Here is a 63,651-nt window from a genome sequence, read left to right as displayed (position 1 = left end):
GACTGAGCTACATCAACTAAGTGATGGTCTACAAGACCAGCTTCAAGTGTCTATGAGGTCACAAACCACATTTAAGCTTTGATTTGCTCAACAGCGATTGGTTGAATAAGCTTCAGTTGACTTAGTTGACATATCGTGCTCAACAAAAACCCATAAGTCTACATTGTGGCTCAGTACAACGAGTGAGGAGATCACATGGTCCCTAGAGACCCCAACTCTCTTCATGAGCAATGGTCATCATGAGATCCAGCTTCTAAGTTTTCTTAATTCATTCTTAAGAAAAATATTAAAGAAATATTTAAGTGCTTATGGGTCAAAGCAGAAGCGTCTAACCTTGGCAACTTAAGACCAATGGATTTCAGTCAAGCTGGCTGTGGAATTGTGGGTGCTGAAGTCCACAAGTTTTAAAGTTGCCAAGTTTGGATACTCCCATGTTAAGCAAAAGTAAGACTTGAGTGCAGTCCCATACAGAAGATGTTGGGGGTCCCTTCTTGTTGTTGTTAGTTGTGAAGTCGTGTCCGACCCATCCCAACCCCATGGACAATGTTCCTCCAGGCCTTCCTGTCCTCTACCATCCTCTGGAGTCCATTAAGCTCATGCCGACTGCTTCGGTGACTCCATCCAGCCACCTCCTCCTCTGTCATCCCCTTCTTCTTTTGCCCTCCATCGTTCCCAGAATGAGGCTCTTCTCCAGGGAGTCCTTCTTCCTTCTCATTAGGTGGCCAAAGTCTTTGAGTTTCCTCTTCAGGATCCGGCCTTCTAAAGAGCAGTCAGGGTTGATCTCCTCTAGGACTGACCAGTTGGATGGCCTTGCAGTCCAAGGGACTCAATGCAGGAGTCTTCTTCTCCAGCGCCAGAGTTCAAAGGCCTCCATTCTTTGGTGCTCAGCCTTCATATTGGTCCAACTTTCACATTGCAACTGGGAAAACCATAGCCTTGACTCTACGCACCCTTTTTGTCAAGGTCCCCTTCTTCTAAAACCAAACAAAACAGCGTGGAGAAGCTGTTTTCTCTTGCAATGGCATCTCCTTTGACAGAAAACCCTGATCTGGATCTTTCAGAAGACAAGACTGTAAGAGGACAACTCAATTATAACTCTAATACATTTACAAACAAGAGTTAAGTGTCTTTTTTGGGGCTCTGCACCCTTCACATGACCACCTACGCCCCTCCCAATCCAATCCTGGCTTCCTAGTCCTATCACCCCAATGTAGTGGGAGATAAACCAAGGTCCAGCCCGTTTTTGGTGTCCCTCGGAAGCACCTGTAAACACAGTTGTCAGACCTGGGTGACACAGCTTCCTGCCACTCTGTGATGCTAGACTGAGAAAAAGAAGACAAGCTTTTATTTTGAGAAGAGAGAAGAAAATATAGAAGAGAAGAGAAGATGGAAGGGAAGATAGAAGATAATAGAATATAGAAGAGAGGAGAAGAGAGAAGAGAACATAGAAGAGAGAAAAAGAAGAGAGAAAAAGAGAAGATAGAATAGGAGAATAGAGGAGAGGACGAAAGTGTTGGAAGGGACCTTGGAGGTCTTGTAGTCCAGCCCTCTGCTCAAGCAGGAGATCCTATATCATTTCAGATAAATGACATAGCTGGCTGGAGAATTCTGGAAGTTGAGGTCCACAAGTCTTAACGTTGCCAAGTTTGGGGGGCCCTGTGATCTAAACTGAACAAGGGTTTGGAGAACTAAGATAGCAATAGCAATAGCAGTTCGACTTATCTACCGCTTCATAGGGCTTTCAGCCCTCTCTAAGCGGTTTACAGAGTCAGCATATCGCCCCCAACAACAATCCGGGTCCACATTTCACCCACCTCGGAAGGATGGAAGGCTGAGTCGACCCTGAGCCGGTGAGATTTGAACCGCTGAACTGCAGATAGTAGTCAGCCGAAGTGGCCTGCAGTACTGCACCTTAACCACTGCGCTACCTCGGCTCTATAGACTTTCTAGAAGTTGGAGAAGCTTCATGGATCCCGACAACGGCTAAGCAATCAAACTTATACGCAGTCCTTCTGCAACCAGTAAACGAATAGCGTCTTCCAATGTTTAAGGGGCTGCCCCAAAGAAGAGGGGGTCAACCTATCCCTGAAGGCAGGACAAGAAGCAATGGGTGGAAACTAATCAAGGAGAGAAGCAACCTAGAACTAAGGAGAAATTTCATAACAGTGAGAACGATTAACCATTGGAACAACTTCCCTCTAGAAGTCGTGAATGCTCCAACAAGTTTTCAAGAAGATGTTGGATTGTCTGAAATGGTGTGGGATTTCCTGCCTAAGCAGGGGGTTGGACTAGAAGACCTCCAAGGTCCCTTCCAACTCTGTTATGCTCTTATTCTGTTTTCATATGCAAAGAGCAGTTGCAGGAACTGATTATGCCTAATCTAATGAAACGAAGGACCAGGGGTGACATGATAGTAGGGGCTGCCACAAAGAAGACCTCTTCTCCATAAAAACCCTGAGGGCAGAACAAGGAGCAACAGATGGAAACTAATCAAGAAAAGAAGCCATCTAGAAGTAAGGAGGAATTTCCTGACAGCGAGGACAATTAACCAGTGGGACAGAAGTTGCCTCCAGAGGTTGTGGGCGCTCCATCACTGGAGGTTTTCAAGAAGAGATTTATTTATTTTCATTTATTTACTTCATTTTGTCAACATGTACAACATAATAGGTATTAGTATAGATACAGACATTATCGCATGAGATTGGTACAAATGGATGGATATATTAGAGCCGAGGTGGCGCAGTGGTTAAATGCAGCACTGCAGGCTACTTCAGCTGACTGCAGTTCTGCAGTTCAGCGGTTCAAATCTCACCGGCTCAAGGTTGACTCAACCTTCCATCCTTCCGAGGTGGGTGAAATGAGGACCCAGACTGTGGGGGCGATATGCTGACTCTGTAAACCGCTTAGAGAGGGCTGAAAGCCCTATGAAGCAGTACATAAGTCTAACTGCTATTGCTATTGCTATAAGTAAATATAAACATAGCCATGAACATATAAAATGAGTATGTATCAACCCAGAAGGACGTTTCTCCCAACACCACCATACCGATGGCACCACCGCTGCTCCCTATCGTGTTTCCCGTGCTCCAAATCACCACCGATGCTGCTGTCCTGATTATTCATGCGCAGCCCGAGATAAGGCAAAGATTTCTCAGGCTATCCTGTCCTCTGCGTATCTCCAGTGAGCAGGGAAAACATCCCTATCAGCACCAGAGCAGGAAAGAAATGGGATCTGGCCGCGGAAGTCTCTGCGTTGTATCTAAGCTCCTTTCTGGCTCCTCTCCTCCATCCAAATCTATCATCGCCCAGGTCGAATTCCCTTTTGCAAAGGAAAACAGATTGGAGCTGGGGAACCAGCTTTAGATTTCTCTTTACGTCTTTTTTTCTAACTTTTATCTGCTCAACAAAAATGCTGACTTCCAGAATAACAGAAGACAGAATCACAGAAGAGTTTGAAAGGACCTTGTAGGTCATCTAGTCCACCCCATCCAAGCAGGAGACCCTGCATCATTTCTGACCGATGGCAGATGTCCAGTCTCTTCTTGAAAGCCTCCAGGGATGAGGCTCCCACAACTTTCGAAGGGAAATTCTGTTCCATGGGTTGATTGTTCTCCCTGTCAGAAAATTCCTCCTTATTTCTAGGTTGAATCTCTCCTTGGTCATCTTCCATTCATTATTAGCAATATCCCTTAGACTTTATATACCGCTTCATAGTGCTTTGCAGCCCTCTCTAAGCGGTTTACAGAATCAGCCTCTTGCCCTCAACAATCTGGGTCCTCGGTCAGCCGGCAGTCAACAGAAATAGTCTGCAGTACTGTACTCTAACCACTACACAACCACGGCCCTTCCTTCCTTCCTTCCTTCCTTCCTTCCTCCCTCCCTCCCTCCCTCCCTCCCTCCCTTCCTTCCTTCCTCCCTCTCTCCCATCTTAGCAGTAGAACTTAGGCTTATATACCGCTTCATAGGGCTTACAGCCCTCTCTAAGCGGTTTACAGAGTCAGCCTCTTGCCCCCCAACAATCTGGGTCCTCATTTTACCCACCTTGGAAGGATGGAAGGCTGAGTTGACCTTGAGCCTGGTGGGATTTGAACTGCTGAACTGCAGCTAACAGTCAGCTGAAGTAGCCTACAGAGCTCCACTCTAACCACTGTGACACCTCGGCTCTTATTCCTTGTCTATTCTATTTCATTCTATTCTATTCTGTATTTTCTATTCTATTCTATTCTGCATTCTACCCTATTCCATTCTATTCTTCTCTTTATCATTCTACTCTTCTCTCCTCTCCTTATTCTTCCTCCTCCTCTTTACTCTTCTTTCTTCTCCCCTCTACTCATTTCTCCTCCTCCTCCCCCTTCTTTCTTCTCTTACTCTTCCTGCTTCTTTTCTCTTCTTCTTTCTCCCCTCTCTTCTTCCCTTCCCTTCCATCTTCCCTTCCCTCCTATCCTATCCTATCCTTTTCTATTCTATTCTATTTTTTCTATTGTATTCTTTCTATTTTATCATATTCTATTATCTATTCTTTTCTATTCTTTCTGTTCTATATTGTTCTATTTGTTATGTATTCTGAATTCTATTCTAATTCTTCTATTTTGAATTCTAATTATTTTTATTCTATTCTATTCCATTCCATTCCATTCTATCTTCTCTTTTATTCCCTTCCATCCCATCCCATGACCCCATCCTATCCTATCCTATTTTCTATCCTATTCTATTTTTTATTCTGTTCTATTCTACTTACTATTCTATTCTTTCTATTTTATTCTTTCTATTATCTTTTCTTTTCTATTCCTTCTTTTCTTTTCTAGTCTATTTTCTATTCTATTCTAAATTCTATTCTAATTCTTCTATTCTATTCTGAATTCTATTCAATTGTAATTATTTTTATTCTATTCCATTCCATTCTATCTTCCCTTCCTTTCCCTCCCATCCCATCCCATCCCATGACCCCATCCTATCCTATCCTATTTTCTATCCTATTCTATTTTCTATCCTATTCTATTTTTATTCTGTTCTATTCTACTCTACTTACTATTCTATTCTTTCTATTTTATTCTTTCTATTATCTATACGTTTCTATTCTTTATGTTCTATTCCAGTCTATTTCCTATTCTATTCTGAATTCTATTCTATTCTATTTCTTCTATTCTATTCTGAATTCTATTCAATTCTAATTATTTTTATTCTATTCCATTCTATCTTCTCTTCCCTTCCCTTCCCTCCCATCCCATCCCATCCCATCCCATGACCCCATCCTATCCTATCCTATTTTCTATCCTATTCTATTTTTTATTCTGTTCTATTCTACTTACTATTCTATTCTATTCTTTCTATTTTATTCTTTCTATTATCTTTTCTTTTCTATTCCTTCTTTTCTTTTCTACTCTATTTTCTATTCTATTCTTATTCCATTCCATGTTCTCTTCCCTTCCCTTCCCTTCTCTCCTCTCCTCTTCCCTTCCTTCCTATCCTATTCTATCCTCCCCTATCCTTAGCCTCGAGAGGGGCTTTCCCTCCCTAAGTTCAAAGCGAGCAAGGGAGCGCGCGACCCGCCGGCTCTTTCCCTCGGTGACGTCACCGCGTTCTAATCCCCGGGGTTGCCCCGGGAGATCGAACCCCTCCGGCTCCGCCTTCCACTCCCCTGGGAAAGGCGCTGGGAGGCAGGGCCGGACCTCCCTTCGCCTCTCTGGATTGGTCAGGGGAGCCGCCCTTCCAGACCACGGGGCTCCGCCATTGGACAAGGCCCGGCCCCCTTGCCTGGGATTGCGAGGCTGGAGAGAGAAAAAGGCTGGAGTAGAGTCGAAACTCCGGAGCTCCGGCTGGGGAAAGAAGGGGCGGCGTTGGATCCGGGGTGGGGGGGACGGGATTCCGGGTTGCATGAGCCCCCCCTTGTCTTTTGCAACCCCTTCCCCAGCTTTGCAAAGTTGGCAGACCTCCAGATTTTTTGCAAAAAAAAAATCCAGCAAAATTGGCATTTATTTGTGGGGGGCAATCCCACCGCTGGAGCGATTTTAAGGGGGGGCTTTTAGGACTCTCTTGCAAAAGGGGGGTCCCCCTTCTTCCCCCCCAAATAAGTTGGGAAAAGCTGCCCTCCCTTTCCAGGAAAGACTTGGAAAAGCATTTTTGGGTGGGGGGCAGCAGGCAGGGGGGGTCTACTGGTCCTGAGATCCTCGCCCCCCGGACAGATGCTGACTTGGTGGCAGCCGAGATGACCCCCGCAGAAGAGAGCCCCCCAGGAGGGGAGGCGGATGGGGACCCCCTCTTCCCCAGGCATCTTTCCAAGAGCTGCAGCTTGCAGAAGGTGAGGCTGAAAGGGGTGGGGGGCAAGGGGAGTGGGTGGGGGTAGGTGGGCAGAGACCCCTCCCTGTAGATTTCTCCCTGCCAACGGGCTCAACTTCCCCTCGTCTGTGCCAGATTTGGTGTAGGGTTTCCTGCCTGAGCAGGGGGTTGGACTAGAAGACCTCTAGGGTCCCTTCCAACTCTCTTATTCTATTTAGATTCCTTTCTACGGGAAAGAGTAGGCATCTTGGAGCTCACCAGGGGCTGGGCACCAGGTTGGGGAAGGCTGAGTAGAAGTGCCAGGCCTAAAGTAACAGATTAACAGAGTTGGGAGGGACCTTGCAAATAGAATAGGATAGGATTTGGAATTGGAATAGAACAGAATAGAATAGAATAGAATTTACAGAATAAAATAGATTACAGAAATAGAATAGAATAGAATAGAATGGAATAAGGATAGAATTTAGATTTGGATTTGAAATAGAACAGAACAAAATAGAATAGTATAAAATTTACAGAATAAAATAGATTACAGGAATAGAATAGAATGGAATGGAATAAGGATAGAATTTAGATTTGGATTTGGAATAGAACAGAATAGAATAGAATAAAATTTACAGAATAAAATAGATTACAGGAATAGAATGGAATGGAATAAGGATAGAATTTAGATTTGGATTTGGAATAGAACAGAATAGAATAAAATTTACAGAATAAAATAGATTACAGGAATAGAATAGAATGGAATGGAATAAGGATAGAATTTAGATTTGGATTTGGAATAGAACAGAATAGAATAGAATAAAATTTACAGAATAAAATAGATTACAGGAATAGAATAGAATGGAATGGAATGGAATGGAATAAGGATAGAATTTAGATTTGGATTTGGAATAGAACAAAATAGAATAGAATAAAATTTACAGAATAAAATAGATTACAGGAATAGAATGGAATGGAATAAGGATAGAATTTAGATTTGGATTTGGAATAGAACAGAACAGAATAGCATAGAATAAAATTTACAGAATAAAATAGATTACAGGAATAGAATAGAATTAATAGGAATAGAATAGGATAAGGATAGGATTTGGAATTGGAATTGAATTTTGAATAGACTAGAATAGAGCAGGAATAGAATAGAATAGAATTCTTTATTGGCCAAATGTGATTGGAGATGCAAGGAATTTGTCTTTGGTGCATCTGCTCTCATTGTACCTAAAAAGACAAGATACATTTGTCAAGAATCCTAAGGTACAACACTTAATGATAGTCACAGGGTACAAATAAGCAATCAGGAAACAATCAATATCAAAATAAATCGTAAGGATACAAGCCACAAAGTTACACTCCTGCAGTTGTAAGTGGGAGGAGATGGGTGATGGGAATGATGAGAAGACTAATAGTAACGCAGACTTAGTGAATAGTTTGGGAAGGGAATTGTTTAGCAGAGGGATGGCGTTTGGGGAAAAAACTCTCCTTGTGTCTAGTTGTCTTGGTGTGCAGTGCATTATAGCGTCGTTTTGAGGGTAGGAGTTGAAACAATTTATGTCCAGGATGCGAGGGGTCTGTAGATATTTTCACAGCCCTCTTTTTGACCCGTGCAATGGAAGGCATGTTGGCAGTCATTGTTTTTTCTGCAGTTCTGATTATCCTCGGAAGTCTCTGTCTGTCTTGTTGGGTTGCAGAGCCAAACCAGACACTTATGGGGGGTACAGATGACAGACTCAAATGATTCCTCTGTAGAACCCTCAGTCCAACCCCCTGCCCAAGCAGGAGACCTTACATCTGCCTCTACCGGGGATCGAACTCACAACCTCCTGGTTGTGAGGCAAGAGCTCCACCTTTAGCTCTGCTTCCTCGCTCCTTCCAAAATTCCCACCATCTTAATAGCAATAGCAGTTAGACTTATATACCGCTTCCTAGGGCTTTCAGCCCTCTCTAAGCGGTTTACAGAGTCAGCCTATCGCCCCCAACAATCTGGGTCCTCATTTTACCCACCTCGGAAGGATGGAAGGCTGAGTCAACCTTGAGCCGGTGAGATTTGAACCGCCGAACTGCAGTCTTCAGTCCTTGGGGGGCACGGGGGGGGGGGGAGGGAGGATAGTGAACTTCCCAGGTTCTTCCCATTGTGACCCAATGTGTCTTCAACAACCTTCTCGAGATGGGGAAGACCAGGAGGTGAGGTTGGGGCAGGGATGGGCTCCCAAGGAAAGACGGGACCCTCGCGCTTCTTCCCTTTATCCCAAAATTAGTCATCCTTAGGAGTGAAATCCACCCAGATCTTCCTGGGCTCTCAACAGCCTCTGACTGGCTTCCAACTGGATCAGAGTTTAGGAGAAGGGTCCCATCAAAGAGAGAATTTGTAGCTCAGGGTCGAACTGTGGGGGTCCTTGACGCTCTCTGAGCTTGGTGGTTTCCTTGCGGGCATTTCATGACCCAACTAGGGAACATCATCAGTGGTAGAAGGGAGAGGCGTTTGTGGAGAGGAGGAGGAGGACTGTAGGGTCCTTGGTGTTCTCTGAGCTTGGTGGTTTTCTTGCAGACGTTTCATGACCCAACTAGGGAACAGCATCAGTGCCAGAAGGGAGTGGGATTTGTAGAGAGGAGGAGAAGGAGTATGAGAAGGAGAAGAGGAGGAAGAGGACTGTGGGGTCCTTGGTGTTCTCTGAGCTTGGTGGTTTTCTTGCAGACGTTTCATGACCCAACTAGGGAACAGCATCAGTGCCAGAAGGGAGTGGGATTTGTAGAGAGGAGGAGAAGGAGTATGAGAAGGAGAAGAGGAGGAAGAGGACTGTAGGGTCCTTGGTGTTCTCTGAGCTTGGTGGTTTTCTTGCAGACGTTACATGACCCAACTAGGTAGCATCATCAGTGTTAGAAGAGAGTGGGGTTTGTAGAGAGGAGGAGAAGGAGTATGAGAAGGAGAAGTGGAGGAGGAGGACTGTGGGGTCCTTGGTGTTCTCTGAGCTTGGTGGTTTTCTTGCAGACGTTTCATGACCCAACTAGGGAACAGCATCAGTGCCAGAAGGGAGTGGGATTTGTAGAGAGGAGGAGAAGGAGTATGAGAAGGAGAAGAGGAGGAAGAGGACTGGGGGGTCCTTGGTGTTCTCTGACCTTGGTGATTTTCTTGCAGATGTTACATGACCCAACTAGGGAACAGCATCAGTGCTAGAAGGGAGTGGGGTTGTGGAATGGATCTGTTGGAGATGGAGGAGGAGGAGGAGGAGGAAGAGGAGAAGAGGAGGAAGAGGACTGTAGGGTCCTTGGTGCTTTCTGAGCTTGGTGGTTTTCTTGCAGACGTTTCGTGACCCAACTAGGGAACATCATCAGTGTTAGAAGGGAGTGGAGCTTGCAAGGAAGAGGAGGAGGAGGACTGTGGGGTCCTTGGTGCAATCTGAGCTTGGTGGTTTTTCTTGCAGACATTTCGTGACCCAACTAGGTAATATCATCAGTGCTCTAAGGGAGTGGGGTGGTGGAGGACCACAACGACAAGAATTGTGGGATCCTTGGTGCTTTCTGAGCTAGACTCTTTCCTGTTTTCAGACGTTTCACGACTTAACTAAGGAACTTCATCCCCCGTGCTAGAAGGGAGGGGAGGTTTGCAAGGAAGAGGAGGAGGTGATAGTAGAGGAGGAGGAGGACGATGACCGTGGGCTCCTTGGTGCTCTCTGAGCTTGGTGGTTTTCCTGCAGATGTTTCACGATCCAAAGTAGGGCATCAGCCTCTGCTTATCCATCTGGTTTGGATGTTGAAATGCCTGCGAGAAAATAATTAATTCAGAAGTGGACTTTTACAGTTGTACATCGATGGTGGGCTTGGACGTGACCTCCAGAAGGGGCTTCTGGATGACCAGCGAGACCTTCTCAGGTTGACCCATTTTCTGGAGCCTGCTTTTAGGGCCAAGGGAGACCTGAAATGGCCACCCAGCGTCGGCGTCTCTCGAAACATCCTCTTTCCCAACGCTACCTGCAAGCACACACCTTGCTCAATCACACCTGTTCTCCAGATTGTCTTGTAAACAGCTTTTGCAATCGACGCTCCTCGCCCGCCTGTGGAGTATCGTAAACCCGGCAGCCAGCCGGCTCCTGATTTCTGATCTGCAGGCTTGCAAAAATGCTTTTCGCGCCCTTTTATAAATAAATAAATAAATGTAAGTCAGCGTTGGTTGAATTCGTACCAGGGGCGCGTGGGGGGGGGGTGGTACATCGACAACCCCTGAAGTAGATAAAGGGACTTTTTTGTGGCGGCTTGTAAGGGCGAACCAGTCGCTGCAAAATTGTGCGCAATTTTTTTACACAATCGCTGTAAATAAAAATATGAGAGGGAGGTATTTTGCTTTTGCTAGAATTGCTTTTTGCAACGTTTAAACGTGTCGGGTGTTAAATTAAAATAGTCCTCAATTTGCAACGACCCCCTTTGGGGGTCTGTTCAAATGACAACAGCACTGAAAAAGTTACTCTATGACCCTTTTCACACTTAACGACCGTTGCAGCACCCCCAGGGTTATGTGATCAAAATTCAGACCTTTGGCAACTGACTGGTACTTACGACAGTTTCAGTGTCCCAGGGCTGCGTCATCCCGTTTTGGGACCTTCCGGCAAGCCAAGTCAGTGGGGAAGCCAGATTCACTTAACAACCATGTTCCTAACTTAACAGCTGCCGTGATTCACTTAACAACGGTGGCAGGAAAGATCGTAGAATGGAGCTGAACTCACTGAACGTCTGTCTCGCTTATAAACAGAAATGTTGGGCTCAATTGTCGTAAGTCGAGGACTACCTATATGCTATTCGAATCTGGAGTTTTCTTGCATTGATTGTGAAAAATTTTGTTGGTCATTTAAGACATTTCTATAATTATGAATGCAAGAAAATTCCATGTCAAAATACAGGTGATCCTCAACTTACGGCCAAAATTGAGCTCAACATTTAGGTGGCTAAGTGAAACATGAGTTCAATGAGTTTTGCCTCATTTTGCAACCTTCCTTAAACCCCGTCGTTAAGGGAATCACTGCGGTGCTTAAATTTAGTCAAACGGTTGTTGAGTGAAACCTGGCTTCCCCATCGACTTTGCTTCTCAAGAAGGTTGCAAAAGGAGTTCGTGGGGCTCCGGGACATTGCGACCGTCGTAAATATGAGTCAGTTGTCCAGCATTCGAATGTAAATCACATGACTGCAACAGTCGTAAGAGTGAAAAAACAATCCTAAGTCAATTTTTTTCACTGCTGTTGAGACTCTGTAATATAGGAAACATCACGTTCTTAAAATGTTTAAAAATGCCTGGGATGAGGAGATATATTATTTTTCAGAATTGTTCCAAATTAAGAGATTAGCAGAGTTGGAAGGGACCTTGTAGGTCATCTAGTCCAACCCCTCACTCAAGCGGGAGACCCTATACCATTTCTGACAGATGGCAATCCAGCCTCTTCTTGAAAGCCTGCAGTGATGAAGCTCCCACAACTTCTGTTCCATGGGTTGATTGTTCCCACTGTCAGAAACTTCCTCCTTATTTCCAGGTTGAATCTCTCCTTGGCCAGTTTCCATCCATTCTTCCTTCTCTGGTCTTCAGATGCTTTGGAGAACAGCTTGACCCCTTTCTCCTCTCTGTGGCAGCCCATCAAATATTGGAAGATGCTCTCCTGTCTCCCCTGGTCCTTCTCTTCACTAGACTAGCCAGGCCCAGTCCCTGCAACCGTTCTTCATATGTTTTAGTCTCCAGTCCCCTAATCATCTTTGTTGCTCTTCTCTGCACTGGTTAATTCCACTGGTTAATTGTTCTGAATGTCAGGAAATTTCTCCATATTTCCAGGTTGAATCTCTCCTTGTTCAGTTTCCATCCATTGTTCCTTGTCTGGCCTTTGGATGCCTTGGAAAATATCTTGGCTCCTTCCTCTCTGTGGCAGCCCCTCAAATATTGGAAGGATGCTATCCTGTCTCCCCTGGTCCTTCTCTTCCCTAGACTAGCCATGCCCAGTTCCTGCAACTGTTGTTCATATAATTTAGCCTCCCCTAATAATCACCGGTCAGTCCAAGAGGAGATCAACCCTGGTTGCTCTTTAGGAGGCCAGATCCTGAAGGTGAAACTCAAAGGCTTTGGCCACCTGATGAGAAGGAAGAAGGACTCCCTGGAGAAGAGCCTCATGCTGGGAACGATGGAGGGCAAAAGAAGAAGAAGGGGACGGCAGAGAAGGAGGTGGCTGGATGGAGTCACCAAAGCAGTCGGCGTGAGCTTCAATGGACTCCAGAGGATGGTAGAGGACAGGAAGGCCTGGAGGAACGTGGTCCATGGGGTTGCAATGGGTCGGACACAACTTCGCAACTCACAGCATCTCTCCCTCTCCATCTCCCTCTCCTTCTCCCTCTCCCTCTTCCTCTCCCTACCTACCTACCTCAAGTACTTTTGCCACCTGATGAGAAGGAAGAAGGACTCCCTGGAGAAGAGCCTCATGCTGGGAAAGATGGAGGGCAGAAGAAGAAAGGGACGGCAGAGAAGGAGGTGGCTGGATGGAGTCACCAAAGCAGTTGGCGTGAGCTTCAATGGACTCCAGAGGATGGTAGAGGGCAGGAAGGCCTGGAGGAACGTGGTCCATGGGAGTCACGATGGATCGCAACTAACAACCCCTAATCATCCTGGTTGCTCTTCTCTGCACTCTTTCTAGAGTCTCAACATCTTCTTTATGGTCTGGTGACCAAAACTGGATGCAGGACTCCAGATGTGGTCTTCCCAAGGCTTTATAGAGTGGCATTAGTACTTCCCTTGATCTTGATTGTATCCCTCTGGTTCGTTAGGATTCCATTGGCTTTTCTGGCTGCCGCTGCACACGGCTGGCTCCTATTTAATTGATTGTCCACTAAGTCTCCGAGATCCCTCTCGCAGTTCCTGCTATTAAGAAACTGGTTTCACCCAGTGTAAATCATTTAACCTGTTGGACAACAGCTGCTGCCACTTCCCCCAACCGGTTTATGCTAGAATGTTGTGGGTTTTTTTAAATTCCTTTCCTTGTTGACTTGAGCGAAAAGAAAAATGAAAGTTTAATCTTCTCTGACCTGTGATGAAAAAAAGGCAACAGGAAATTTGTGGTTTGCAAAATGCATGAGGATGAAATGCAAATTCATTGGAATGATGAATTATTGGCCATGAAATCCAGAAAAAAATAATACTCTACTTGACTTTACTATAGCTGCAGTATATGGTCCTTGACTTACGACCGGCTGCTTAGTCATTTATGATCCCCCCCCGCCATAGGTATAGGTAGTCCTCGACCTACGACCACAATTGGGCTCCAGATTTCTGTTGCTAAGTGAGACAGTTGTTAAGTGAGCTCTGCTCCAGTTTACAACCTTCCTTGCCCCGGTCGTTAAGTGAATCACTGCCGTTGTTAAGTTAGTAACTCGGTTCTTAAGCGAATCTGGCTTTCCCCATTAACTTAGCTTGTCAGAATGGTCGCAGAAGCGGATCACCTGTTCCTGGGACACTGCGGCCGTCATAAAAATGAGTCAGTTACCAAGCATCTGAATTTTGATCTCCTGACCACAGGGATGCTACAATGGTCGTAAGTGTGAAAAAACGGTCATCAGTCACTTTTTTTCTGCTGTAACTTTTTTCTGTTGTAACTCTTTTTTTGTTGTAACTTTGAAAGGTTGCTAAACGAATTGTTGTATGTCGAGGACTACCCGTATATAAAATCAATTCTGATGGCTACTCCTATCCCCAATATTTATAGCAGTTTGCAGAGTCCCACAGTCACACGAGGGTAATTCCCCCCCCTTTTTTTTGTCAAAAACACATTTATTTCTGGTTTTCAACCCAAAAAAAAATATAGCGAACAATGAGTTCGCTTAACAACTTGGATGTTTGCTTAATGACCACGCAGTTATTTAACAAGCGAGGCAGAAAACGGTGGTAAGAATGGGCTCTATCGCATGGCGAGCTGTTTTACGACCGTCACGATTTACAACTAATGGGCAGACTCCATTATGGTCATAAAATGAGGACTACCTAGAGCAGTGTTTCTCAACCTTGGCAACTTGAAGATGTCCGGACTTCAACTCCCAGAATTCCCCAGCCAGCGCTGGCTGGGGAATTCTGGGAGTTGAAGTCCGGACATCTTCAAGTTGCCAAGGTTGAGAAACACTGACCTAGAGTCTAACACATTTTGGACGGTATCCGAGGAAGGAAATCACAGTTACGCTGACTCAAGTTTCGGAAAATAATTTAAACCCTTCTGGGGGAGGGAGATGAGCTGGAAGTGTTTCCCCTACATTTGGGAAACCTGGGTTTCTGAAAAGCAGTTTTGAGTAACGAAGGAAAAAGTTTGGGAAACTTATGGCTTAAGATCTTTGGCAGAAAACAGAGATTGTTTTGTGATTCATTGTGGATGGGTTTCCTTGTTTGTTTGTTTGTTTGTTTTCAATGTGCTTGCCAGGGGGGGGGGCAGGAGTTTAAATGAAGTACAATAAAATAAGTTAAAATAATACATGAATAATCCTGCAAGATTGATGTTGGGAGGGAGGGGAAAAATGGAGGGGAAGGAAGGAGAGAAAGAAAGACCGGAGGAGAAAATAGGGTGGAAGTAAGAGAGGGAGGGAGGGGAAATAGGAAGGAAGAAGGGAGGGAGGAAACAGAGACAGAAGAGAGCGAAATAGGAAGGAGGAGAAAGAAGGGAAGGAGGAAATGGAGAAGAAAGAGGAAGGAGAGAAAGGAGGAGGAAATAGGATGGGAGTAAGAGAGGGAGGGAATGGAAGGGAGGGAGGGAATATAGGAAGCAATAGCAATAGCAGTAGACTTATATACCGCTTCAGGAAGGACGGAAGGAAGAAACAGACAGGAGGAAAGAAATAGGAAGGAAGGAGGAAAGAAGGAAGAAATGGAGAAGAAAGGGGAAAGAAAAAGGAATGAAAAAAGGAAGGAGAGAAAGAAGGAGGAAATAGGATAGGAGTAAGAGAGGGAGGGAAGGGGAGGGGAAATTGGAAGGAGGGGAAGAGGAAACAGACAGGGAGAGAAAAAGGAAGGAAGAAGGGAAGAAGGAGGAAATACGATAGGAGTAAGAGAGAGAGGGAAGGAAAGGGGGGGAGGGGAAATAGGAAGGAGGGAAAGAGGAAACAGACAGAAGGGAGAGAAATAGGAAGGAAGGAAGGAAGGAAGGAAGGAAGGAAGGAAGGAGGAGGAAAGGAGAAAACGGAAAAGAAAGGAGAAAGAAAAAAGGAATGAGAAAAAGGAAGGGGAAAGAAAGGAGAGAAAGAAAAGAGAGGGAGGAAGGGAGGGAAATAGGGAAGGGAGGAAGAAGGGAGGAAAGGAAATGGAGAAGAAAGAAAGAAAAAGGGGTGAGAAAGAGGAAGGGGAAAGTAAGGAGAGAAAGAAAAGAGAGAGGGAACGAAGGGAACTAGGGAAGAGAAGAAGAAGGAAAGAAAGAAGGAAATGGAGAAGAAAGGAGAGAAAGAAAAAGGAAGGAATTGAAGGAGAGAAACGAGGGAAGGAAGGAAGGAGGGAAGGAAACAAAAGGGAAGGGAAAAGAAAAGAAAGGAAGGATAGGAAAGGAAAGGAAAGAAAGAGGAAAGGAAAGGAAGGCACAGTGGAATCAAAAACTCGGGTCTGGCATGGCCTCTTCTTCCTTCACACTGTTTACTCCCTCCCTTCCTCGGGGGGGGGGTTTCCTCCCCCCCCCAAAAAAAACTGATGTGGGGGAACCTCCAAATCTCAACCTCAGAAGTTTTTCAGAGGGAGGGGGGAGCAAAGCAGCCCCCCCACACACACACACAATCCTCACACACACATTGTAAGGGGGGGGGTGAAAGAGGTTGCCATGGCAATGTGTGGCCGGGCCGTTATCTCTGGCCAGGAGGCCTCCGTCCATCTGCTTCCGGCCTGCTTGCCCCGTGGGCCGCCTGGCTGGATTTCGACCAAGGGAACCCATTGGATCTCTTGCAAACATTGTTTTGCAAAGGGGACTGTTTTTTCCCCTTTTATATTTTTCTTTCTCTCTCCAAAATACGGGCGGTCCTCCACTTAAGACCACAATGGAGCCCAAAGCTTCCTTTGCTAAGCGAGACGGTGGCTAAGCGAGTCTTTGCCCCGTTCTACCACCTTCCTCGCCACAGTCGTTAAGTGAATCGCTGCCGTTGCCAAGTTAGTAACACACTTGTTAAGGGAATCTGGCACACACACACACACCGCCATTGACTTCGCTGGTCAGAAGGTCGCAAAATGGGACGCTGCAACCGTCGTAAATATGAGTCAGTTGCCAAGCGCCTGAATTTTGATCGCGTGAGAGGTTGCAACGGTCTTTAAGAGTGAAAAATGATCATTGGTTACTTTTTTTTAGTGCCGCTTTCAGTGACTTCGAATGGTCACTAAGCGAACTGTTGTAAATCAAGGACTGCCTGTAATTCATGGGGTCTCTGAATGGGTTGAGTGGCTCTTCAACTCCCAGAATTCCCAAACCGGAAGATAAAAGAATAAACCAAAGTTTTTGAAGCTTGGCCCCTTTAAGATGGGTGGACTTCAACTCCCAGAATCCCCCAGCCCGCATGCTAAAAGAATAGACCAGTGTTTGTCAAGTATGGCCCCTTTTAGATGGGTGGACTTCAACTTCAATAGCTGCCTGGGGAATTCTGGGAGTTGAAGTCCATCCATCTTAAAGTGGCTCGCGGAGATGGGACACATTCCATCTCCATTTCCACGATCAGCGTGTACACTGATGGTGCATCTCTTATGCACATGAGCAAGTGTGCGCTTACCAGACGTTTCCACGGCCCAGTTGCAAACCCCACGCAGCCCACTAGTGGGCGGCGTCTGACACAGGTTGAGGACCTCTGGACTAGAAGACATCCAAGCTCCTTCCAACTCTTGTTATTTTGTGGTTCTGATGTTGTTACGTAGTTGGGTAGTGAAATGTCTGCAAGAAAACCACCAAGTTCAGTAGCACCGACCTCCTCCTCCTTCTAGCACTGATGATGTTACCTAGTTGGGTAATGAAACCTGCTAGAAAACTACCTAGTTCTGGGAGCACTAAGGACGTTGTAACCATCCTCATCCTCCTGTTCTTCTTCCTCCTCTTCCTCCTCCTCACAAATGCCCCTTCCTTCTAGAACTGAAGACGTCACCTAGTTGGGTAATGAGATGTCTGCAAAAAAAAAAATCAAGCTCAGAGAACACCAGGGACCTCGAGCTACAAATATTCTTTTATATTAACATTGATTCTTGTCTTCTTCTGCTTTTCCTCCTGCTTTTAATTGCTTTTGCTTAACTATTCCATCCTGTTTTCCTTCGTTTTGCAAAACGTGGCTTCCCCAGATCGGGAACTGCGTGATGGGAATCTGTGTTTGTGTTTTCTTTCTGGAAGTTGATAATCCACCTCATTACGTGCAGAATCAGTAAGGGCAGCCAAACAAAATAACGCCTTAAATTTGTGCAACCAACGGGTGATAACAACGTCAGCTGGTTCAGCTGTCGCCGCAGAACGTCTCTCTTTTGCAAAACCAAACACGGCCACACCCAACCAGCTGTTTAGAAAGAATAGAATCACAGACTAGAATCACACAGTTGGAAGGGACCTTGGAGGTCTTCTAGCCCAACCCCCTGCCTAGGCAGGAAACCCTACACCTTGTCAGACAAACGGTTATCCAACATCTTCTTAAAAACTTCCAGTGTTGGGGCATTCACAACTTCTGGAGGAAAGTTGTTGCACTGATTAATTATTCTCACTGTCAGGAAACTTCTCAGTTCTAAGTTGCTTCTCCCCTTGATTAGTTTCCACCCATTGCTTCTTGTCCTGCCCTCAGGTGCCTTGGAGAATAGCTTGACTCCCTCTTCTTTGTGGCAACCCCTGAGATATTGGAAGACTGCCATCATGTCTCTCCTAGTCCTTCTTTTCATCAAACTAGACATGCCCAGTTCCTGCAACCGTTCTTCGTATGTTTTAGCCTCCAGTCCCCTAATCCTCTTTGTTGCTCTTCTCTGCACTCTTTCTGGAGTCTCCACAATTTTTCTACATCGTGGTGATCAAAACTGAATGCAGGATTCCAAATGTGGCCTTACCAAGGCCTTATAAAGTGGTATTAACCCTTCAGGTGATCTTGATTCTATCCCTCTGTTGATGCAGCCTAGAACTGTGTTGGCTTTTTTAGCAGCTGCTGCACACAGCTGGCTCCTACTTAAATGGTTGTCCACTAGGATTCCAAGATCACAAGAAGTTGTGATCTTATGCAATTGGATTGCCTTGTCTCAGTCTGGTGTCCTAGGCACATGGTGGACACCGACCTCCTGAATCTCTAGCCTGGTCCTGGCAGTTGAAGTAATCCCATCTGAAGGATGGCATTACTTCAACTTGGAAGAATGACGGGTTGGCGTGTTTCAGAGGAAGACTAAGGTGTCTTGATAGATGTTTACTGTCTTTGACGTGGAGAATGATGGGGTGGTGGAGACCTTGTTCCCAGCCGTTTGAAGCTGAACTAAAAATTTGCCACGAGATGTGGTGATGACTACCACCTTGGCTGGATTCAAAAAAGCCAGTCCTTGGTCCTCAGTTGGACCAATTCGTGGGATTCCCATGGATCAGCATTTCTCAACTTTTGAGGGCAGCAGGACCAACTCCGAAGATCTTCTGGTGGTCCTCCTTGTGGATTAAAAACGTTGGGTGCCCAATCCAGCAGAACACGGCTTACACTCTTAAGTTAAGGGCCCAGGCAACCTCGAAGTCACGCTAAATAAATAAAAAAGTTGCTATCCCAAGAATTTCTGCTTCTAGCACTGATGATGTTATCTAGTTTGGTAAAGAAACGCCTGCAAGAAATCAGTCAAGTTCAGAAAGCACCAAGGATCTCACTGTCGTCATCCTCCTCCTCCCTGCAAACCCAATTTCCTTCTAGCACTGATGATGTTACCTAGTTGGGTAATGAAACATCTGCAAGAAAACCACCAAGCTCAGAGAGCACCAAGGACCTCACAGTCATCCTCCTCCTCTCCACAAACGCCTCCCTTCTAGCACTGATGATGTTACCTAGTTGGGTAATGAAACGTCTCCAAGAAAACCACCAAGCTCAGAGAGCACCAAGGACCTCACAGTCATCCTCCTCCTCTCCACAAACCCTTCCCTTCTAGCACTGATGATGTTACCTAGTTGGGTAATGAAACATCTGCAAGAAAACCACCAAGCTCAGAGAGCACCAAGGACCTCACAGTCTTCCTCCTCCTCCTCTCCACAAACCCTTCCCTTCTAGCATTGATGATGTTATCTAGTTGGGTAATGAAACATCTGCAAGAAAACCACCAAGCTCAGAGACCACCAAGGACCCCACAGTCCTTCCCTTCCTTCCTTCCTTCCTTCCTTCCTTCCTTCCTTCCTTCCTTCCTTCCTTCCTTCTTCCCTTCCTTCCTCCCTTCTTTCCTTCCTCCCTTCTTTCCTCCTCCTTTCTTTCTTTCTTTCTTTCCTCCTCCTCCTCCTCTCCACAAACCCTTCCCTTCTAGCACTGATGATGTTACCTAGTTGGGTAATGAAACATCTGCAAGAAAACCACCAAGCTCAGAGAGCACCAAGGACCTCACAGTCTTCCTCCTCCTCCTCTCCACAAACCCCTCCCTTCTAGCATTGATGATGTTACCTAGTTGGGTCATGAAACATCTCCACAAAAACCTACCAAGCTCAGAGAGCAGCAAAGGACCCCTCATTTCCACCCCTGAGCTACAAATATTCTCCTTTTCACTGTACTCCGCTGTTCAAGCGAATGGAATGCCCTGTTTTTGTACCCAGCTTGCGAAAGTAAATGGGGAGGGGGGGGGGCAGGCCCTGGCCTGAAGGAATTCCGACATAACTTGTACTCTTGGTTGCTAAGGCTGGGGGGTTCGTTCTTTGTCCCAGGGGGAAAGAGGGCTTTATCTGAAGGTCAGCCTGGGGTATTCTTCACTGCTGACTCAACCCTCGGTCTCAAAGGGGCCTTTTTTTCTTCCCACGCCTGGAAAAACTTTTAAAAGTTTCATTTCATCATTTACAGGAATTGTTCCTCCTTGCAATAACACAACACCCACCACCGCCCCCGAGATGAGTTCGCTCTGTGAATTTTTTGTTGAAAAAGAACTAAACTTCAGTGTGGATTATTTAACAACTAGCTGGATACCCGTGCTCCACTAGGAAACTATGTGATTAGGCTTAAGCTTGAAAATTAATGAGTAGTTACGATCTTCTCCTATCTCATCCCCTTCTCTCCCCCCCCAGTCTCACTCCTTAGCATCAGAGCGTGTTAATAATAATATAAGAAATACTAATGATCTGATGGTCATTTCGAAATATCCTTTCTTAGCGAGCATCTAGAAGCCAAGAGGAAGATACGTGCCGAATATCTTCTATAAACATATTTTTATTTCCATTTTCATAACATACAATCACATGTATACTATACATAGCCAGTATCATATAGTATTAAATAATGATTACATCAGTTCCTCTTGTTGAGTTGAATGCCATATTCCAAGTGTGGCCATACCAAGGCTTTATAAAGTGGTATGAACACTTCATATGATCTTGATTCTCTCCCTCTGTTTATATAGCCTAGAACTGTGTTGGCTTTTTTGGCAGCTGCTGCCCACGGCTGGCTCATATTTAAATGGTTCTCCACTAGGACTCCAAGATCCCTCTCACAGTTACTACTATTGAGCAAGGTACCACCTATACTGTACCTGTGCATTTGGTTTTGCTTGCCTAAATGCAGAACCTTCCTTTTTTCACCACTGAATTTCATTTTATTAGATAGTGCCCAATGTTCAAGTTTGTCAAGATCCTTCTGTATCTTGAGCCTGTCTTCTGGAGTGTTGGCTATTCCTGCCAGCTTGGTGTCATCTGCAAATTTGATGAGTTCCCCATTTATTCCCTCATCCAAATCATTGATGAAGATGTTGAAGAGTCCTGGGCCTAAAACAGAGCCTTGGGGTCCCCCACTGCATACTTCCCTCCATGAAGATGCAGTTCCATTGAGGACTACATGTTGAGTGTGGTTGATCAGCCAGTTACGAATCCATCTGATGATGTCTAATCCACATTCCTCTACTTTATCTAGTAGTAGGTTATGGTCTACCTTATCAAATGCCTTACTGAGGTCCAAGTAAACTATATCGACGGCATTCCTCTGGGCCACTAATTTTGTCACTTTGTCAAAGAATGCAATAAAATTAGTCCGGCATGATCTGTTTTTGACAAACCCATGTTGGCTTTTGGCTATTACTTTGTTTACTTCTAGGTGTTGGCTAATTCGTTGCTTGATTATCTTTTCCAGAATCTTTCCTAGTATTGAGGTGAGGCTTATAGGTCTGTTGTTTCCTGGATCTATTTTTTTTTTCCTTTTTTGAAGATGGGAACCACATCAGCTCTTTTCCAGTCCTCTGGCAGTTCCCCGGTGCTCCAGGATCTCTGAAAGATGTAATTCAGTGGTTCTGAGATCTCGTCTGCCAGTTCCTTCAGAACCCTAGGGTGTAATCCGTCCGGTCCTGGTGATTTGAACTCATCTAGGGTAGACAGGTGCTCACTTACCGTTTTCTTCCCTATTTCAACTTGTGTTCCTAATCTGATTTTTGTGGTGCTGTTTTTGATAGGTTGGACTGTTTTATCCCTTTGTGTAAAGACAGGTGCAAAACATGAGTTAAATAGTTCTGCTTTCTCCCTGTTGCTTGTCACCTTCTTGCCACTTTCTCCCAGCAATGGACCAATTGTTTCCTTAACCTTTTTCTTGTTTTTAACATGTTGGAAGAAGCTTTTTTTTGTTATTATTTAATTTTGTGGCAAGCCTTTCTTCATTGTGAGCCTTAGCTTTCCTCACTTCATCTTTACATGCTCGGGCTATTTGCTGATATTCTGTCTTAGTTATGTCCCCCCCCCCTTTCTACTTTTTATACTTATCTTTCTTGTCTTTCAATTTGTCAGAGAGTACTTTATGCAGCCATGCTGGTTTCTTTTGGGAGCTGTTATTTTTCTTCTTTATTGGTATTGTGCTAGACTGGGCTTTTTTAATCTCATTTTTCAAATTTTCCCAAGCTTCTTGAGTTGTTTTCCCCTTGAGGATTCTCATTCGTAGAATTCTTCCCAAGCTCTAAGTTTATTGAAATTAGCTCTCTTAAAAGTTCAAGACTCTAGTTTCACTTCGTTCTAGTACTTGTGTTTGCGTAATGTTGAATTCCAATATTGCATAGTCAGTTGCTCCCAGGGTTCCTGTGGGCCAGAGGTCGGTCTGTTTCGATCTGAAAGTCCCGCAGGATCTTGACATTTGCAAGAACTTTGTCGATTTGGTGTTCCCAGTAATTTTTGCTTGCCCAAACTTCTGGCAAAGCTTCCAATGTATGATTTTGGCAACTCGGTCGTGACGTTGTGGGTCATCCATTTGTGAGATTTTTGCTGCCGCCTCTGATAAGGTTTCATTTTTTTTCATTGTATAAGTAACCTTTGCTGACGTGTCGAATTTTTGCTTTCATGGAATTGGTCTTCTTGGGCATCCAAAACGAAGCCTTCAGTTTCTTTCTTCCGCTCCTCTGATCTCAGCCATCTCCATGTTAAAGGTCTATGGAGATTCTCAGTCCTCCAAACAGATTAACAGAGCTGGAAGGGATCTTGTAGGTCATCTAGTCCAACCCCATGCCCAAGCAGGAGACCCTACACTATTTCTGACAGATGGCTGTCCAGTCTCTTCTTGAAAGCTTCCAGGAATGACGCTCCCACAACGTCTGAAGGCAACTTCTGTTCCATTACTCAGGATTGTCCCAAAGATGCTTTTTTTTTCAAGAGGCAACTGGATTTTCTTGGTTTTTTTCCACTTCTCATCCAAGAAGCTTCTTCAGCTCTGGCTGGATGGTGGGGAAGGGAAGGATTGATGCTCCTTGCAGACAAAGCTGGTCATTTGCATCCTTTCAGAGGGTCGTTGAGGCCACTTAGAGGTTTATCTGTGTCCTCAGGGTCACCTGAGTGGTGCAAATGGATGCGGAGCCTTCTTGGCACTGCTGAATAGCAATAGCAGTTAGACTTATATACCGCTTCATAGGGCTTTCAGCCCTCTCTCTAAGCGGTTTACAGAGTCAGCATATCGCCCCCAACAACAATCCGGGTCCTCATTTCACCCACCTCGGAAGGATGGAAGGCTGAGTCAACCTTGAGCCGGTGAGATTAGAACCGCTGAACTGCAGATAACAGTCAGCTGAAGTGGCCTGCAGTACTGCACCCTAACCACTGTGCCACCTCGGCTTCTTGGCACTGCTGAAAGGACCAGTGTTGTAGAGTTGTGTTTTGTGCAGGATGTTTTTCTCTGCCCTGTGTCCCTTCACTGTTGAACACAGGCACAGGCCATTGTGTATTGCCTGCATCTCAAATTGATAGGAATATAAACCCTTCCATTCCCCACCTTCCAATCAGAGCTGAGGAAACTTATTGGATGAGAAGAGCCGAGGTGGTGCAGTGGTTAAATGCAGTACTGCAGGCCACTTCAGCTGACTGCTAGTTCAGCAGTTCAGCGGTTCAAATCTCACCGGCTCAGGGTTGACTCATCCTTCCATCCTTCCGAGGTGGGTAAAATGAGGACCCGGATTGTTGGGGGCAATATGCTGACTCTGTAAACCGCTTTGAGAGGGCTGAAAGCCCTATGAAGCGGTATATAAGTCTAACTGCTATTGCTATTGCTATATTCAAAGGAAAACCAGGGAGTCCAGTTGCCCCTTGAGAAAACATAAAAGCACCTTTGGGACCATCTCCATGTTTGCATCTACCTTTCCTTCAATGTTGTTGTTGTCGTTGTGATTAATTTCCAATTTATTTATTTTTTGGCAGGGTTGCAACTCCTTGGCCCAGACTCAACGCACCAAGTTGCAACACCGCCGCGCGAGAATCAACCAGCAGATCAACAAGGAGATGAGGATGAGGACCGGGGCAGAGAATCTGTTCAGGTTTGCTGTGGGCTAAATTATCCTGAGTGCGAATAGTGTAGGCCAGTGTGTCACGCCCCACTCCATTCCATAATTAGGAAAGAAGACCAAGAGACTCCATGGGTTGGAAATCCAAAGTACTTTTACTAATTACAAATGGTAAGCGAGCAGCAGTGAAGCAAAATCTGAATAATATGGCGCGAAAGCAATTGATATATAGCAAAGCCCGTTCCCCCCCCTTAGGATCAAAGCTCCAGTCCAATCATAAGTCCTTCAAATGTCAGGTGTGAGATAACTTCAAAAAGACAGGCCAAGATGGAATGTGAAGGCCGTTGATGCAGGCGGGAAAACACGTACGCATGCGCAATCCCAACGACTGGTACATCCTAGAACATTCCTCCAGCAGTCCTCCAGCACATCAATTAAAACCCTCCCACATACACGCCCCCCCCCTTCCCGTTTCATGGCAGCTGAAGCAGCAGCAAAGCAGAAGCTGACATCCGGCCGTCCCCCGGAAAAAAGGCTGTCAGGCCTGGAAGAGAAAAAAAAAAAAAAACAAACAAACAAGACAGACAAACAACAAACAAGCAAGAGAGGGAAAGGAGAAAAGTCAAGGCTTGTCGGGATAAGAAGCATAAAATTTCCGCAGTAAGCGGGGGGCACGAACGTGGGACTTATCAACCCATTCCGTGTGGGAGGGGGGAAAATGTTTCCAAGCCACAAGGTATTGGATGCGATTACGGTGGCGACGGGAATCCAGAATGTCCCGGACTTCAAAATGACGGTCGCCATCAATAAGTAACGGAGCAGGTGGAGGGTCATCTGCGGGCCGTAGGTCGGAGACCCGAACTGGTTTGATGAGGTTGATATGGAACACCGGATGGACCCGGTTGAGATGTTTGGGCAATTGCAAACGAACAGAAACAGGATTGATAACTTTCACAATTGGGAAAGGGCCAACATACTTGGGACCCAATTTCTTTGACTTTTGCGTAGTATGCAAGAATTTTGTGGACAAATACACTAAATCTCCAACGTGGTACTCATAAGGCTGAGAGCGTTTCTTATCAGCCTGCTTCTTATGAGCCTTATGGGCAGCGTCCAAGGTGGAAAGAGTGAGGGGCCAAAGGCGACTGAGACGTTCACTCCAGTCCGCAACGGAAGGAACCTGAGGCTGGGCCGTAGGCAGTTCGGGGATAGGAACAAAATCCTGGCCGTAAACGACCCGGAAAGGGGTGAAACCCATGCTGGAGTGAACCGAATTGTTATAAGCCACTTCAGCATGCGGCAACAAGTCCACCCAATCGTCCTGTTGATAATTGATGAAACAACGTAAATATTGTTCAAGAACGGAATTAGTACGTTCACAGCCGCCATTAGTCTGAGGATGGTAGGCGGAGCTAAGGCCCTGGGCGGAGCCAATGCGCGTGAGGAACTCTTTCCAAAATTTAGATGTGAATTGGACTCCACGATCGGAGATAATACGGTCGGGGACCCCATGCAAGCGGTATATGTGAGAAAGGAATAATTTAGCCAACGCCTTGGCGGAAGGAATCTTGTGGCAAGGCACGAAGTGAACTTGCTTGGAGAACAAATCAGTAACCACCCAGATGACGGTGTGCCCTTGGCTCTCGGGAAGCTCCACAATAAAGTCCATAGAAATCTCCTTCCACGGGGCAACCGGGCGAGCGACAGACTGCAGAAGTCCGTGTGGTTTCCCCGGTGGCTTTTTGGCGGTAGCGCAAACCGGGCAACTGGAAACATAAAGTTCAATGTCCTTTTTTAAAGAGGGCCACCAGAATTGTCTCTTCACGAGGTGCAAAGTTTTGACGAACCCAAAATGACCCGCCATCCTGGAGTCATGCGCGCGACGAAGGACCACAAGACGTAGGGAAGCGGGGATGTATAATTTAGCCCCAATCCACGGTAGATCGTCCCTCATGGTGCACTCGTCCCGATGGTTCAGGAACCAGTCGTCTTGAGGAAGAGCTGCTTTGAGGTCAGAAAGCAGATCGTGAGGCACGTCCTTTTGAGCCTTGGTCTGTTGACGTGTGAGCACCGGAGCTGCCAAGAGCGGTTGGACGATACTCAGTTTGGAACAATTATACTGAGGTAACCGGGACAAAGCATCGGCCATGAAGTTCTTTCCGCCCGGGATATACTTCAGAGTGAAATTGAAACGGTTAAAATATTGGGCCCAACGCATCTGCTTTGGGGAGAGACGGCGCGGTGTGCGCAACGCTTCTAAATTCTTGTGGTCAGTCCACACTTCAAATGGGTGCTTAGAGCCTTCAAGGAAGTGGCGCCAAGTAGCGAGGGCCCAACGGACTGCAAAAGCCTCTTTCTCCCAGACCGCCCAGCGTCGTTCCGTGTCAGTGAGTTTACGTGAGGTGTACGCGCAAGGTTGCAAGTTACCTTGGTCATTGGCTTGTAGCAGAACAGCCCCAACGGCGACATCACTGGCATCCGCCTGGACAATGAACGGCTGGTCGAGATCAGGATGTTTAAGAACTGGTTCAGCTGCAAAAAGGCGTTTAAGCTTTTCGAATGCCGCCTGGCATTCCATGGTCCAGTCCAAAGGCTTACTGGGTTTTGGTTTCGGGTCGCCTTTAGTTTTGAGCAAATTAGTAATGGGTAGAGCAATGTCGGCAAAAGAGGGAATAAATTGACGGTAGAAATTAGCGAAACCCAAAAACTTTTGCAACTGTTTCCGAGTTTTGGGAGCGTCCCATTCAGTGACCGCCTTCACTTTTTCAGGGTCCATTTCAACGCCATCAGGGGAGATACGATAGCCCAGATAGTCAATAGTAGCTTGGTGAAACTCACACTTAGACAACTTGGCATACAGGTTGGCAGCACGGAGTTTTTTCAAAACAGTGCGCACCAGATTGACGTGGTGGTCGTAAGTGCGGGTATAAATGAGGATATCGTCCAGATATACGATAACGCCCTTATAGAGGTGGTCGTGTAGGATCTCATTAATAAATTGCATGAATACAGCAGGAGCCCCCTGTAGGCCAAAAGGCATAACCCGGAACTGGAAACAACCAAGAGGGCAGTTGAACGCGGTCTTCCATTCGTCCCCTTCCTTGATGCGTACTCTATAGTAAGCTTCTCGCAGGTCCAATTTTGTGAAGATGCGTCCCTTCCCCAATTGTGCCAATAAGTCCTTCATCAAGGGTAGTGGGTAGAGGTTTTGAGAACAGATGGCGTTAAGGTTCCTAAAGTCACAACATAAACGAAGAGACCCATCTTTCTTCTCACGAAATAGCACAGGGGCCGCCACCTTGGGTCGGGCCGGTTCAATGAAACCACGTTTCAAATTTTTGTCAATGAAAGAACGCATCTCCTCCATTTCCCTGGGTGACATGGAGTAAATGCGGGGTTTTGGGAGTTTGACCCCGGGCAAAATGTCAATGGAGCAATCAGTAGGCCTGTGGGGGGGTAGAATGTCCGAAGATTGCTCGCTGAAGACTTCCTTAAGATCCAAATATTCTTTCGGAATTTTCTCCTCTCCTGCAATCCTCTCCTGCCCCCTAGCGGCCACCTCAGGAACGTTAGTGACGTCAGGCTGGGTTGGAGAGCCCTCCCCCACTGGAGGCACTTTGGAGCGAATACGCAAGCGGCCTGTCCGCCAATTTATGTGAGGGTTCCATTTCCGGAGCCATGGGATGCCTAAAATAAGTGGTCTGTCCATGCCAGGTGCGACCACAAAAGAGATTAATTCAGTGTGGGTACCCAGTGTCATTTCCAAAGGCTCAGTAAAAAAATGGGCGCCCCCCCCCCCCTGCAATCGATCCGTCTATCTGGCAAAAAACAATAGGGGTTTTCAAAGTGCGCAATTTGAGGCCTAATTTCTCAACCATGGCTGGATTGATCATGGACCGGGAACAGCCGGAATCCAGTAATGCTAGGAGGGTGGCAGGTGTTCCCTCAGGAGGAACTTTTAATTCAATAGGGAGTAGAAGGGGCCCCTTGTTTGAACTCACCCAGCGAGGTGAAGCGTCGTCATCTGAGTCATCAGAAGAAGAGTAGTTAGCATCCGCGTCATCCTTCAATGGTTGGGCCAGAGGAGGAGGGTTGGTTTCTCCAGCGAAAGCTGTTTCCCTCTTTTTCTTCTCAGAGCCTCTTGCAGGCTTCTCCTCTCGTCTTGCAGGTGGTTGGGCGGAGAGGGGCGATTTCGCCCTACAGAGGGGGGCGGTGTGCCCAAGCTTGCCACAGCGAAAACATGTTAAAGGTCTGGAGGAGCCAGAAGGGGGCTCTCTCGCGTCGCCTCGGCGTTTGGAAAGCACTTGAGTAGCAGGAGGGGGGAGGGCCTTGGCAGCCCTTTCTTTCCGCTTCCTTTTTTCTTCAGTGGCATACCGCAGACGAATTAAGTCAAGCTCAGCGTCAGCAGCATGCTCAAACCAAGTGATTAAGCGTCTCGGCAGGTTACGATTAACACATTGTTGATAAATTTCAGGGTTTAAGCCTTCAGCAAATCTGTCCAGCATCGCATCCTCCCCCCAGCCTCTCATGTACTGAGACAGACATTGAAATTCCTGGATGTATTCGGCGACAGGCCTGTCGTCTTGGTCAAAAGTTAAAAACTTCAATTTGTTTCGCTTCTCAGTCAACGGGTCATCAAAACGTCGACGGAAAGCTGCCATAAAACGGTTGAAATTCCCCAAGAGGGGAGAACCAGACATATGCAAAGCAGTCGACCAGGCAGCCGCCTCACCATCCAAAGATAAAAGGACCATTCTGACCCTTAAAATGTCAGATTCAAAGTCCCGGCCATAAATCTCCATGTAGTTAAAAACCTGCATAAGAAAGGAGGCGAGGCTAGCAGAAGCCCCATTAAACCGCACAGGCAAAGGAGGGATTTTAGCCATACGATGTCTTCGGGGGGGAGCCTGGGGTGGAGGTCCCCTTTGGTCAGCAAAACCTCTAGCCGCAGGGGGTGACACGGGCCGAGGGGGGGGTGGGGGAGAATCCTGGCGTGGGTAACGTTGCCAATTTCTCCAGTCTCTTTCCTCCTCCCCCCTTCTCTCTTCCAAAAATGTTTGACCCCAATAATCAGGTAATTCACTCCGCTGGGGTGGTCTCCCCGGGCCCTGGTGCTGATAACTTCTCCATTCTCCTTCATCGCCCTTTTGGCTCCAATATTCATGAAACTCACCCGCCTGAGGTTTTCTCACGGCCCCTGGCTCCAGCGAAGTTTGTTGAGGTGGTCTTTGGGTGAGTCCAGCATTCCAGCTTGTCTCTATTTCTCTTTGCCCCACTGAAGTTGACCAACGGGGTAGGGGGGAAGGTTCAGGCTGACTGGAAATTTGCAGTTGAAATAAATCTTCGTGCAAAGGTCGGTCAGACGGGCTGGGCTGGTGTAAAGAAAGGTCGGGAGGTCCCAGTTCACTGGAATCCGTCCCTCCAACGGCGCCTTCCTCCTCTCTGGTCGGAGAAGACATTATTTCCCTTCTCGGTAGACGTAAAATCTCCTGGAAAGGGATATTTTCAGATTTTGCTTCTTGTCACGCCCCACTCCATTCCATAATTAGGAAAGAAGACCAAGAGACTCCATGGGTTGGAAATCCAAAGTACTTTTACTAATTATAAATGGTAAGCGAGCAGCAGTGAAGCAAAATCTGAATAATATGGCGCGAAAGCAATTGATATATAGCAAAGCCCGTTCCCCCCCCTTAGGATCAAAGCTCCAGTCCAATCATAAGTCCTTCAAATGTCAGGTGTGAGATAACTTCAAAAAGACAGGCCAAGATGGAATGTGAAGGCCGTTGATGCAGGCGGGAAAACACGTACGCATGCGCAATCCCAACGACTGGTACATCCTAGAACATTCCTCCAGCAGTCCTCCAGCACATCAATTAAAACCCTCCCACATACACGCCCCCCCCCTTCCCGTTTCATGGCAGCTGAAGCAGCAGCAAAGCAGAAGCTGACACAGTGTTTCTCAACCTTGGCAACTTTAAGACTTGTGGACTTCAACTCCCAGAATTCCACAAGTCTTAAAGTTGAATTCTGGGAGTTGAAGTCCACAAGTCTTAAAGCTGAATTCTGGGACTTGAAGTCCACAAGTCTTAAAAGTTGAATTCTGGGAGTTGAAATCAACAAGTCTTAAAGCTGAATTCTGGGAGTTGAAGTCCACAAGTCTTAAAGTTCAATTTTGGGAGTTGAAATCCACAAGTCTTAAAGTTGAATTCTGGGAGTTGAAGTCCACAAGTCTTAAAGCTGAATTCTGGGAGTTGAAATCCACAAGTCTTAAAGTTGAATTCTGGGAGTTTAAGTCCACAAGTCTTAAAGTTGCCAAGTTTGGGAACCACTGGCGTAGGCTCATCACAATGGCTCTTTCTTTCAAGCAAGTCACCAGAAAGACGTCAAGAGGCCTTGCTTTGCTTGCTCGAAGAGTGAAAAACCGAAAAAAACCTGCAACTTTGGGGCAGTTTGGCGTGCAAAGTTTTAATTAAAGGGTCAGCTACTCACAGCCTCCTTTTTACCTCGTGCTCAGCATTTTTTGTGGCTCTTGATGTTCAGGAACTTAGAAAGGGAGGAAAGGAAAACATTTGCAGAAGCACACAATGCACACAACCGCCTACACACCCACCTAGCCCAAAGAAGGGAGATGTTGGCCTGAAACATTCAAAACATCCTTTCTTGATAGACCAATGCACACACACACACACAAATTCCCATTTATGTAAGAATCTTCACGGAAGGCTTTTTCGAGATTGGTGGGTGCTGTGCTAAATTCCCAACCAACACAATTTCTGTCTATTTTGCGTCGTCGTATTATAGGTAGTTCTTAACGGCAGCAGATTCGGACAGTGGGGAGGTTGGGGAGGAACCTGGGCCAGTCCTGGAGTCTGGGGAAGGCTCTGAGGAGGGCTCTCTGTCGGAGGCAGAGAGGGGGCCAGGGCCATATGCCAGTTATCAGCTGCCTTCAGAGTCAGACATCAGTGAGGCAGAAGAACAGGTGGAGCCTGTTCCCAGTGTGCGCATGCGCAGAGCTGCCAGATGAAGGGAACAGCTAAAGAACAGGGGTCAACTTGGGAGTAAGGCCACAGGTGGACGGTGAATGACCCCTCCCAGAGGGAATAAAAAAGGAGCGAAAGGGGAGTGGAGTTTGCAGGAGACAATTAGTTCACTTAATTGGTTTGTGACTCTCCGAGACTCCTTGCCAAGTTTTGCAGAATGTCGGCCTGGCAGCTCTCCAAGCCAGATAAGGTCTGTGACTGTAAATCCTCCCTCGAAAGACTTTGCTGGATGTGAAGGAGCAGAATCCACAGTAAATTAATAAAAGGGTTTTTTGTCGGGACAAGGAGTTTGCTTCAGGCTCTTGGGAAGCCTCGCTCAGAACACTGTTTGAAGTTATAACAGCACTGGGAAAAAGTGGCTTATGACTATTTTTTACACTTAACGACCATTGTGTCATCCCAAAGGTCACGTGATCAAAATCCAAACACTTGGCAACTGGCATGTACTTACGACGGTTCTAGTGTCCTAGAGTTATGTGATCCCCTTTTGCAACCTCCTGACGAGCCAAGTCAATGCGGAAGCCAGATTCACTTATCAGTTGTGCTACTGATGTAATAACTGCAGTGATTCACTTACTAACAGTGGCAAGAAAGGACGTAAAATAGGGCAAAACTCAATTAACTGTCTTGATTAGCAGTGGAAATTTTGGGGTCAATTGTGGTTGTAAGTTGAGGACTGCCTGTACAGGCATCCCTGGACTTATGACCATTTATGGAATAACTGTTTAAGTTACCCCGTCAAAGTGATTTATGACCTGTCCTCACCCTTACGTCCACTGCAGCATTCCCATGATCATGTGATCAAAAGTTGGTCACTTGGCCACCAGATCTCCATCTGCATCCTTCGCAGCCCACTCCTGACAAGCACATTTAGTGGGGGAAAGCTGGATTCGCTTAATGACTGCGTGCTTCGCTTAACATCTGCAGGGATTCGCTTAACAACCGTGGCCAAAAGGTCATAAAATTTGGCACGATTCCACAACCGCCTTTGCTTAGCAATGCAAATCCTAATCTCATAGTGGCCCAGATTGCTTAGAGAGGCCTGTAAATCACTGTAAAGCGGTATATAAGTCTTAAGTGCTATTGCTAACTGTGATTGTATTACAGCTTGTCAGACAAGAACCAAGTTTAGGAAGGAGAACGCAAGATCTCTTCCCCGGAGTCCTGCATGCCACAAATTTTGTAACACGTCAACAGTGTTTTATCTCGGTCAGCAGCCTGGCATGGATTCCTTTGGCTCATCCTGAGTGGGAATGGGCCGGGCGTTGGGAATTTCAGTTTCCAAGGCGCCTCCCCATCGGGGGACATTGGGCTGGGACGCACCCCTGGGGCGTGTCAGTTTTCCAGCCCAGCGTCTGTCAAAACAAGATTGCTATTTTATTTTTATTGTTATTATTCATTAAAGACGAAACTCATCCAACTGAACATTTAAAGATGTATCGCAAATACCATCGACTGGTGCTAATGGTTGATATGTTTTGCTGCCAGCATCCTAGGTATCGACCAAGTATTTTCTTAAGATGTATGACATAATATATATTTTTTTAATTTCCATTTCATTCTATACAATCACATGTTTACTGTGGATAACCGGGGCATATAACATTGAGTAATAAACACAGCCCTCACTTATATAGAAAATGCCCCCTAAAATACAAACCCAATATACCACCTTGGCCCACCATACACCCTCTTTCAACCCCCTCCAACTTTCATTCTTCCTTCTCACATACCCCTCTACACCTACTTCCCCTCCCCCTCTATCTAACCCTATCACTCCCTCTCTTAATCCATTCCCTCCTTTCCTTCTCCTCCTCCTCTCTCTCCTCCTCTCCACCCTCCTTCTTCTTTCACTCAGCTCCTCCCTTCGGTATACTTCTATTACCTTCCAATATATTCGGTTTGTTCTGTTTTAACACTAACATTAAAAAGCCACAGTATACAAGTGTAATCATGTACTTTAGAATTTAACACATATTATATTTCCCCCCCTCCCCCCCTCCCCCTAGATCCCCACCTCCCTTCCCTCCCCCCGACTTCCCAGAGCCCATACATGGTATAACTTTTGCACAATCACAGTCTAAAATATCTCTACATTGAACTCAGCTTCTTACTGTTACCCAAATTTTAAACAGTTTAAGTTATTACTGCTACTAAGCATAAGCTATCTGAAGTTTCTTAATCCCATATTTACTTTGTGTATAATCAATCCATTTTTTCCAGTCTCGTTTATATCTCTCGTTTGAATGTTCTTTGAGATATGCTGAAATTTTTGCCATTTCGGCTAAGTTTATAACTTTCAAAGTCCATTCTTGAATTGTAGGCAAGTCTTTCTTCTTCCAATATTGCGCCACCAAGATGTATGATGCTCCAAGTAGTGCATTTTTTTGCAAATCCGCTGGTGTTATTACAGAAAGCTGCAATTATTATCATTATTATTATTTATACTTTATTCATTAAACATGAAATCCAATAATAACAACAACAACAACAGGAAGGTAGGCCTCTTTCCTTCCCTCCCATTGCTGATCCTTATGCTAAATTAATCCACTGGTCATTATGTAAAAAATATGATTTACCTGTATCCAGAAAGTCATGGGAACATAAAGTGAAAAAAGTTATTGAAAATGAGAAGGCGAAGATCTTGTGGGACTTTCGAATACAAACGGATCGTCATTTGGAACACAACATGCCAGATATCATAGTTTAGAGGGCCAAAGTGTACAGTTTATTGATATCGCTGTTCCTGGAGATGCCAGAGCCGTAGAAAAAGAACTAGAATTAACCATGAAATATCGCGACCATGGCCATCGAAACTACACGGCTATGGATGAAGCGTGTAACAGTGATACCCATTGTCATCGGGGCACTTGGCACCATGTCCAAGAATTTCACAAGATACACCCACAAATTGCAGCTTCCTGCAATCACACCAGCGGAACTGCAAAAAAACTGTGCTACTCGGAATATCTTATATTTTAAGAAGGTCCTTGGTTGATACCTAGGACGCTGGCAGCAAACCGTATCAACCATTAGCACCAGTCACTGGTATTTGTAATGCATTTTTGAATGTTCAGTTGGTTGAGTTTCATGTTTAATGAATAAAGTATATAATAATAACCATCATAATCATAATTACTATTATTATCTTTTATTCATTAAACATGAAACTCAGTCAAGTGAACATTTAAAAATATATCACAAATATTATTATACTATTATTTTTATTATACTTTTTATACATTCTTATACTATTATTATTATTACTATTATTTTCTTTTATTCATTAAATATGATACTCAGTTAAGTGAACATTTAAAATATATCACAAATATTATTATACTATTATTTTTATTATTATACTTTTTATACATTACTATTATTATTACTATTATTTTCTTTTATTCATTAAATATGATACTCAGTTAAGTGAACATTTAAAATATATCACAAATATTATTATTATTATACTTTTTATACATTATATTATTATTACTATTACTATTATTATCTTGTATTCATTAAATATGAAACTCAGTCAACATTTTAAAATGTATCACAAATATTATTATACTATTATTTTTATTATACTTTATTTACTTTTTATTATTTTTATTATTACTACTATTACTATTATTATTTTTTATTCATTAAATATGAAACTCAGTCAAGTGAACATTTAAAATATATCACAAAAGTTATTATAGTATTATTTTAATTATACTTTTTATACATTAAATTATTATTATTATTACTTATCATCTGTTATTTTTATAAATTATATTATTATTACTATTACTATTATCTTTTATTTCTATACATTATATTATTATTATTACTATTACTATTATTGTCTTTTATTCATTAAATATGAAACTCAGTCAAATCAACATTTAAAAATGTATCACAAATATTATTATTATTATACTGTTTTTTTTTATATTACTAGTACTATGACATTTGCCCTGTTTTATGATCTTTCTTGCCTCAGTTGTTAAGCGAATCACTGCGGTTGATAAGTTAGTCACCCGGTTGTTAAGTGAATCTGGCTTCGTGACAGCAACGGTCATAAATACAAGTCAGTTGCCCAGCCTCTGAATTTTGATCACATGATCACGGGGATGCTGGAAAGGTCGTTACTGTGAAAAAAACGGCCATAAGTCACTTTTTTTCAGCGCCATTGTAACTTTTAACGGTCACTAAATGAACTGTCGCAAGTCGAGGACTAGCTGTAGAGACTGAGTAATATTTTTTTCCTCTTTTCCTCCCTTTGGTCTCAGGGCCACAAGTAACCACAAGGTCAAAGAGACTGTTGCTTTGGAACTCAGCTACGTCAATTCCAACTTGCAGCTACTAAAAGAGGAACTGGAAGAGTTGAACAGTTGCATGGAGGTCTACCAGAATGACAGGTGAGGTGATTGGCAGCTGTCACTTTGGAGAAGGGAAAGCTTCTGGAGGTGGACTTCAGGGGTTGGGAAATTACCATATTTTTCGGAGTATAAGATGCTCCGAAGTATAAGAGGCACATAGCTTTTGGGCAGGAAAACAAGGAAAAAAAATCTGCCAGCAATTTGCCTCCTTGCAGCAAACAGCAAACAGCCTGTTTCAGTTCAATCTGATTAGCACAAGGAAAAATATCTGCTTCTGCCTCCCAGCAATTTGCCTCCTTGCAGCAAACAGCAAACAGCCTGTTTCAGTTCAATCTGATTAGCACAAGGAAAAATATCTGCTTCTGCCTCCCAGCAATTTGCCTCCTTGCAGCAAACAGCAAACAGCCTGTTTCAGTTTCAGTTCAGTCTGATTAGCACAAGGAAAAATATCTGCTTCTGCCTCCCAGCAATTTGCCTCCTTGCAGCAAACAGCAAACAGCCTGTTTCAGTTTCAGTTCAGTCTGATTAGCACAAGGAAAAATATCTGCTTCTGCCTCCCAGCAATTTGCCTCCTTGCAGCAAACAGCAAACAGCCTGTTTCAGTTTCAGTTCAGTCTGATTAGCACAAGGAAAAATATCTGCTTCTGCCTCCCAGCAATTTGCCTCCTTGCAGCAAACAGCGTGTTTCAGCTTCAGCACAACCTGATTAGCACAAGCAGCTGTTTGTCAATTTGCCTCCTTGCAGCAAACAACAAACAGCCTGTTTCAGTTTCAGCACAGCTTGATTAGCAGAAGCAGCTGATTGTCAGTTGGATCCGCCTCCCGATGATCAGCTGTTTCAGACTGCAGGGATTGCCAAAGCCTCTGCACACCCCGTTTCCAGCCTCCACATGCCCCGTTTTCTACCTCGGTGCTCCCCATTTTCCACCCGTTCCAGGTGGCGGAGTTCAGAATGGGTGGAAAATGGGGGGGGGCGCGGAGGCGGCAATAGGCAGTGGCAATTCCTGCAGTCTGAAACAGCTGATCGTCAGGAGACCGATCCAACCGACAATCAGCTGCTTCTGCTAATCAAGCTGTGCTGAAACTGAAACAGGCTGTTTGTTGTTTGCTGCAACAACAAACTCTCTCCCTCTTTCTCTCTCCCTCTCTCTCTCTCTCTTTCTCTCTCTTTTCTCCCTCTCCTTTTCTCTCTTTCTCTTCCTCTCTCTCAAACTCTCTTTCTCCCTCTTTCTCTTTCCTCTCTTGCTCTCTCTTTTCTCTCTTTCTCTTCCTCTCTGTCTCTCTCTCTCCCTCTCTTTCTCCCTCTTTCTCTCTCCCTCTCTCTCTTTCCTCTCTTGCTCTCTCTTTTCTCCCTCTTTTTCTCTCTCTCTTTCTCTTCCTCTCTGTCTCTCTCTCTTTCCCTCTCTTTCTCTTCCTTTCTGTTTCTCTCCCTCTCTTGCTTTCTCTCTCTTTTCTATCTCCCTCGCTTTCTCATTCCCCCTCTTTCTCTCTCCCTCCCTCCCTCACTCTCTCTCTTTCTCTCTCAGTGACTCCATCAGTGTCCCCATGATCCCCCTGGGGTTGAAGGAGACCAAAGACTTGGACTGGGCAGCTCCTCTGAAGGTAAGGAGATCTCGGGGAAGGATCCAGTCTGCAGCCTTTTAAGGAGGGCAAAGAGGTGGGTGCGAAACAGCCCTTAAATCCGATGGATCTCGCATTCATTCCCCATTCCCTAAAAACCCAGTTTCTCTTTTGGGGAACTAGGGTGAAATTCTCTGGTTTGGAGGGGGATAGAATTGAAGAAAGCCATTTACAGGATGTCCCTCGACTTACAACGTTCCGTTTAGTGACCGCTCAAAGTTACGACCGCGCTGAAAGAAGTGACCTGCGACTGTTTTTCACAGTTAACGACCATTGCTAGAATCCCCACAGTCACGTGGTCAAAATTGGCCACTGGCATGTACTTATGACGCCTGCCATGTCCTGCGGGGGGGAGGGGGGGAGTGTCACATGATCTCCTTCTGACCCATGGGGGGAGCCAGATTTACTTAACAACCCTGTGACTCACTTGACAACTGCCGTGGCTCACTTCACAACGGTAGCAGGAACGGGTCGTAAAAATGGAGCAAAATGCCTTTAACAAACGTCCACACGAGAACAAGAGAAAAACTCCCTTCTGGGCGTAAGTCGAGGACTTGGTTTCGCAGCGACCTTGAAAGCGGGGGAATTTCAGGCAAACGAGCGGGCACAAAACAACAACAACAACAACTGTGTCTTCATTTTGTGCGCAATTCCAGGCCGTCATTAAAGAGCACTACATGGAAGACGAGGATTCCTTCAAGGCGGAGCTGAAAACCCTTGTGGATTTACGCCAGGTGAGTGTCACCTTTCAGCAAGAAGAAGTTGCGGGCAAAAGGCATCTGGTGTGTGTGTGTGTGTGTGTGTGTGTGTGTGTGTGTGTGTGTGTGTGTGTTGCATGGGAAGTTTGCAAGGTGGCAGTTGCGACATCGCAATGAGAACTTAAGAATTCCAGTCGCAATGCCTCGCCTGCAACCTTCCAGATGTTGGCATACTTATGGGCGAAGGCTTCTGGGGTGTGTGTGTGTGTGTGTGTGTGTGTGTGTGTGTGTGTTGCATGGGAAGTTTGCAAGGTGGCAGTTGCGACATCGCAATGAGAACTTAAGAATTCCAGTTGCAATGCCTCGCCTGCAACCTTCCAGATGTTGGCATACTTATGGGTGAAGGCATCTGGTGTGTGTGTGTGTGTGTGTGTGTGTGTGTGTGTGTGTGTGTGTGTGTGTGTGTGTGTGTTGCATGGGAAGTTTGCAAGGTGGCAGTTGCGACATCGCAATGAGAACTTAAGAATTCCAGTTGCAATGCCTCGCCTGCAACCTTCCAGATGTTGGCATACTTATGGGTGAAGGCATCTGGTGTGTGTGTGTGTGTGTGTGTGTGTGTGTGTGTGTGTGTGTGTGTGTGTGTGTGCATGGGAAGTTTGCAAGGTGGCAGTTGCGACATCGCAATGAGAACTTAAGAATTCCAGTCACAATGCCTCACCTGCAACCTTCCAGATGTTGGGCATACTTATCGGCGAAGGCTTCCGGGGTGTGGGTGTGTTGCATGGAGGGTAACTGTTCCAACTTTTCGAGATGGCAGGGGTAGCATCACAATGCCGGTTGTGGTCGTAAGCCGAGGACCATACCTGCCATTTGAGCAGGAAGTTGAATCTGGGGTTCTCACCTGCGTCTCCTTTGGAATCCAAGCTGCTGCTCCCATCGCTGGAGGCTTTGAAGAAGAGCCCGGACAGCCACTTGTCTGAAGTGGTCTGGGGGTCTCCTGCCTGAGCAGGGGGTTGGACTGGATGACCTCCAAGGCCCCCTTCTGTTATTCATGGCTCTTTGCCTTCTCTCCCGTCTTGTGTCCCCAACAGGCCATGCGGGCACCCAGCCGGAACAAGGCCGGCCTGGAACTCCTGATGGAATATTACAGCCAGCTCTACTTCCTCGACAACCGTTTCTTCTCACCCCATCACAATCTGGGGCTGTTCTTCCACTGGTCAGTGGGGGGGGGAGGGACTTTTTGGGGGTGTTGTGTAGAGAGAATCAACAACAAAAAAAACTTGGTAGCTCAGAGTGGGAACTGTCAGGCTTTCTGAGCTTGGCAGTTTTCTTGAGGATGTTTCGTGACCCAAGTAGGTAATATCATCAGTTTTGGAAGGGAGTGGGGTGTGCAGAATAAGGAGAAGGAGGGAGGGAGGACGGGGGAGGATTGGGGAGGTCCTTGGTGCTTCAGAGCTGAGTTATTTTCTTGCAGACATCTCATGACCCAACTAGGTAACATTGTCAGTGCTAGAGCGGTGGGGTTTTGCAGAATAGAGGAGGGGGAGGGGGGAGGACTGCGGGGTCCTTGGTGCTCCCTGAACTTGACGTTTTTCTTGCAGACGTTTCGTGAACCAACTAGGGAACATTATCAGTGGTAAAAGGGAGAGGGGATTGACACATTCCCGCACTGACTATGTTACCTACTTGGGTCGTGAAATGCCTGCAAGAAAACCACCGAGCTCAGAAAACACCAAGGACTCTTCAGTTCTCCTCCACCTCCTCCTCCTCCTCCTTCTCCTCTTCCTCCACCACCTCCACCACCACCACCTCCTTCCTCCTCCTCCACCACCACCTCCTCCACCACCACCTCCTCCTCCTCTTCCTCCACCATCTCCTCCTCCACCACCACCTCCTTCTTCTCCTCCCACACCTCCTCTCCACAAACCTTGATAGCACTGATGAGGTTACTAGTTGCATAATGAAACATATGTAAGAAAATCACCAAGGTCAGAAATCTCGAAGGACCCCAGAGTTATCCCCTCCTCCACCTCCTCCTCCTCCTCCTCCTAGCACTGATATTACTTACTTGGGTAATAGCAGTTAGCAGTTAGACTTATATACCGCTTCATAGGGCTTTCAGCCCTCTCTAAGCTGTTTTACAGAGTCAGCATATCGCCCCCACAGTCTGGGTCCTCATTTTACTCACCTCGGAAGGATGGAAGGCTGAGTCAACCTTGAGCCGGTGAGATTAGAACCGCTGAACTGCAGATAACAGTCAGCTGAAGTGGCCTGCAGTACTGCACTCTAACCACTGCGCCACCTTGGTAATGAAACATCTAAAAAAAAACTACCAACTTCTGAGAGCACCAAGGACCCCACCGTCCTACCACTACTACTACAGTCCGAACACCTTTGTTTCTTCTAGCACTGATGATTTTACCTAGTAAGGTAATGAAACATTTGCAAGAAAATAACCAAGCTCAGAGACCATCCAGGACACCACAGTCATCATCATCATCATCATCCCCTTTTCCTCCTCCTCCTCCCTTTCTTGTAACACTGATGATGTTACCTAGTTGGGCCATGAAACATCTGCAAGAAAAGCGCCCAGCTCAGAGACCACCAAGGACCCCCACACTTCAACCCCCAGCTACAAGACATTCCCCATCTCTTGGTAACAATGTTGTTTCTCCACCTCCTTGGTCTTATCCTCTGCCCTTCTTCCCAGGTACGATTCGCTGACGGGAGTGCCCTCTCACCAGCGGGCCCTGGCGTTTGAGAAAGGAAGCGTGCTTTTTAACATCGGAGCCTTGTACACCCAGATCGGCGCGCGCCAGGACCGTACCACTCTGCAGGGGGTGGATTGCGCCATTGAGGCCTTCCAAAAGGCATCGGGTACGTTGACTTGGGGGAGTCGTCTCAGCTCTTCCAATTAGGAGTTGGGAGTAGATAGCGTTGAGGTGGGATTCATGCAACATGTTATGTTCTGACTGCGATAATTGCCAGGCCGTGAGCTCCCAGCCGGAATTAAGTTCTGGCAAGCAGTCTTTGTGGCACGAAACACCATGAGCAAAATCTTCAGAAATACAAACTGTTGTCTCCTACGACCACCACTCCTCTTTCCTTCTACTTATTCCCCAGCCAGGGAGGGGCCATTCAGCTTCCACATGTGTCTTGCTTCCCGAGTCGAGTCCTTGTCCTCCGTTGTTCTCCTCTCCTAACTGCTCTGCGCATATGTGCATCTGGAACAGGCCCCAGCTGTTCTTCCTCCCCACTCATCTCAGCGTCCAAAGGCAGTTGCCTCTCTGGTGGCTGGGAAATGTCGGATGGCCCTGGCTCTGTCTCTGCGTCCGATGCAGGGAATCCATCAGAGCCTTTCCCAGACTCCAGCACTGGCCCAGGTTCCTCCCCAATCTCCTCATCATCATCCTTCTGCCACCAGCTCTGCTGGCAGCTGGCGGGCCAGAACATATTATTCCACACCAAAATTAGCAGGACACAGCTCGATCTTCATATATACAGGTAGTCCTCAACTTACGACCAACATTGGGAGCAGAATTTCTGTTGTTAAGCAAGGTTTTGTTAAGAGAACAGAACAGAATACAGGGTGCTACCTGTAGCACCCCGTGCCTAGAAAATAAACCATTCCCTTCGCTAAATAAAATCTCCTAATTTGCCCCATCGGCTAAAATCGAGATATCCAAACTTGGGAACTTTATGACTTGTGGGCTTCAATTCCCTTGCTGGCTGGGAATTCTGGGAGTTGAGGTCCACAAGTCGTAAAGTTCCCAAGTTTGGAGACTCCTGTGCTGAGACTGTGGTGTGACTCCCCACTAGACTGCAAATCACCCCGACTCAGTCCAGCTTAGTTTAAGCCATGGTGCAAATTCAAATCTTTCCCTTTCCTTTCTCATCGTCCTCCATCCCTCCTCCTTCCCTTCCCCTTCTCATCTACCTTTCTTCCTTCCGTCTTTCCTTTCTCTTGACATCTTCCTCTCTTCCTCCTTATCTTCTTCTCTCCCTCCCCCCTTTCTTCCTTTCCTGGTGGTGATTCTCCCACCATAGAGTCTTCTCCTAGTGCGGCATCCTTTTTCCTTTGCCAACCGGAAATCCGGTTTCCCCCCCACCATAGAGTCTCGTCCTAGTGTGGCATCCTTTTTCCTTTGCCAACCGGAAGTCCGGTTCCCCCCACCATAGAGTCTCCTCCTAGTGCAGCATCCTTTTTCCTTTGCCAACCGGAAGTCCAGTTCCCCCCACCATAGAGTCTACTCCTAGTGCGGCATCCTTTTTCCTTTGCCAGCCGGAAGTCCAGTTCCCCCCACCATAGAGTCTCCTCCTAGTGCGGCATCCTTTTTCCTTTGCCAACCGGAAGTCCAGTTCCCCCCACCATAGAGTCTCCTCCTAGTGCGGCATCCTTTTTCCTTTGCCAGCCGGAAGTCCGGTTCCCCTACCATAGAGTCTCCTAGTGTGACATCCTTTTTCCTCTACCTGTCCTAACCAAAAGCCCTATCAATTATGGAGCCAACTGGCAACAGGGAGCCGCAACAGAGGGATGAAAGAGCTGCAGATTGCTGACTCCAGCCTTGGGCGACCTTCTGACGATGGGGAAACCAGATTCACTTTACAACCGTGTGACTAAACATAGCAACGGCGGCGGGTCGCTTAACAACCGCGGCAAGAAAAGGCTTCCAAAACGGGACACGACTCACCTCACCACTGTCCCGCTTAAGCCACGGAAATCCGGGGCTAAGCTGTGGTCGTCAGTGGAGGATCTCCTCTCCTTTTGCAGGTGCCTTCAACTACCTGAAGGAGAACTTCTCCAACGCCCCCAGCCTCGACATGAGCAGCCCCTCCCTCAACATGCTGGTCCGGCTGATGATCTCCCAGGTGCAGGAATGCGTCTTTGAGAAGGTCCTTCTGCTCGGAGCGCGGAGCGACTTCCTCGGCTACCTGCAGCTCGCCCAGGAAGCAGCCCGGGTAGGATATCCGAGGGGGGAGGGGGAAGGGGGAGCGGAGGCCCACCAGAGGGGATCAGGCATAGCGGGGAGGGGGGAGCTTCCTTTTCTGAGCTTGTGGGGTTGGTTTCTAACCATTTTGTTACCTGGCCAGGTAACGTTCTTCAGCAGAGTTTAGGGGAAGTGAGTATGGGTGTTGTCCTTCTGCTGATAAGGGCTTTGGGTGAGTCAGTAGGTCTTGTGAGAGGGAGGTTACGTCAGGTGAGGTTCACATCAGGTGAGGGGCTGGTGGGTGAGGTGAGGGTGATGGGGAGGTCACATCAGGTGAGGGTCTTGTGATGGGTCAGGTGTGAGTCATGTCCAGTAAAGATGTTGTGATGGGTCAGGTGAGGCTCAGGTGATGGGTCAGGTGTGGGCCATGTCAGCTGAGGGTCTTGTGAGGGAAGGTCACATCAGGTAAGGGTCGGTGGCAGGTGAAGGGCTGGTTGTGGGGGGACTTGTGTGGGTTGGTAGAAGGTCAATACCACCTCTGGTTGGCTGTACAGGTGATTTGGACTCTGAGGGCTTCATAGGTTGGTTGAGGGTCGATGGGTCTGTTGATGGAATTGCTTGTGGAGGGCCAACCCCCATCACCCCTCCCCATACATCACCTCCCCTCCCAATGACCCCCACCTGACAGGGCCCCAACTTCATCCTCCGCCTGGGCTGCAGATGTTCGCCACCATGAACGAACCCATCACACCATGAACTATGGAAGCCAAGCCAGATGTTCTTCTGGTGGCCATGGGGGGGACGCTGTCCTCTTCCTTGCTTGCCTCCTTGGACTTCCCGTCCTCAGCGTGGCCCCTCTTTGCCTCCCCAGGTGGAAGAGGTCTACTCCTTGGTGCACCAGACCATGGCCCAGCCCCACGTCAAGGATTATGTGCCTTTCTCCTGGACCTCCATGGTGCACGTCAAAGCAGAGCACTTCAAGGCTCTCTCGCACTACTACGCCGCGGTTGCCCTCTGCGACTGCCCCTGTGAGTAACCACGAGCTTCTCTTGTCTGGGGAGGGGGAGAAGGTGGTGAGGGGAGATCCTTATGTAGGGAGGAAGGAGGTCTGAGGTGTATATAGGACCCCATGTTATATGGTGAAGCCTTTTTTTCCCAGTTTGGATGTGTTCATATACATGGTGAGAAAAATGAATCTTCCGAGTTTCCCAGACGGATGCCCTAGGGAATAAAGCGGTTACAGAACTGGTAGTCCTGCTAGAAATACTTTGAACCCCCCTCCCAGAGGGGAGCAACAAAAGCAGACCCTGAAGGTGGGTGTGTGGAGTTTCTAACAATGGTTTGAGCTCTAAGCACACAGCGCTTATAAGCATTATCCTGAATAAGGGGGAAGCGAGCTTCCTATAATCATCTCCACTGTCCTCACCACTCTCTGTAGGGACTTTCTATCTGAAACGCTGCTGCTGCCACCAAGCCAAACAGGGATGAAGTTAAATGCATATAAATAAAATAAACATTCATTCAAACATTCAGTTTGTTAAAACACTCTTGATCGTGCCTCTGTCAAAAGTGGCCAGGACAGAAGGGGAAAGAGGTGCTTTCCTCATCCGACGTAGGAAATGCAGACACTGGTTTGCACACTCCGCTAAGGATTATGTACGGAGAGACCAGTTCAGATTGTTAGTTATCTTCTGGGAGTTGAAGTTCACAAATCCATGCTAGATCAGGAATTCTGGGAGTTGAAGTCCACAGGTCCATGCTAGATCAGGAATTCTGGGAGTTGAAGTCCACAGGTCCATGCTAGATCAGGAATTCTGGAAGTTGAAGTCCACAGGTCCATGCCAGCTCAGGAGTTGAAGTCTACAGGTCCATGCTACATCAGGAATTCTGGGAGTTGAAGTCCATAGCTCCATACCAGCTCAGGAATCCTGGGAGTTGAAGTCTACAGGTCCATGCTAGATCAGGAATTCTGGGAGTTGACGTCCATAGGTCCATGCTAGATCAGGAATTCTGGGAGTTGAAGTCCACAAGTCATAAAGGGGGCATCGTTCCCCACCCCTGATCTAAGCTCAAGAAAGGTCCAGCATCTCATCTTCCTGTCCACCTTCTCTATTTCTGAAGTCACGTCGGAGGTGGATTTTCCTGAGCATGAAAAAGCCTTCCTCCAGTTTCACGTCTCCACGCCGGAAAAACCAGCTCCTTCCTTACTTTTGAGAGACCAGGAAGCGCGCCGGCGACTAGGTGAGTAACACCCCCCCCCCCCAAAAAAAACCAAGTCAGAAGTCAGACAAGAGCAGGGACACCTCCTAGGCTCCTAATAGTGTCAGGTGCTCCTCAACTTACAACCATGTTAGCTTGGCAACTGACTCGTATTTATGACGGTTGCAGTGTCCCAAGGTCACGTGATCCTCTTTTGCAAACTTCTCACCAGCAAAGTCAAAGGGGAAGCCAGATTCACTTAACATCTGGGTTACTCATTTAATGCCTGCAGCGATTCACTTAGCAATGGTGGCTAGAAAGTTCGCGACGTGCAACAAAAACTCCCTTCGCAACTGTCCCGCTTAGCAACGTGGAAGCCGTAAGTTGAGGACTATCTATATTGGTTGGAAAAATTGTTTTTCCACGGAACCGATCCCTGGTAAGATCCAAAAGATTGGGGACCCCTGCCCTATATCACCCCAGACAAATGGTTCTCCGGTTTCTCCTTGGTTTCATTTATTTATTTAGCATATGGCAAATACATGGACTTACAGTGATTCAGATGTTAATGTCCAGTTCAGCCGGCCATTCAAGTCAGGCTGGACTACGTTGCAAAAAAAAAAGAAATCAGACAGGACTATTCAGATGGGAAATACAAGTTGGAATGGAGAAAGATGGATTGATTACATTCAAAATAAATATGGGACTAAGAAATTTCAGATCGCTTATGAATGAATGAACAAGGAATGTTACAACTTGTTTAAAGTTAGCTTTACAAAGGGGGAGTTAAATTACAAGCGAGGGACGAGGCAGAGAGGGGGCCAGGGCCGTCTGACAGTTATCAACTGCCTTCGGAGTCAGGCATCAGTGAAGCAGAAGAACAGCTGGAGCCTGTTCCCAGTGTGCGCATGCGCAGAATTGCCAGATGAAGCTAAAGAACAGGGGTCGACTTGGGAGGAAGGCCACAGGTGGACGATGAATGGCCCCTCCCAGAGGAAATAAAAGAGGAGCGAAAGGGGAGTGGAGTTTGCAGGAGACAATTAGCTTCATTGGTTCGTGACTCTCCGAGACTCCTGGCCAAGTTTTTCAGATATCGGCCTGGCAGCTCTCCAAGCCAGATAAAGTCTGTGACTGTAAATCCTCCTTTGAAAGACTTTGCTGGATGGGAATGAGCAGAATTCACAGCAAATTAATAAAAGGGGTTTTTTGTCGGGATCAGGAGTTTGCTTCATGTTCTCGGGAAGCCTCGGTCAGAACAATAACTGCCTGTATCGGGGGGTAGCAGTGGAAAGCTGTCCACTGTGTGATGTGTGTTGACATCAAAGTTGTAAGACAGCCCTTGAGCCAGTGCCAGGGAGGACTTCCTGGGTTTAATCCTGCCAGTTGATAGATGAGGAAGATCATCATGCCCAGGAAGAAGCGGGTTTCTCATTTTGGACTTTTTTTGGAATTGCAATTGCAGAAGTTCCGTCTTCTTGAAAACCTTCAGTCATGGAGCTCCCACAGCTTCTAGAACCTTCTCTTTAGGACTCTTGTCCCCTAGCCAACCAAGCTGAACTCTTGTATTGTGACGTTCATTTGTGTCGTAGATTCTACACGCGCCAACAGCCACGTGCAGAATATAGACTTGCTTCCTATAAGGGGCAACATTTTTTTGTCGGTGTGAATTGTACGACTTCTCCGCGCAGAACAACTTCCTTTTTTTTTAAAATTAAGCTCATTCCGTCCGCTCGGAAGATCGTATTTTAATTTAGGGTAAGGGTACCGGAGGAGGGCGGGGGGTGCAGCTCACTGTCAAAATTTAGAGGACAGTTTTGCTAGGGCAGTTTCTCAGTGGTGTTGATGGATGGAGCAGGTATGACTTTTCCTGGGCATTGAGAGGTTTTGTGGGGGGGTGGGGTTGTTGTAATTTTATTTATCATTTATTTTAGTTATTTCAACTCTTGTTGACTTTTTGATCAATCTCCCATGCTCCTCCCTTGGGATCTTTTATCTATCTACATCAGGGGTGTCAAACTCAAGGTCCGGGGGCCAGCTCTGGCCCTCAGGATGCTTAGATAGATCACGCCCACTCTGCCTCCCTCCTCCCCCGAAGTCCAACACAACCCTGATGCAGCCCTCAATGAAATCGAGTTTGACACCCCACTTTCAGGTTTCCAAAAGATGCCCTAATTAATTAATGAGCCTTGAGCCAAGTTTCAAAAGAAATCCAGTCATTTATTAGGAACACCATTTCGGCAATATCCCATTGCAGTCAGATCTGACCTCATTTTAATTATGGCTGGGCTTTGCCCCTGTTTCTTCCCTTCAGTCTGTGTCATAAATCACATTCTCCAACGAGGTGCACCCCTCACAAGCCTGCTATAGTAATCTGAGATCCGACTCTAGCCAAAGATATGTGTGGAATGCACTCCCCCCCACACTTTCCTCACCATGGCAACTTGATAACAGACATGCAAATGCTTTATGAGTTGACATTCGGCTCCCCTCACTTTCTGAAAGCGAAGCAAAAGCAATTTGAGTACAGGTATAGGATTTAAGGCTGTGTGTGTGTGTGTGTGTGTTTGTGTCCTGCCCCCACCCCCCAGCTTGTTTGGATTTTCTGCATGGAATTTTGCTATCAACCTGTATATTTCTCAACGTCCCTGTTGTTTAATCTAAATATCTTCTCTGCCTCCACATCTGCCTCTTGCTGTCTCCTCCCTAAAATACTCATCAGTACTCCATTCGTTCCTTCTAAGGGATCATCTTGCTCTTTGCTTTCTTCTACATCTTCCACTGATGGATTTATGAGAAGGATCAACCAGGTCCTTTCAGAAAAGTGGTCAACCCAAGTGTCAGGGTTGCAAATAGCATCCAAAATTAAATCAGAGTCCGAGGCAAAAGATTCCTCAAAGTTCCAATTGATTAAGAGAGCCACGTTGGCACATCTGGGAAGACCCAAATCTGAAAGCTTCCCGGTTTTCCCCACCCGGTTGAAAGTTCAAGATCTTGCTCCCACACCCACAAGCCCATCCCATGGTCCAATCTCCCACTGCCATGCTGGCACCTTCCACCCATCCAGTTCTGGTCAGGTGCAGAGGTGCAAAGACAAAAGATGACCTTGGCTTTCTAGAAAGAATGTTGTTATGGCTGCATATCATCTAACTCCATACAATCCCCCCCTCCCATTTTCCCACCATGGAAAACACATAGTAGAATAATAGAAAGTTTGGCATGCCTGAATTCCAGAAAGAAAAGATGGCTTGCACCAAGGCTGCGTTGTTGGGCTGTGAGTTTTGGTTCTCCAAGGTGGACGTGTGTGTGTGTGTTGTGTTTTTTTTTCCAGGCAAAGCTCACCTCAAGAAAGCCATAATCGAGCATGAGGAGGCCATGAGGATCCACAGCTTGTGCAAGGTCTTGAGGAAGATGGATATCTTGCAGGAGGTCCTCTCACTGGCCCACAAACGGTCCCTCGGGAAATACTCCGAAATTGACCACGAGGAAGATTTCTTTGAAACAGCGGAAGCCCCAGATATCCATCGTAAGTGAACAAGTGGAGGGAGTGGAGACTTCTGCCTCTCTCTCTCTCTCCCAACAGGTTGTGTGATTCCTCAGGTTACCAATCCAATCTTGTTTAGATCTGAAAACAGAATGTAGAATAACAGAGTGGGAAGGGGCCTTGGAGGTCGTCCAGACCTACCTCCCTCCTCTAGCAGGAGACCCCAGACCATTTCAGATAAACGATTGTCCAATCTCTTCTTGAAAACCTCCAGAAGACAACTTCTGGAACTGTTCCACTGATTTAATTGTTCTCACTGTCAGGAAATGTCTCCTTAGTTCTAGATTGCTTCTCTCCTTGATGGGTCTCCACCCATTGCGTCTTCTCCTGCCTTCAGGTGCTTTGGAGAAGAGGTTGAACCCGCCCCACTTCTTTCTGACCGCCCCCTAGATATTGGACTACTGCTATCATGTCACCCATGGCTCTTCTTTTCTCTAGATTAGACATACCCAGTTCCTGTAACTGGTTTTTTTTTAGGGGGGGGGGGACTTAAGAGAAATGTGGCCTTCGCTATCCCTGCCCCCCCCAAGTGAACAATCCTTTTGGCTCAAAAAGGGATAAAGTTGGAATAATACCAGAATGACCGAGTTGGAAGGGGACTTGGAAGTCTTCTAGTACAACCCCCCTGCACTTCTTAAAATTCTCCAGTGATGGAGCTCCTATAACATCTGAAAGGAAATTGTTGCACTGGTTAATGGTGTCCTCATCACTGTTAGGAAGTTTCTCCTTGATTCCAGGTTGCTTCTCTCCTTCAGGAGTTTCCACCCGTTGCTTCTTCTCCTGCCTTGAGATGCTTTGGAGAATAAGTTGACCTCCCTCTTCTTTGTGGCAGCCCCTCAAATACTGGAAGACTGCTATCATGTCACCCCTGGTCCTTCTTCTCACTAGACAACGATACATCCAATATCTAAGATCTAAAAGCAAAGCCATGTAGGGCTTCAAAGGTTAAATTAATACTTGGAATTGTGCCTGGAAACTTTGTGTAATACAACACCCACAGCATAGATGAAAGATAGCCATAACAGTTGTGGCCTGTTGGCATGCTAGTAGCCACAATTTGCTCCAATCCCAGTTTCTGAGCCGTCGTCAAGGGGGAGGGGGGTGCCACTTGCCATACATTGCAGTAATCTGCCCTGTGGTGACAAGGACATAAATGAGTGTCAACATGTCTAGTTGGGTTGCAGTCAACGCGTTGACCAAAACAGGGTGAAGATATCTGGGCCACAGCTTCTACCTACCCTTCCGCTAGTAACCATGCGTCCAAGAGGACTCTTAAGCCACAGAGTTACATTTTCATCGGGGGGCTGCCAACGCAAGAGGTTTTGGAGCGGACCACACAACATGGTTGGGTTCATCCATGACCCCCATTGACCAGTAGCCAAGACATGTTGCTTTGGTGTTTCGCTGAAGGATCAAAGGACTGATTATGCTCACTGAATTGGGTTAAACTCTCCCTTACGTGGCTTCTGAAGGTCTAAGGGTCATTCCGGCTCTGTTCTAGGTCAGCGATCACCAACTGATGGTCCATGGATTACTGGTGATCCATGAGAAAATGTTGATGGTCCACAGAAAAATTATTTGCATTTTTTTATATTGCACTAAATCAGGGGGTCCTCAAACTACGGCCCCTGGGATGGATACGTGCAATGAACGCTTGTGTTGCTGCAGAGAGTCTCCCCCTTCGGGGTCTTTTTGTGTGGGTCGGAGGGGGGCAGAAATTCTGACTTGGGTTCAGCCTCCTGGTGGGGGGCTTTGGGCGAAGGCTGGAGGGAAGCACCACTGGTGGTGAAGAGCCGGAGGGCCTCGTTCCAGTGGGGCTGCATCAAGGCCTGGAACTGGCTGACCATCTCAGTCTGATGAGCCTCCAGGCGCCGGTACCTGCACTCCCGCAGGTCTTCCCTCTGCTATGCTCCTAGTCCTCAGTGAGGCGCTTCCGCTGAGCCTCCTTCTCGGTCAGATCCAGTTTGAACTGAGCCAGCTATTTTGCCAACCCTTTCTCGTAGTGGCTCCAACAACCATTTCCTATTGGGGCCCTAAGGAGCTCGGGTGGGCGGGCGAGTAGTGGCTGGGAGGGGAGGGTGAGTGAGGCGCCTCTCGACTTGAGTGACATCCAGTGGGCCACACCCATCCAGTCACATGACCACCCAGCCATGCCCATCCAGCCAGTCATTAGGCAGATTATATTAGTGGTCCACAGTATTTAAAATTATGAATTCAGTGGTCCCTGAGGTCCGAAAGATTGGGGAGCCCTGCTCTAGGTCGTTCTGGGATCTAGGCTGAAGGACTTAGAACTTGCCCGGAGTCAAATTCTGTATTTGGGTGAATGGAAAGCACACTTTTTTTTGGGGGGGGGAGTCTTAAATCCCTCTCCAGTGTGAACTAAAGTATGGAAGAAACCAGGTTCCAAAGTTGTAACGTTCTCCCTCTTCTTGTGTCGTCCTAGCCAAAACACACCAGAAACCGGAAATCAAATCTCCCAACTTCTCCATGGTGAAAGTGATAGACATCTTTCATAGATTGGTAAGTTTGGTTCCTCCTGTGAGAGAATTGTGTTTGTGTGGACAACTAGAGGGCCCCGCCCTCAATCGAACCCACAGTCCTTGTGGGTCTTGTGATTTGCAGAATAGACTCGTGCACACCACTCCATGCTTCTCCAACTTGCGTAACGCGAGAACTCACATTCACCCGAGAAAAGTTGATGGACTCAAGAGTATGGTTGGAGTAAGATCAGAGTTCCCTGATAGACGTAGCTGCCCTCAAGTCCATTCTAACCTCTGGAGATTGCAGGAACCAATGTCCACCATCTCAGCTGGTCTCCAGCAATAACCAATAGCCCTTCCAAGGACAGTGTCATCGTCTCTTTGATCCGGCCCATCCTTCCCTCAATTTTTCCAAGAGCGATGGGTAAGCTCTTCCAAGGATTTTCCAGGGAGCCTCTCCGTTCAGCCAATGCATTATCTTTCCATTCTACTTTTCCTCAACTTTTGCCGTTAGAATAGTTTGACCTAGGCCGTATCTCCTGGTGTCCTATGATCAAAGCAGGTGAAGTTTTGGTATCGTGTCTCAAAAGGAGAAGAATTGTCCTCTGCTTGGCTATTTCCTCCTGCCCAGATTGTAAGTAACCTCCAGAATTTGCTGAGCAGTTAAGCAGGAGTAGCCATGAGCAGAGAGAACTTAAAAGGAGATGAAGTTCTATCAGAGGGTCTTAACCACAAGGGTTCAGTGGGCCTTGGAGTCTTGTTAGTTGACGGAGAAGAGTCCTCAGAGTGACAAGTGTTAGTGTGAGGTCCTTGGTGCTCCCTGAGCATGGTTTCTTGCATGCAGATGTTTCATGACCCAACTAGGTAACATCATCAGTGCAAGAAGGGCCTGGGGTTTGCTCTTATTTTATATACGCGTGGCTTGGCCTGCCGGTGTTGGTGGAAGTGTTCTTGCTGCTTCCTTGATTGGGTTGTTGTTTAATGTTTGATTGTTGGTCCACTATTAATCATGGTGTTCATCTCTAGATCTCTAATCTCTAGAGATCAATGCTCCCTCCCTTCTAGCATTGATGGTGTTCCCTGGTTGGGTAATTAAACATTTGCAAGAAATCAAGCACCCTCCAAGGACCTTGTAGTCTTCCTCCTCCTCCTCCATTACCACCACCACCTCCTCCTCCTCCAACACCAACACCAACACCTCCTCCTCCTCCTCTCCACAAACCATACTCCCTTCTAGCACTGATGGTGTTCCCTGGTTGGGTAATAAAACATTTGCAAGAAATCAAGCAAGCTCAGAGAGCTCCAAGGACCTCGTAGTCTTCCTCCTCTTCCTCCTTCCTCCCATGCAAATCCCACTCCTTCTAAAGCTGATGGTGTTCTCTAGTTGGGCAATGAAATATCTCCAAGGAAGGAACCAAGCTCAGAGAAGCCGAAGGACCACACCTGTCATCGTCCTCCATCTCCCTCTCCTCCTCCTCTTCCTCTCCACAAACCACACTCCCTTCTAACACTGATGATGTTCCCAAGTTGGGTCGTGAGATGTCTACAAGAAATCGGGCAAGTTCAAAAAGCAACAAGGACCCCACAGTTCGCCCCCGAAACTATAAATATTCCCTCCTCTTGACCAGTGTCCGGTATGGACAATTTCCTTCATGGTTCCTCAACCCAGCTCCACCTCTCCCCGTCTTCTAGTGCATCATCTGTTTTTCCACCCCCAGGGACCCCTCTCCGTTTTCTCCGCCAAGAATAAGTGGCATCCCACGCAGACGGTGCACTTGGTCCGCGGAGCAAACGGCTTCGGATTCACCCTGCGAGGCGACTCTCCGGTCCTGGTCGCTGGGATCATCGCTGGCGGGTGCGCGGCGGTGAGTTGCCCATCGTATTAACAGCCAGGCTGGGATCCAGGTTGCTTTGGATATCTTGCAGGACTTCCCGGTGTGTTTTGGAGGAACAGATTAACTTACCAGCCCTTGGCTCAATTTGTTGAGAGAGGTAACTACCGTATTTTTCGGAGTATAAGACGCACCTTTTTCCCCTCAAAAAAGAGGCTGAAAATCTGGGTGCGTCTTATACACTGAATACAGCATTTTGGGCCTCCCGAAACCCCACCCCCTTCACCAAAATGGCCGTGCAGAGCCTTTAGGAGGCTTTCAGAGAGCTCCTGGGGGGCTGGGGAGGGCAGAAATGAGCGGAAAACGGGCTGTTTTTTGCTCAATTTTGCCCCTCCCAGCCCCCAGGAGCACTCTATAAGCCTCCTAAAAGCTATGCATGCCCTTTTTTAAAAATTTTCCTCTTCCTCTTCCTCTTCAAAATCTTGGTCCGTCTTCTACTCCGAAAAATACAGTAGTTTTATTAGAAATCAGTTGCATTGCAGTAATGCATAGGGTTAGGGTTAAGGTTAGGGACGCTGTGGCTCAGAAGCCAAGGTGCTGAGCTTGTCGATCAGAAAGGTCGGCAGTTCGAACCCGTAGCACCGTGTAATGGAGTGAGCTCCCGTGACTTGTCCCAGCTTCTGCCAACCTAGCAGTTCAAAAGCAGGTGAGAAATGCAAGTAGAAAAATAGGGACCACCTTTGGAGGGAAGGTAACGGTGTTCTGTGTGCCTTCGGCGTTTTGTCATGCCGGCCACATGACCACGGAGGTGTCTCCGGACAGCGCTGGCTCTTCGGCTTTGAAACGGAGATGAGCAACGCCCCCTAGAGTCGGGAACGACTAGCACATGTGTGCGAGGGGAACCTTTACCTTTAATGCCTAGCCAGCACTGAGGATGGTGCCCCAATATCCGTAAACTCAACGTTTTCCTTCCTTAATTGTCTGCCATCGCCAATCCCTCCATGACCAATCAGGTTCAAGCAAGATGTTTTCAGAACGATGTCTTCAAGTTGACATGCAGCTGCCTTCTTCTCCCAGCGGGGCGACCTTGATGCAGCATCTCTGGCAGATACAGTGGTTACTTTCGCTTTCCCCCAAGCATTTCCCCCCTTCTATCCACCCACCCCCAGAGTTCATGCAGAGGGTCACCGCGTCCAGTGGTGGGTTTCAAAAAATTTTCGAATCTACTCTGTGGGTGTGGCCTCCTTTCTGGGAGTGGCTTGCGGCCATGTGACCTGGTGGGAGTGGCTTGCCGGCCATGTGTTTTCTTTCTCTCTCTCTCTCTCTTTCCTTCCTTTTGTCTCTCTGTCCCTTTTTCCTTTTTTTCTTTCATCACTTTTTCTTTCTTTTTTTCTTTTTTTCTTTTGTTGGTTTTTTCCTTTCTTTCTCTTTCTCTCTCTGTGTGAGTCTGTCTGTCTGTCTGTGTGTCTGTCTGTCTGTTTGTCAGTGGTGGGTTTCAAAACATTTTGGAAGCTCTTCTGTAGGTGTGGCCTGCTTTCCGGGTCCACTGGTGGAACCTCTTCTAACCAGTTCGGTAGATTTGACGAACCGGTTCAACGAACTGGTGCGAACTGGTAGGAACCCACCTCTGACCGCATGGTAGCAAAGTGAACGTAAGATGGCAACTACAGGGGCAGACTTGGGTCAGGGTGGAAATCCGATGCTGGGGGGGAAATTCAGTAGAAGCTCAAGGAAGTTGATCAACAGTTGGTTTTTGGCCAGTTGAGTTTGGTTTTCGGCCAATAAGAGCCGTCTCAGTGGCTCTACAAAGCGGGTCCTTCAGCGCTTCAACTCTTAGCGTTTGGGAGAAGAGATAGACAGAGGGAACTTGAGTCCCTGGACACAAAGGGAAGGACTTCATCGCCCAAGGCACAAAGAAGGGCCACCATGTGGAACTTCAAAGGGAGAGCATGCAAAATTAATGGCCGAGGGGGATAGTCTATCAGCAGCCATGAACCATGAGAGGTAAACTGATCCACATGACCCAGCGGTCGTGCTGGGTGTCCAGATGACCAGCTGCCGGGTGTGCAAACAACAGGAAAATGCTTTGTTTTGATGGAGCTATTTCGGTGGTGTGTTTCCAGACCTACCACATTTTCCGTGCCCCCTCCTACGGCGTGTTCATCTTGCATCCCTCTTTCCTGGCTGACCTCCCCAAGGGTTTTTTTTTTATTATTACAGATTTAACAGAGTTGGAAGGGACCTTGTAGGTCATCTAGTCCAACCTCCCCTCCTCAATCAGGAGACCCTACACCATTTCTGACAAATGGCAGTCCAGTCTCTTCTTGAAAGCCTCCAGAGATGAAGCTCCCACAACTTCCGAAGGCAACTTCTCTTCCATGGGTTGATTGCTCTCACTGTGAGGAAAGTCCTCTTTATTTCCAGGTTGAATCTCTCCTTGGTCAGTTTCCATCCATGATTCCTTGTCTGCTGATTTGGGAAATAACTTGAGCCCAACCCCTCTCTGTGGCAGCCCCTCAAATATTGGAAAGCTGCTATCATGTCTCCCCTGGTCCTTCTCTTCACTAAACTAGACATGCCCAGTTCCTCCAACCGTTCATCATATGTTTTAGCCTCCAGTCCCCTAATCATCTTGGTTGCTCTTCTCTGCACTCTTTCTAGAGTCTCAATATCCTTTACAGATTAACAGTTGGAAGGGACCTTATAGGTCATCTAGTCCAACCACCCACCCACCCAAGCAAGAGACCCTACATCATTTCTGACAGATGGCAGTCCGGTCTCTTCTTGAAAGCCTCCAGTGATGAAGCTCCCACAACTTCTGAAGGCAACTTCTGTTCCATGGGTTGATTGTTCTCACTGTCATGAAATTCCTCCTTATTTCCAAGTTGAATCTCTCCTTGGTCAGTTTCCATTCATTGTTCCTTGTCTACTGATTTGGGAAATAGCTTGAGCCCCCACCCCCATCCCCCTTGTCTGTGGCAGCCCCTCAAATATTGGAAGGCTGCTATCATGTCTCCCCTGGTCCTTCTCTTCACTAAACTAGACATCCCCAATTTCTGCAACCGTTCATCGTATGTTTTAGCCTCCAGTCCCCTCATCATCCTGGTTGCTCTTCTCTGCACTCTTTCTAGATTAATATCCGTTACAGATTAACAGACTTGGAAGGGACCTTGTAGGTCATCTAGTCCAACCCCCCACCCACCCAAGCAGGAGACCCTACATCATGTCCGACAGATGGCAGTCCAGTCTCTTCTTGAAAGCCTCCAGTGATGAAGCTCCCACAACTTCCGAAGGGAAATTCTGTTCCATGGGTTGATTGTTCTCCCTGTCAGGAAATTTCTCCTTATTTCCAGGTTGAATCTCTCCTTGTTCAGTTTCCATCCATTCTTCCTTGTCTTTGGAGAATAACTTGACCCCTTCCTCTCTGGGGCACCCTTCAAATATTGGAAGATGCTCTCCTGTCTCCCCTGGTCCTTCTCTTCCCTAGACTAGCCAGGCCCAGTTCCTGCAACCGTCCATCGTGTGTTTTGGCCTCCCTCCCCATGCCTTCCCTGCCTCTCTCCTCCCATCTAAACCAAACTCCAGCAAATTATCCCCCTTTTTACCTCGACAGGAAGCTGGCCTGAAGGAAGGAGACTACATCGTCTCCATCAATGGCCAAGACTGTAGGTGGTCGAAACACGCAGATGTGGTGCAGCTATTGAAAGTGACCGGAGAGGAGGGAGTGAAGGTGGGCGTTATCACTCTGCTGCCCCCAGAAGGACAGAGCGCGGTAAGGCAAGGAGGATGGGAAAGGCAGGGGTGGTGGATGATGGGGTTGGGTGGGCCCCAAATGTTCTGGGATCTTGGGGGGTCTCCAAGATAATGGACCTATGGCCATTTTTCACATTTAACAACCGTTGCAGCATGCGTGGCAGAGACCCCAAAATAAGCTAGCTGGTGGGAGGCGCTCACGCATGCGCAGTGGAGCTGAGCTGGGGCAACTGCTCAAGTGCCCGCAGTGAGGGTTCAGTGTGCCACCTGTGGGATGCCTGCCATAGGTTGGCCCTCGCAGTGCTAGGTATTGCAATCTCCCCTTGCATAATCTGGAACCCGAGATTCTCCTCATTTCGTAACGCCTTCGGGGTTGACGCTGTTCTTGACCATCGGGCCTTCCTTTTTCTCCAGAAAACGGACAAGAAGCCGACAGCCGCCACCTCCGGAGCGGGAGCCGTGCTGAAAAGCAACAAAGAGAACAACCGCAAGACCCCCTTGCCGGGCAAAGCTTCCGGGGGTCTCCTCGCCTGGGGACGGAAGAGCAAACGCAGCAAAAGCTGCAGCTCCGTGAGCCTCCCCTTCAGCACGGGGGATAACAACACCCTGGCCCACTGAGCCGGCCCACATCCGTCCTCCCTGGACTGGAGAAGACGGGATGGGCGTCCATCAAGCAGATGTTTTGGGGACCTCTTCAAACGAGACTCATTTTTGGGAAGGTGGACCGGAGTCGTATCACCTTGCTTCCGGGGGTTGGGGGGGGAGGGAGGGGGGGAGGGAGGGAAATGTGCCTTGTGAGAAAAATTAATTCTGCGCCACTAAACTTCCCGATGACTTAAAATGAAGTTCTGTCATTATGGGATGTCTGCCTCTTTAGAACCAGATACTGGAGACCAGTGGTGAGATTCAAAAAATTTTTACTACCGGTTCTGTGGGCGTGGCTTGGTGGGTGCGATATGCCTTGATGGGCGTGGCAGGGGAAGGATACTGTAAAATCCCTACTTCCTCCCACTCCAGAGGAAGGATACTGCAAAATATCTATTCCCTCCCCACTCCAGGGGAAGGATACTGCAAAATCCCTACTTCCTCCCACTCCAGGGGAAAGAGACTGCAAAATCCCCACTTCCTCCCACTCCAGGGGAAGGATACTGCAAAATCTCTATTCCCTCCCCATTCCAGGGGAAAGAGACTGCAAAATCCCCACTTCCTCCCACTCCAGGGGAAGGATACCGTAAAATCCCCATTCCCTCCCCACTGCAGGAGCAGGATAGTGTAAAATCCCCACTTCCTCCCACTCCAGGGGAAGGATACTGCAAAATCCCTACTTCCTCCCACTCCAGGGGAAGGATACTGTAAAATCCCCACTTCCTCCCACTCGAGGAAGGATACTGCAAAATCCCCACTTCCTCCCACTCCAGGGGAAGGATACTGTAAAATCCCCACTTCCTCCCACTCCAGGGGAAGGATACTGCAAAATCTCTATTCCCTCGACTCCAGGAGGATACTGCAAAATCCCCACTTCCTCCTCACACCAGTGGAAGGATACTGCAAAATCTCTATTCCCTCCCCACTCCAGAAGGATACTGCAAAATCCCCACTTCCTCCCACTCCAGGGGAAGGATACTGCAAAATCCCCATTCCCTCCCCACTCCAGGAGAAGGATACTGCAAAATCCCCACTTCCTCCCAATCAGCTGGGACTCGGGAGGCAGAGAATAGATGGGGGCAGGGCCAGCCAGAGGTGACATTTGCCGGTTCTCCGAACTACTCAAAATTTCCGCTACCGGTTCTCCAGAACTGCTCAGAACCTGCTGAATACCCACCTCTGCTGGAGAACCATCTGTGGCCATCTTAGTTGGTTTGTGGCTGAGGTGGGTTGCTCCCGGTTTGGCGCGCAGCGTGCGCATGCGTCTTACCATACAGCGATACCTCCGCAACACTCCAGCTGATGGGGGGGGGAGCGTCGTGCAGGCACTGTCAAGTTATATTTATCCCAAAGGTATTTTTTGAAGAGGATGCTGGACTTTCTGGTTTTTTTCTTTGAAGAGGTTTCGCTTCTCATCCAAGAAGCTTCTTCAGCTCTGACCGGATATTGGGAAATGAAAGGATTTTTACTCCTTGCAGGCAGCTGGTCATTTGCATCCTTTTAGAGAGTCGTTGAGGCCACTTGGAGGTTTATCTGTGTCCTCAAGGTCACCTGAGTGGTACAAATGGAGATGGAGCCTTCTTGGAACTACTGAAAGGACTTTGTGTTGTAGAATGGAGATAGATGATGTCCTACCCCTCCCCCTCCGTTCAATTTTGACATAGACGGCCTCTTTGACCCCCCTTCCAGGCCTGACAATTACCCTGAAAGGCTGTGGCAACTCGAGCAGACATCTGTCGGAGTCTTCACAGACTGTTTGAGAAGCAGGGTGAACTGGGAATGACCATAATTCACTGCCGTCTGAATAAAAGAGGGTTTTTGGAGTTATGCTTTCTCAGGAATCCTAGGCCAGAACAAGTGTACCCATCTCATGCCAACATGCCACAGCTGTTATGGTTCACCGTCCACCTATGTTGTGAGCGTTGCCTTAACGCGAGGTTTCCGGGCACAATTCCAAATATTTATTTAAGCTCCGGGTGGCTTAGAGGTGGAGCTTTTCCCTCCCAATTGGGAGGCTGTGAGTGCGATCCCAGGTAACAGCAGATATTTCTCTCTCTCTCTCTCTGGGCGCCATGAGAAATTATCTGCTGCCAACTCTACATAGGCATCAGGAAGGGCACCTGGCCAGTAAATGCTCAGCTCCAATCGGTTGCTCTGACTCCACCTCGAAGCAAGAGGTTGCAGAGTCGTTAAAAGAAAAGTCCTACACGGCTTTGACCTTAAATATTAGAGCAGTGTTTCTCAACCTTGGCAACTTGAAGTCCTATGGACTTCAACTCCCAGAACCCCCCAGCCAGCATAGCTGGCTGGGGAATTCTGGAAGTTGAAGTCCATAGGACTTAAAAGTCGCTAAGGTCGAGAAACACTGTATTAGAGCTTAGATACGGGATGTGTCTAGACTAGGGGCGGGGGGGGGGGAGGAACGACAGCAGTGTTCCAATATTTGAGGGGCTACTACAAAGAAGAGGGGGTCAACCTGTTCTCCAAAGCACCAGAAAGCAGAATAAGAAGCAATGGATGGACACTAACCAAGGAGGGAGGCAACCTAGAACTAAGGAGAAATTTCCTGACAGTGAGAACTAGCCAATGGAACCGCTTGCCACCAGAAGTTGTGGGTGCTCCATCACTGGAGGTTTGAAGAAGAGGCTGAACAGTCACCTGTCTGAAATAACATAGGGCCGTGATGGCAAACCTATAGCACGCGTGCCAGAGCTGGCACGCAGAGCCCCTCTCTGTGGGCACACGCACCTTCGCCAGATGTTCTGCTTGTTCCTGACGTGCTGGCCAGCTGGTGTTTGCGGGCACTGAAGTGCTGGAAAATGGCCAGAAAAATAACCAAAAACAGCCAGAAAAACAGCCTGATAATGGCCCGCAAAATGCAGGGCATTTTGCAGGCTGTTTTCGGGGACAAAAATAGCCTGAAAACCGGCCGAAAACCGGCATACTCATGTCGGGCAGCTGGGTCTTCGGGCTTCTGGTACTCCAGCATGCGCACATGCTCACACATGCACACGCGTTGCCATTACTGGTATAGGACATGGCTGGCAAGACTTGTAGGCGTCAACTCCCAGAATTCCCCAGCCGACCATGCTGATGTTAGGCCCACGGCTTGAACAGGGGGGTTGGACTAGACGACCTCCAAGGTCCCTTCCAACTCTTATTTTGTTAATGAGCTGAAAATGGTGTCCGTGTGTGTGTGTCTGTGTGTGTGTTCTTCATTTGTCTACCATTCAACCACCTAAACATCAAAATCTCACCAAACCGTGGTAGCCCACCAATGCGTCGTTTCTCGGAAAGAAGGCCAGACCTCTTAGGAGACAAGATTCTGCGTGTAACCCTTTAATTGTCATCGGAAAGCTTCATTCCCAAGAGCAGGAATAAATATATTTCTGAAGGGGTGGGGGGGTGGGGAAGGGGAGGCAAAACGCTGGAAAGCAACAACTGAATAAATAACAAAAAAAAGAGCATTCTTCTCACGCACGAAGAAAAAAATAAAATAAGTTGGCATGAATGATATTTACAACTCGGAACTCCGTTCTGTGGTTTAGCCGACGGATCGGTTTTCCGCGATAAGCTTTGTAACTGCGTTCCTGTGACTGAGCCCACCTATCTTCCCTCCACCCCCAATTCAGCTGGGTTGGGACTGAAATTCCCATCTTCCACAGCCACGATGCTGGGAATTGCAATCCTAATGCTGCCGGAGGTGGATACGAGATTGGGGGGGGAAAAATCTCTATTATCAGTGTTTCCCAGCCTTGGCTGCTTTAAGATCGATGGAACTTCAACTCCCAGAATTCCCCGGACTGGGGAATTCTGGGAGTTGAAGTCCACTCATCTTAAAAAGCGGCCAAGATTGAGAAACACTGCTCTATATAATAAATTCTCTCAAGGAGGACAGAAATGGTGTGCCTGCTGTTAAGACGAGGCTGTTCTCCATTCATCTGCATCTGTGTCTACCCTGCAATTTTCCCAAAATTCATAGCCAGGCCCTGACGCGAAGGGCAGTTTGTCCACCATCATTCTTCCTTGACCGATTGAACCACGCTCCAAAAATACCCCACTCAGATTTCCAAACAGCTGTAAAAAGAGGCAGGTTTCCTTCCTATTTACAAAAAAATAAAAGGCATCTTGGCCGGAGACTTTCTAAGCCGATTTGTGAGAAATAAGATGACCGTCGGAACAAGAGGGGCCAAGGGCTTTGCAGACTAGGCTCGGGGAGTCTTTTTTGGTCCTTCTCTCTCTCTCTTTCCGCGCTATCGCTGTTTCTAACCGACCCCCGCAAGTGCAAACAAAGCAGGGATTCCGCCAGCCGAAAAGATCGGCGGCGAACCTGAGCCACTAGGCCAGGAAAAGGCTTCCGGAATGGAAGGAGTTGGCTGGACTCGTTTTGACTTGCGATCCGGGCTGGAAGACTGGCGGCCCCTGGTTTTCCCATATGGAGATCCGTCTGGACTTCCGTTTATTGGGGTGGAGGAGACCCCCAACATTGATCGCAAAGGCTGCCCGCGCCAAATCTTGTTTTCCGGCCAATCGGCTCGACTTTGTTCTGGACTGGCTCCCAAGTGGGAACTCGACACTTCCGTGAGCCGACTTCGGGCGAGATGTGCGGTTCTCCGTCTCCCGCGCTTGCTGGGTGATTAAGGGAGCTGAGAACTAACCCCAACGATTAAGAAGGTGGCAGGTGAGTTGCCCAGCTAGGTGGCTCCTCCATGCTTTATCCCGCACCAGGACGTGATTTAGGCGCCAACGCTCTGCGCCTGGAGTAATCTGAAGGTAAGAGATATGGAGAGTTGGATGGGATGTTCCTTTTTAGGAAGGAAGTTGCAGGTGGGAGGGCTCTGGTTTGTTGGAATAAAAGGCACTTTCTCTGGAAACCACAAGCTCCTCCAAGAACTGCTTAGCACCCAAGGGGTGAATGGGACCCTCTCCTCCAGTTGGCCAGGAGCAGCCAGCAACCCCCTAGGAGCATTCTTGCATCCTTCTCTAAAAGCGCTGGGAGATGCTAGAAACCACAGCGCGTGAGTCGCGTGTAGCATGGCCAGAGTTGAGGTAGCCCCACCACGGCCAGCAATATCCAGAAAGTGGGCTTTCTATAGTAGGAGGCCCCTACTACAACAACAACTCTACAGACCTTCAAGGCTACCATCCTGGCCTTTGGTCGAGTGGAGAGAGAGGGCCTTTGGGCTGATGTGGGTCTGGTGCGCTGTAGGAAGCAGGGAGGCAGGAGGGCAAGGGACCAGTGGTGGGACCGAAGCCCTGCTGTGTAGGCCAGAATCACGGTTAAGAGTCCAAGATGTTCTCCACCAGTTGTCCTATCCAAGGACCACCTAGTTTCTCTTCGATGAGCCCTATCTCTGTCTTGTTCTCCGCACATATGTGCACCAACCCAAGATAAGATTCTCTCCGTTCCTGGACCCAGGAGGAGATAGAAGCGATGGTCCCTAGAGATCCAGAGACATCTTCCCTACATTGTGATGGGATGGATGGAGAAGCAAAGGTCAAATCGTTGCTCTTTCTGATTTTCTTTTATCTCGGGAAACTTGAGAATTTGGCTTTGCTTCTTGGGGGGGAGGAAAAAAATCAGATTTCAGCAGTGGAAGTTGAGAAATAAACTTGAAACGGAGGGTCACTCCGTTTGAAGCAGGTTGGGGGAGAGGAGCCGCAACCGTCTCCCGTGTTCGTAGAGCACATTAAACATGCTCAAACACTGTCTGGATAAAGCATTTCATAGCTGTTGCTTTCCACCCCATAACTCCTACGTCTAATTTTTGCCCCATAAGGATGCCCCTGGGTGCGAGCAATCATGACAGAGGACACTTTATGGGAACGTTTCTTTTCACTACGACTGCTGGCTTTCTCCCATTTCTGGCCTACGGAAGAGAACTTGGCTCCTTCCTTTGGGGAGAAAGAAAAATAAATAAATCTGGAAACCTGGTAAAGGATGCCCCAGATCCAGCCAAAGTCTATCACTTAAGGTGCCGTAAGGAATGGGTTGTGGGTGGGGTCCTCTTGGAACCCGAGCAGGACACCAAAGCGCTGAGTGTTGGAAGGAAGGGACGTTGAGATGAGCTTGGGTGAGAAGGGACAACTCCAGAATGGGGGCATCCCCACTTCCTGTCGTCGCCACCGCTCAGCTGGGGAGCTACGAGGGTCAAGGAGGGCCTGGTAACCTTTCCGCGCGCACACGCACACACCCCTTCACTTAAGGAGAGGTCGAGAAAGCGCTCCCGTTCTGTATCACAGTGTATAAAACTCTGCCCGACAAGAAAAGAACGAGTGACGAGAACGGAGTTCCTTTTCGTTATCCCCGTCCCGTTTCAAGGGCGGCATAACCAGGCCTTTTGTGGGGCGTTGAGATGGGGAGGAGGGGGACTGCATGGCTTGGCCCCCTTTG

The 63,651-nt window shown here is 47.3% G+C and overlaps 2 protein-coding genes across 2 annotated transcripts in view; one reads left to right on the top strand and one right to left on the bottom strand.

The window, feature by feature from the left end:
- Window positions 1-5,776: 5,776 nt before the first annotated feature.
- Window positions 5,777-57,368, top strand: RHPN1 (rhophilin Rho GTPase binding protein 1). Its single transcript, XM_087706627.1, has 15 exons — window positions 5,777-6,298; window positions 24,069-24,184; window positions 35,472-35,600; window positions 37,088-37,163; window positions 37,838-37,915; window positions 38,971-39,095; window positions 40,590-40,756; window positions 42,651-42,838; window positions 43,679-43,835; window positions 44,929-45,048; window positions 48,335-48,529; window positions 50,991-51,067; window positions 52,746-52,892; window positions 56,473-56,631; window positions 57,027-57,368. Exons 1-15 carry the CDS (start codon window positions 6,206-6,208, stop codon window positions 57,228-57,230), a joined length of 2,031 nt encoding a protein of 676 aa, XP_087562753.1. The 5' UTR covers window positions 5,777-6,205; the 3' UTR covers window positions 57,231-57,368.
- A 6,245-nt stretch (window positions 57,369-63,613) lies between these two features.
- Window positions 63,614-63,651, bottom strand: part of ARHGAP39 (Rho GTPase activating protein 39) — a 49,552-nt gene continuing 49,514 nt past the window's right edge. The window contains exon 9 of the mRNA XM_087703537.1: window positions 63,614-63,651. This exon is cut by the window's right edge and continues 991 nt beyond it. The gene's annotated coding sequence lies outside the window, so the exon portion shown is untranslated.

Source organism: Thamnophis sirtalis, unplaced genomic scaffold (genome assembly GCF_051295495.1).
Source record: "Thamnophis sirtalis isolate CommonGarterSnake01/CBP01778 unplaced genomic scaffold, rThaSir2_p1.2 scaffold_2, whole genome shotgun sequence".
Taxonomy (NCBI): Eukaryota; Metazoa; Chordata; class Lepidosauria; order Squamata; family Natricidae; genus Thamnophis; species Thamnophis sirtalis.
The sequence above is the reverse complement of the archived record's forward strand: the minus strand, read 5'-3'. Positions and strand labels throughout refer to the sequence as shown.

Bases quoted from the DNA above. Each gene is read 5' to 3' on its own strand.
- RHPN1 (XM_087706627.1), top strand. From the start codon at position 6,206: ATGACCCCCGCAGAAGAGAGCCCCCCAGGAGGGGAGGCGGATGGGGAC. The intron at 37,164-37,837 runs GTAAGGAGATCT...GCGCAATTCCAG, and splicing joins ACTGGGCAGCTCCTCTGAAG to GCCGTCATTAAAGAGCACTA. The intron at 37,916-38,970 runs GTGAGTGTCACC...TGTCCCCAACAG, and splicing joins CCCTTGTGGATTTACGCCAG to GCCATGCGGGCACCCAGCCG.